Source organism: Nicotiana attenuata, unplaced genomic scaffold, assembly GCF_001879085.1.
Source record: "Nicotiana attenuata strain UT unplaced genomic scaffold, NIATTr2, whole genome shotgun sequence".
Lineage (NCBI taxonomy): Eukaryota > Viridiplantae > Streptophyta > Magnoliopsida > Solanales > Solanaceae > Nicotiana > Nicotiana attenuata.
Genome location: NW_017675679.1, coordinates 1 through 51463, shown reverse-complemented (window position 1 = coordinate 51463; position 51463 = coordinate 1). Strand labels below are relative to the sequence as shown.

General features: G+C 38.2%; 2 protein-coding genes across 2 annotated transcripts; one reads left to right on the top strand and one right to left on the bottom strand.

Moving 5' to 3' along the window:
• The first annotated feature begins 22262 nt into the window (after nucleotides 1–22262).
• Nucleotides 22263–38070, top strand: LOC109220330 (DNA annealing helicase and endonuclease ZRANB3). Its single transcript, XM_019384793.1, has 24 exons — nucleotides 22263–22737; nucleotides 23870–24229; nucleotides 24925–25054; nucleotides 26554–26729; nucleotides 27884–27957; nucleotides 28128–28163; nucleotides 28264–28354; nucleotides 28429–28488; nucleotides 29200–29461; nucleotides 30377–30558; nucleotides 30703–30804; nucleotides 31073–31183; nucleotides 32405–32470; nucleotides 32555–32653; nucleotides 33510–33743; nucleotides 34072–34194; nucleotides 34371–34436; nucleotides 34992–35303; nucleotides 35453–35637; nucleotides 35719–35821; nucleotides 35901–36046; nucleotides 36899–36978; nucleotides 37194–37369; nucleotides 37675–38070. The coding sequence occupies exons 1-24, from the start codon at nucleotides 22345–22347 to the stop codon at nucleotides 37828–37830; spliced, it is 3723 nt and encodes a 1240-aa protein (XP_019240338.1). The 5' UTR covers nucleotides 22263–22344; the 3' UTR covers nucleotides 37831–38070.
• A 649-nt stretch (nucleotides 38071–38719) lies between these two features.
• Nucleotides 38720–49086, bottom strand: LOC109220329. Its single transcript, XM_019384792.1, has 8 exons — nucleotides 48483–49086; nucleotides 45993–47258; nucleotides 42990–44678; nucleotides 41682–42764; nucleotides 41236–41340; nucleotides 41053–41142; nucleotides 39457–39567; nucleotides 38720–39385 (listed from the first exon to the last, which is right to left on the bottom strand). The coding sequence occupies exons 1-8, from the start codon at nucleotides 48540–48542 to the stop codon at nucleotides 38846–38848; spliced, it is 4944 nt and encodes a 1647-aa protein (XP_019240337.1). The 5' UTR covers nucleotides 48543–49086; the 3' UTR covers nucleotides 38720–38845.
• Between the last annotated feature and the right edge of the window lie 2377 nt (nucleotides 49087–51463).

Genomic DNA, 51463 nt, shown 5'->3' with positions numbered 1-51463 from the left:
CCAATTGCTATCGTCGCAACTATGGTGCTTTAGTCCATTTGCTTCTTCATTCCCAGTTGACTACTCAATTTCCACTTCTTTTTTTTGCTTCTTTTCTTTGATTTTCATATGCTCTTTCTCCTGCAAAGTATGTTAGAAAATATGGAAGAATATGATATATATATATTCATGTTTTATATAAAATATTTAATATTTACATATAAAAATATATGAATAAATTATATTCATCACTTTTCTTTCAAAACAACTTTTGGTTAAGGTTTTCCTTTAAGTTTTTCAAAAGATCTCTTCTCCGATTTTTAATGTTGTTCGTGATTCTGTTATTTTTTTGCTCATGTTGTTCTTCTATCTGAGTCAGCATGTTGAAAACCCTAATTCCTTTGTTGGTCTCATTCGAGTTCTGAAGCTGTTTGATTAGATGTGTATTGTTTTGATTAAGTTCTTGTTTGACTTATTTGTTTTACCATCTTTTAAACTCGATTATTGTTGAAAACCCTAGGTCTTTGGGTCTTAAATTGTTTGTTTGAATGCATACTTGACTCGATTGAAAGTTCTTGTTTCAGACTCTCTTTTCTTTATGTGACTTATCTAATTTTTACTATCTTTCAACTAGACTATGGCTGAAACCCTAATTTCTCAAAAGGGTTTCCTCACCTGTTACTGTGAGACCTTTACTTGTTTTGACTCTCTTCTTAACTTTGGCTATACGTGTGAGCCCTGACTATCTAACTTTGTTCACTATTGAATCCTATGCTTATCTCTGCTACTATTGTATGTTGTTTCTTTTGCCAATGTGCTTGGCCTCGCATGTCTGATGTTTCTGTTCACTCTGTTTATATACTGAAGTGGAGAAGCATATTCTTCCTTGATTGATCTTAATCTTGTGACTGATTTCAAAAACTTTCCTTTTATGAACCCTAATTTCACTCGCCTATTTAAAATTAATTGATTCTTTTCCCTTTACTGTGATGTTTTACCTTGCTGATTTCTTTCCCAAAATAAGCATATTTTTGTACTTAGACTCGATTGTTCACTGGATGCTTTTACTACTCCTTATATGGCAATAATCAGTCTGCTTCCAATCTAATTTTCTTTCCTTAATTAGACCTGCTGCTACCCGTTAGACAGTGATTACTTAATTAAAGGGGAATCACTTGGGTAATTGATTCTGACTTGTGAGTGTTTCCATGTTTGTATCAAGACTTTACTTATTACCTCTCCTTCACTCGTTTTCAAAATACTATAAATATCCTGCACCCCTCTTCTTTCAAAGACACGGACGAACCATCTGAGTTCAGAACACACACTTCACTCAAAACTCTCTCTCTTTTCTCTGTTACTACTTGTGTTACTGCCTTGTCTAGCCGGCTGAAAGCCAAGGCTAGGTTGTGGAATTTGCTTACTTTTCTTTCTGCACTTTGCCTCTTACTGGTATGTCCTAGTTAGTCTTCAAGCATCAACAACAACATATTTCTTTAACTGTTTCCTTCACTCTTGCTTGTTTCTGCTTATGTGCATGCAATCAAGTTTCATTACTAAGCATGCTGTAATCTGCTCCCTCCCCTTTCTAAATTAACGTGTCCCTTATGTATGCACTCTGTAAGTCACTTGATTATGTGACTTGCTGACTTATGAATCCCAAACCCCATATCCTCCTATGTGCTTGTGTTCTCTGGCTGGTTTGTGGGCATGCCAGCATCATCTATTGTTGTGCATGTCCCAAACCTGACCCTTTTTGTGCAATTACTGATTCTGTGTAATTTAAGTTTTACTACTACTATTTTCAGATCATCCTTACCCCCCTGACTATTCTCAACCCAGTTTTAAATAAAATCTTTGTTTCTGCACTTCCACTATACTCTTAGAACTTAGGTTCTGCCCCTCTTGTGTGAGCCTTGCCTTGGGACCCATGAGCTCCCTCTAGACTTGGACACATAAGGGCTGGCCCTTCCACACTGCACTCATCTCTATCTAGTTATGCAAACCTGGGTAAGCACTGCCCGGGGTCTCTTGAGACTCTTAGGGAACTTTGGCACACCCAGGTCTGAGAAATTCTTTTAAACAAGTGGCATTTGAGGTGGTTTGTTTCATAACTCAGACAGGAAGTCAGTAATCAGGCTTCCTATGGTTGTAACTTCTTATTTTACACTTCTTCTGTAATTCAGTATTTTGGTATGTAATAAGTTGTAACGAATATTGGGGTTGGTTAATGAAAAGGGATGGGGTAATTGTGCATGTTTTAAGGGTAGATATCCTGCCTTAGGATCTTATTAGTAAAGTTTTGCATGTTTACTTCCACACTTAGAAATCATGCCTATAGGGTCTAATGGCCATAATTAGACATCATGCCCACAAGTTAATATCAGTTTCAAAACTAGATGTCGTGTCCTCAGGATTAAAATCAGTATTATTTATAAAAGTCATGCCTATCGGAATTTCTCTATGATCAAATAAATCCTGCCTACTCAATTAGATACCATGCCTATAGGATCTGAAACCAGTTTAGTTAAATTCAGTTTGACTCGTACTATGTTGAATTAGTTTAAACAACTCACTCCTTTCATTAATGCGGTTTAGAAAGCATGCCTATAGGATCCAAATTACTCGTTTAAAACTCTCACTGCTTTGCCATTTTTGAATCAGTAATAGGTATCATGCTTATAGGGTATCATCAATACACACTTAGGCAAGCCTTAGGTAATAACAATAAAATTGAATCCGCCTTTGTTTAATTAGCAACTGCTGCAACCAGCAGGCAGGCCTGATTCGGACTTCTTATCTGAGTTATGGAATAAATGGGTCTTCTTCAACATCTGAAATTCCCCTGTCTTAGTACTTCTGGCCTTAAATGTGTTTTAAGTCATGCTATTTATGTGCTCTACTTGAGGAGGTATATATGAGCCTTCAGTTGTTTACATGTTCCCCCTAATATGCAGTCCTATGTGTTTTGAATGTCGCCTTAGTCTTTTTACCTTTAAAACCCAAAAGTCAGCCTAAAATCCTCCCGCTTATAGGAATAGTTGTCCTAAATTCCTTCGGGACTGATAGGAATGGGACGGGTAATAGCATGCAATAGAGGTCGAGACCAATCCACGCTTTAACACCTTAACGGGGTGGGAAGGGTAGATATGGATATGATGACCGGTGCGCTAATACCACGTGTAGCCCCTCTTTTGAGGAGTGATTACCGGGTATTGCATTGATGTGATCCATATTACAAATAAACCTAGGACCCCCTTTTATATTCGTTAGCATGTTTAATTATAACTCTTTCAAAACTTTGTTTTATTTTATCACTTACAAACATTCGTGTATTTAAAATCCCCTCTTATTTGAGCCTTGTTTGTTTACTTGTTAATTGCACAAATTCACAAAGAAACTATCTGGCCGGGAACCACACTAGTGGATCCTGAGGGGTGCCTAACACCTTCCTCTTAGGATAATTTCAAGCCCTTACCCTATCTCTGGTTATCAAACAAACTTAAAATTGAACCTTATAGGTGTCCTAATGCACCTTAAACCATTAGGTGGCGACTCTTCAATTGCAAACCCCTTTCCCAAAAGGAAAGACTTGTCCCAACAAAATGTCACCAACCCGATTTTCCGATGCAAAGAGGGAAAAAGGGGGCGCGACAATAAGCATCTCTGCTATGCCATCAATTAAAACCAGTTAAAGGGTCAACTTTTTGCGATTCATTGCCTTGATTGCATGAGGGCAAGGTATGCCACTCAAGTCCCACAGTTTACATGTGCATCTTTTTTTCTTCAAAGCCACAGCGTGCCTATCATTTTCCTTAGATATCTCATATCCATGGTCTTCATTGAATACAACTTTGCATGCATTTGCAATAATCCTATAGTCACTGTACAACTTCATAGCAGTTGGACTTATAGCAGAAGTCCAACTCATCATCTTTTTCTCATTGTCTGCGAACATGTTCGTGACTTTCACCCTTATGTCTTCTAATATTTTAATAATTGTTTTGTGCCTAGCTTCAAGGAACAACTACAAAATGACTCAGTAAAATTGTTATCAACCATTTCATTCTTACACTTTATATCAAAATAGGCCCTACACTATGCATGTGATGGATACTTGAGTAGATCTTTTGCTGCTTCTTCATCCAATTCCCCTAACCTCTTTAGTTGGTCTTTGAACTCTTCCTCATAAGTACTCCAGGCACACCGCCATAACAGTTTCTTTATTTCACCACTCCTCCGCTTCTTCATCCAATGGGCTTCAATATGTCTCGCACAAAATCTATGATGTGCATCTGGGAGTATAGTGCGTACAACATCCAAGAGCCCCTACAATTTTCACATAATCAGAAAACAAAAAACATCAGTTCTGTTTCAAAGAAAAAATCAAAAAACGGGGAAAAAAAATATAAAGATCAACATATTTAATTACCTTTTACATATCAGAAATGAAAGTAATATTTGACCCAGTTTTTTAAATCCAAAGCCAGCTTCAAATGCTCCATAAACCACTGTCATGTCCTGTTGTTTTCTTTGTCCACATGCCCAAGCAAGTGGATAAAAATGGTTCATACAGTCTTGTCCAATTGCCACCAATAACTGACCCTTGCACTTTGCCTTTAAGAAGGTACCATCCCATTAAATAAGCGGTCTCAAACCATTTTTCTAACCTTATTTCAGAGCTTGGAAACAAGTGTACATTCTCAAAAACCTCATTTTTCCTTCTTCAATTGCAGCCTTGTAGGTTAATTACAAAGTTAGTTCCTGGATTTGTATGTCTAATTTCCTATGCATAAGTTTCTAAATTGTTATACTCATCTCTAAAGTATCCCTCCAACCTCTCAAGGGCCAATCTTTTAGCCATTTGCAGCTTACTTTTAGACACATTCACCTGAAAAGTATTCTCCAACTGCCCTCTCATATCTTCGACATCATAATTAGGATTTTTCTTCACATGCTTCTTGAAATACAAAGCTAAAGATTTGTAGCCAGCTCTAGGATTGTCAAAACAGTCATCACATAGATGTTTGGACTTCAATGTTTTGATTCTACAAGTAGATGTATTCTTATCCTTTGAAACAAGACACACAAATGGACAACCAGTTTGACAAATGTATTTAACTCTAGTTTTATCACTTTTATTTTATTTGTAAGTTTCTTCTTATTAGCTAAAGTATAAAAGCCTACCACCTCTCTTGCTTCATCGATGTCCTTGAAGGACATACTCAGTTCCAACTCTCTATAATGTTTAAGCCTATTAGTCACAACTCTTCTTTTTTCTATGCCAATTACATCAAAGTCATTATTATCATTTTCACTACCTTCCATTTCTTCTAACGTATCATCACCAGGTTCACATTCACAATCAGTCCTAACATCAATATCGACAATATATGATTTAGTGTGATGGATAATAATTGGGATAGACAAACTAAGATCATACTCATATGAAATCAAGCACTTTGAACTCCTTAGATAAGAGGAATTTAAGTACCTTAATTCCTTCCTGCACCGGTTACCAGCCTGCTTAACAATAATATACCCTAGTTTGGAAGTAAATTCTTCACAAATGTCCTTATAGGAAAGTGTTGTGCATTATTACGAAGCCAAGAGTGCAGAAATCATTATAGACTATTTCAGGTAAAATGACCCAATTGCCACCATAATGGAATAAAACATAAACTTCTTCAATCATCTTCAATTAGCACATACAACAACAAAGAAAAGGGCAACACAAAGGGATCACCTCAGCATTGAAGGCAGCAGTTCAAAAACAGAGTACAAAAATCATAAAAAAGTAAAATACATTTATTTGGGGATCACCAACCACTACAAACAACAATTTAATATATAAAGCAATATAGTTCAGAAAAAGGAATTAAAAAATACCAACCCTACAAACAGATTCATTCTGAGATTGAATTAAAAACCCTAAAAAGATTCATTTATTTCGGGACCATCAACCCCCACAAACAAATATATACTATAATAAACAAACATATAAAGACATAAAACATGTGAATAAACTAATGGGATGATCACAATATCAAGAAATGCCATATGAATCTCTATTTCCCCTTTTTAACTACAAACCTCTACCCCACTGTTGAAATACAAATAAACAGTAAAAAAAACTTACCTTGACAAAAAATGACAAGCTTCAACGCCAAATTTTCACCCTTCGATTGGAGATGAACGCTACTTCGGAACCCTAACTCTTCGTTCAATTTGGGGATTTTATAGGAAGAGAAATGTAAAATGGTAAAATGGTGAAAAGAACGAGGGGTTAATATTGGGGGTGGGCCAGGGGGTGCGGTAAGGAAATAAGAGGGGTGGGGTATTTTTTAATTCCATGTGGCTTTTTAAATTAAATTTTGGATTTTTAAGAAGCAAAATTATATCCCACGTGGCTTTATGATTCTCCCATTACTGAAAGAGGACATATATGAGCCCATTTGTAGACAGCAAGGGCAGAGAAGAGACTAACTTTTAACGACGGGCTAGCCTGTCCTATTTCATATAGTGAAAGGGCATTTTAGGCCCTTTTCCGCAAGTAATATGCAAGAAGTGATACCAGACATGCTCATCTCAAATAGGTGCGCCCAATTTTAGAAAAGAAAGAAAAATAATAGTATAAAATTAACACAAGACTTGAACTCATAACCTCACTTAGAGAGGTGCACCTAATAATCATCGCATTATATGATATTTTGAGCTTGGATGGACGCATATATATATTCAAATATTTTGAAAAAAATATAATATTAAAATACATAATCTAGGTAACAAAGCATGATTCACGTGCACTATAGAACCACCTAGGTATGCACCTGGACCAATATGTACAAGTCCGAAGTTGGACTTTGGCAAATCAAACTTCAGACATATACTTGAAGTTTATAATTTCATACTCGATCTTCAATATTAGTCCCGCAAATTGGACGTTTATTCTAAGTTGTTATAACATAAAATACTTTAGTATTATTATTTTGGGCTATGCTTTAAATGGCGATACTCTAAGCGGCTATTTGTGCAATTGCCCCTTATTACTCCAACTAGTTTCTGGCAACGTACGTTGCACGTGTATTTCATGTCTAAAAGTACATTTTTTTAATTTAAAAATGACATTAATATTATTAAAACGTGTGCACACGATATCAAACTAAGCTTGAAGGAAAAAATATAAATTGAAAATGATAAATGGTGATCCTATTCAACCGGCTTGGTAGTTGAATGATCACTAGATTTTGTCTAAAAATACTAAGGTGAACAACCATATTTAGTTAAATAGGTAAAATATAAAATTACATTAACTTTTTTGTTATGAGGCACAAACGCAATATGATCTTACCTAAATGTGTGTCTTTTTCAATTATATCAAAATTTGAATATTAAAATTTAAAATAACAAATACAATCTAAAGTATTGTTGAGTTTTAAAATAAATTGAAGAATACAACTACAGTTTTAACTACATGTACAGTCCAAAACATTAAGAGAAAACAACTACTAACAAAATGAAGGTCATTTTGTCTTTGATCCTATATCCAGGATTCTATTTTGAGTAACAACAACATAATCGAATTCAAGGTATCAAAACATCACATAGGGTAATTAGAAATTTAAACCAGAGTTCGACAAACAAACTTTTGTCCGAGGTAGACGAAGAAGAATGAATCTTCTTTGAAACAGGAGCTGCGATACTGACAAAATGGATGTTGTTGTGCATGTCTTTATGGACTTAGAAGATCTTGAAGTCAAACGGAGTAATAAATAAAAGTCTTTTCATAGATCTTCTAGAAAAGGTTGGAGAACCGATGGCTTCCGCTGTATAGCTATATTTACGTTGTTCAGAATTCTAAGCATGAAATTTGAGTTGATAAAGTGTGCATTTACTTCTTGTGTTTGAAGGGTCCTTTTATTTTCTGTATTAGAACATGAACCAGAGTAAGTTCATGAAAGTTTCAAAGCAACCTTTAAGATTCCAAAATAAATTTCTAAATGATAGGTTGTATTTAAATGAAGGGCGAATGTCGCCTTAGTCTTTTTACCTTTAAAACCCAAAAGTCAGCCTAAAATCCTCCCGCTTATAGGAATAGTAGTCCTAAATTCCTCCGGGACTGATAGGAATGGGACGGGTAATAGCATGCAATAGAGGTCGAGACCAATCCGCGCTTTAACACCTTAACGGGGTAGGAAGGGTAGATATGGATATGATGACCGGTGCGCTAATACCACGTGTAGCCCCTCTTTTGAGGAGTGATTACCGGGTATTGCATTGATGTGATCCATATTACAAATAAACCTAGGACACCCTTTTATATTCGTTAGCATGTTTAGTTATAAATCTTTCAAAACTTTGTTTTATTTTATCACTTACAAACATTCGTGTATTTAAAATTCCCTCTTATTTGAGCCTTGTTTGTTTACTTGTTAATTTCACAAAGAAACTATCTGGTCAGGAACCACACTAGTGGATCCTGAGGGGTGCCTAACACCTTCCCCTTAGGATAATTTCAAGCCCTTACCCTATCTCTGGTTATCAAACAAACTTAGAATTGAACCTTATAGGCGTCCTAATGCACCTTAAACCATTAGGTGGCGACTCTTCAATTGCAAACCCCTTTCCCAAAAGGAAAGAGTTGTCCCAACCAAATGTCACCAACCCGATTTTCCGATGCAAAGAGGGAAAAAGGGGGCGCGACAGCGTGGCGACTCCGCTGGGGATCTTTAGGCTTTTACCATTTCAGATTATTCTTGTGAATTTGTACCTCTCCTTACGTGCAATTATCTGTTTAATTCCTTTAAGCACTTAATTTCTTTGGAAGCTAAACTGACATATCTTCATTGTTTTCTTTTCTTTATTGCTTTACATTTATGAAACTGCTTTATTTATCGCTTTCTTAATGTGCAAATACATGTCAACATGATTTTTAATCATTGCATAATCATGCTCAACATCATAATTCACTCGTGCCAAACTAATACCATAGCAACGCTTATAATGAGTGGTTGCGCTCTTCCTATATTATTACCCCCTAAATCCGAAAAGGCATATTTGCGGTAAAACCAGTCGATCAGCGGTGCAGTCGACGGTTCCATGCCTTTTCCCCTTGAGTTGTCCGCTCAAGGGTACCAGTCTAAAACCCCATAGAAACCTTACTCTGTTTAAATTGTACATGCATCATGGTCAAACCTAGCCGGGTCAGTTATGTCGTCCACATAATGATCCTTTAAGATAGCCTTGTCCAAAGTCCACTGGGTTTTCCTAAACTCAAACGGACATCACCACGTTCTGTACATTTATTTGGAGAACTAAATGCTTCGTGCTAATCATTGATATTAAATAGTTGAGTCCGGTGGGAAAGGGTCTAACCTTATTTGCCTTGCAGAAACATGAGGCACGAAGTCCCCAGATTCGGCATGGTCACCAACATCCACCCAAGACTGCTAGGCTGGTGGAAAGATCTTCACTCTCAGAGGTCCAACCCAATAACAAGATCATAGAAGCTACCACACTGTTTTGGGATTGTGAAAGGACTGTATTCCGCTTTGGGGACGTTGAAATAACACCCTTGCTAGAGGAGATAGGAGGATTGGCCGGTCTAGTATAGGAAACTCCGGGTCTGCTAATGCCTGAGAACCGTAAAGGCAGGGGTTTCCTCAAAATGATGGGTTTAAAGAAGAATCCAGAATTGACATGTCTGAAGGAATCCTACATCCCTTTTGACTATTTGTATGAGAGGTACGGTCACAGCAAATCCTACCGTACCTACCTTGACGAGTTTGCCATCACATCCTCGGGGCACATCAATCGAAGGGTCTTGGTCTTCATGTTTTGTTTCCTGGGGCTGATCGTGTTTCCAAGCAAGAATCCACACTAGGCTGGCTATGGTAACTAAGACCCTAATGGAAGGGATTGGTGGGCAGCCATTCAACATCGTGCCCATGATCATTGCGGACATATATCGAGCCTTGGAGAAGTGTCAACAAGGGGCAAAACACTTCGAAGGTTGCAATTTATTACTTCAACTCTGGCTCATGGAACATCTCCAAAGGGGCGAATACCGACAAGAGATTCAGCGAAGGGACTGGGATGATCACATCGCTTTCCATCATCCAAAGCGAATGAATTACATACCCAATATGTTCGCTCAACTAGAAGATGCCAAAGGATGGGTAGAGCTATTTGATAATCTAACTGAAGAACAGGTCCAATGGATGTTCGAGTGGTTTCCGACCGAGGAGTTCTATCACCCGATCCAGAGATGCACCTTTCCTGATATTGATTGGTTTGAGAGGAACCTATCCTTACGTCCCTCTCCGAGTTATGAGGCAAGCTGGTTATACCCAGGGTTGACAAGATGAGTCATTTCCGGGCTGACTTCCAGAATGATAATAGTCCTTACAAGTGCCAAGCTCAGCATATGTGGCACCGCAAGATCATAATGGGGAGAGATACCATCGAGCCATACAGGTATCATGCTGGTTGCGCTCCTTTCTACTCAGGTTGGTTGGAAGACAATCATGATGGTCTGGGTTAGCCAGGGTTTACTCGAGGCCACAGGATTATAGATGAAAGGGCTGAGGCACAAGTCAAATACAACCAACTGCGCAAAAGAATTCGGGAGTACGAAAGCGAACACCGCGAGATACAAGAGTCCAACCAGAAGCTAATTGAGGAATGGAAGGACATGGCTGTCAAAGCCAACAAGCGACTGGGATACTTGGAGCGAGGCATAGTGGAGTTGGAGAGAAGGTTTCTCAAAAGGGTCGAAGACTGCCAAAATGCTGAAAGGACGAAAGGCGGACATCTAGCCAGGGCCTACCTGTTGCTGAGACTTCGCGAGTTGGAAAAGTTGTTCGACGGAGCCAAGGATGCCGAATCTGGGGAAGGACCTTCTGGGACCAAGTAGATAGGAGTTTATCTTTTTCGCTTTAAAATGTAATAAGGCCAATGGCCATTAGTGATTTTTCATTTCCTGTTTATTTAGTGTCAATTTGGGATTCGTCTTGTTTTTATCACTAAAATGAGGCATTTAGCATCCTAAGTTCTCCAATCAATTTGTCGCTAGGCCCACCTCAGGCATAAAGAGGTCCCCAAATTAGGGCGCGTTTTATATTCTCGCACTATGTGTTTAAATACTGCAATACTTTTTACGACCCTCACTGACTTGATTACCTTTTGTTTTATTTTTGTTTTTTATTATTCCCCTCCCCAAAAGGTTAGTTCGTGCACTCTAGCATCATCATCTTACTTCACAAGATCCAGAGGGGCACATCTCAAGAATTGGACCATCAGGACAACCAGAGCCCGGCGAGCCTCGGGGTAGCAAGGCTAAACAAGCACCATGCACTGTTTTTTTTTTCTCTTTACTAAATAATTTTTCCTTTCGCATTTTTCAACTCCCGCAATAAGGTCTCTCCAATGTTCAAAATAGTTATGCAATTTATCGAAGCATTTTGATTTTTCTTATAAATCAACATTGATTATTATTTTTCTCATTACTTTTCTTATACAGCATTACTATTACTTATCTTGATGAACCAATGACTGTGACATGCAATGAGACAACGCCACAAGCGGACATTGATTCAGAGGAAGATGACATACCGAATGAGATTATCAAAGAAGTTGAGAACTTTGAGAACAGACCTAAGTCCAACCTGGACGAAACCGAAATTGTTAACCTGAGAGATGCAGAAAATGTCAAGGAAACACGAATCAACATTCACTTATCGCCATCAGAGAAGAAAGCATACGCAGAATTCCTAAAGGAATATGAGGACATATTCGCCTGGTCGTATGATGACATGACTGGTCTGAGTACGTCTATTGTGGCCCATAAACTGTCAACCGATCCGACATGTCCTCCGATAAAGCAAAAGCTCATAAAGTTCAAGCCGGATATGAGTTTGAAAATCAAAGAAGAAGTCACTAAGCAAGTCAAAGCTAAGGTTCTCAGGGTAGTAGAATATCTGACATGGTTAGCCAATATCGTGCCAGTACCAAAGAAGGACGGGAAGGTCAGAGTCTGTGTCGACTATCGGGATCTCAACCAGGCCAGTCCGAAAGATGACTTCCCTTTGCCGAACATACACATCCTTATTGACAATTGCGCCAAGCATGAACTGCAGTCATTTGTAAATTGCTTCGCTGGTTATCACCAGATCTGGATGGATGAAGAAGATGCTGAGAAAACGGATTTCATTACACCATGGGGAATGTACTGTTACAAGATGATGTCGTTCGGCCTGAAGAATGCATGGGCCACCTACATGAGGGCCATGCCTACCCTTTTCCATGATATGATACACAAGGAGATTGAGGTATATGTAGACGATGTCATCGTCAAGTCCAAGAAGGCCACTGATCACATAGAAGATTTGAGGAAGTTCTTCAATAGATTGCGAAGGTACAACCTGAAACTGAACCCCGCGAAGTGCGCATTTGGGGTTCCTGCTGGGAAATTGCTTGGGTTCATTATGAGTCGCCGAGGAATAGAACTGGATCCATCAAAAGTCGAAGCTATTCAGGAATTGCCACCACCAAGGAACAAGAAGGACGTGATGAGTTTCTTGGGAAGGCTCAACTACATCGGCCGATTCATAGCACAGTCTACGGTTATTTGTGAGCCGATCTTTAAGATGCTGAAGAACGATGCCACCACCGAATGGACCGATGACTGCCAAAAGGCCTTCGACAGAATCAAGGAGTACTTGTCAACACCACCAGTCTTGGTCCTACCTGAGCCAGGTAGACCCCTATTACTCTACCTCGCAGTATTGGATGGAACTTTCGATTGCATTCTGGGGTAGCATGATGAAACGGGGAGGAAGGAGCAGGCCATCTATTATCTCAGTAAGAAGTTCACCCCGTACGAGGCCCGGTATTCTCTGTTAGAGCGCACCTGTTGTGCTTTGACTTGGGTAGCTCAGAAGCTGAGGCATTACTTCTGCGCCTATACTACATATCCCATATATAGGATGGACCCTTTGAAGTACATCTTTCAGAAGCCGTCATTCCCGCCGAAGTAGAAATTCCTTCCCTAAGGATCATACAGGATGCTGAGCTCAACGACGCAAAGTGGGTAAAGAGTCGTTACGAGCAACTAGCTCTTATAGACGGAAAGAGAATGAACACAGTTTGCCATGGTCAACTCTATCAGAACAGAATGTCCAGAGCCTTCAACAAAAGAGTCAAGCCGAGACAGTTCACACCGGGGCAGCTGGTGTTAAAGAAAATTTTTCCGCATCAAGATGAAGCCAAAGGGAAAATCTCTCCCAACTGGCAGGGCCAATACATGGTCCACCGAGTTCTGACAGGAGGAGCCCTCATACATGCAGAAATGGACGGGGAAGTCTGGCCAAAACCGATCAATTCAGATGCAGTCAAGCGTTACTATGTGTAATCTTTATGCTTTCCTTATATGATGTAATTGAACTACGCCTGACCTGATTCCCGTTTAAGAGGGGATACGTAGGCAGCCCTATGGGTTCGGTCATAATTCAATAAAAATTCTCATTTCCCTCGCAATTGGAAATTGGGGCAGAATTTTGAGGACCCTCAAAATTCCGGAGTAATTTCAGCCGATCGTCGCAAGCAACAGCCAGAAGCATCAACCCATCAAACTGGGGCAGAATTTTGAGGAGACCCTCAAAATTCCATAGCGAGAGAGGTTGCAATGTCTCGAACCACGTCACAGTCGTCGGTTCATCTAAAAACTTTTTATCATACATTTATGTTATACTTTGACAAGATCATGCATGTTTATTATTGTAATTGCTTTATTCAGCGACGCTAACCCAATGATACAAACAGTATCACCAGATCAAAGCCGAGCAGGTCAAGCGAAGCCAGTGCGGATACGAACTAACCTTCCCCTTTACAAAACTCACGATTTTTCTTTGGATTCAGGCATTTGGATTGCAAAATCATCAAACATATTATACACCCATGGGACAAACATTGTTCGGGAATACAACTCTTAGAACCGTCGCACTCACCAACGTTTGCTATCCGCATACACCAGTGATATTTCGTATGTCACGATGTCCCCTGCAATCACAATGTCGCAATCTGCTATCAGCTAAGAAAGCTCTACTACCATTTGCCATTTTATTTCTTGCATAAGGCTACCATTCTGCCTTCCGAGACTAAACGTTGTCTCCATCTGCATTTTGCATTGCATAAGGCTACCATTTTGCCTTCCGAGACTAAACGCTGTCTCCATCTGCATTTTTGCATTGCATAAGGCTAAACACCGCCTTCATCCTTGCATAAGGCTAAACGTTGCCTTCATCCTTGCATAAGGCTGAAAGATCGCCTCATAATGCATCTCATGGGCTGAAAGATCGCCTCATACCACATTGCATGGGCTGAAAGATCACCACATTGCACGGCTGAAGGATCGCCACATTGCACGGCTGAAGGATCACCTCATACTACATCTCATGGGCTGAAAGATCGCCTCATACAGCATCTCATGGGCTGAAAGATCGCCTCATACCGCATCTGCATCGGCTAAAAGATCGCCACATTGCACGACTGAATGATCGCCACATTGCACGGCTGAAAGATCGCCACATTGCACGGCTTAAAGATTGCCACATTGCACGGCTGAAAGACCGCCGCATGCTATTGCATCCTTCATGGGCTGAAATATAGCCAACCCATCCAAATGCGTCATCGTTCGAGGGCACCATCTTCATAGCCCGAGAACACCATGTCATGGCCCGAGGATTCCTTTCAATCTTTTTGCATATCGTTATTCAAAGGCGTAATGGTTCGGAGGCACCATCCTCATGGCCCGAGAACATCATTCCATGGCCTGCGAATCCTTTATTATACGCTTCATGGCCCAGGACATCATGGTCTAAAGACGTCATCCTAACCGTTCAAAGACAACATTCATGGTCCAACGGAAATTTGCATCATGTTTAAATTTATGCACAGTATACGCTTGTATTGTTTCTAATTGCAGGTACATTGCGGAGCAACGGCCATCCCGGCAGGAGCAAGCCCGCTCCAGTTCCCGTAGCCATATCAAGCCTTAACCATTCTCACAAGCCGCCCACTCGCCCCATCCTGGATATTACGTCCGTTCTTGGAAAGCCTCCATCGGCATACTCCGCCGACGGATCCTGAACTACATATGGCCTGATTCCTGTAAAACCAGGGATATGTAGGCAGCTCAAAAGCCAGGGCGCGGCCTAACATCTTCGACCGTTTCGTTCGGTCAAAATTGGCCATCATATCTTTACCCGACAACTCTTTCATCCTTCCCGGGTAAATAGGGGCAGTTGTTAATACCCAATTTTTCCCTATATATTTTTCAATATGCAAAATTCCTTCAAAATAGCATATGTATGCATATATAAATATGTCCAAATATTTTATTATTTTTTCTTAATTTTTAAAGGTTTTTAAATCAATTCATTTCCCTATTTTTTTATCCATAAAAAAAACCCAATAATGATTTCCAAAATTATTATTTCTGCTAATTCATTTAGTGGACTCTCACATTTATGATAAGATATAGCTAAGGTAATTTTTGCATATTTTTACAAATTTTATTTAGTAATTTTAAGCTAAACTGCATATAATTGCAATATTAGCCCCTTTTAGATTTAATTGTGTTTTATATTCTTAAAAATAAGTCCCGTATTTCTAAATTAATAATTATATGCTATAAGTCATTTTAGTGCTTTTAATTTGGTTCCAGAAATTAATTTACTATTTTTTATAATTTTAAAAGGGGAAAAAATGGCTATTTAAATTATAGCCCAATTTCATTTCAATTGTAGCCTAAATTGAACCCCAAATCAGACCCAATTTCCCCCCGACCCAATTTCATTCAAACCCGACCCCTAACCCATTTAAACAACCCAACCCGGACTCCCCACCTAACCCCTTTAATCCTAGCCGTTGATCATTTAGATCAACGGCTCCTATACGCCCTTTCCTTTTTAACCCCAAACAACCCCTTAGCCTACGTCATTTCTCACCAACCGCCGCCTCGGAATCCCTCTTCTCTCTTAACTCTCTCTGAAACTTAACACAAACCCTAGCCGCCTCCATCAAACTACACCCTAATCCACCCTAAACCCCGCCTAATCCATGACCTCCTATGGCCATTGGAGATGTGTGGTGGCCTCCCATGACTCTTGGGTGTTTGTTTCTGTGGTTTCATGGCCAGTCCCCGAAGGAATCTGGTCCAGTCCTTGTTCGACTGCGGTTCATGGATTTTCTCCGGTCATCCCTGACCTTTCTCCGGCCAGCCATGGCCGTTCGAGTCAGATCCTTGACTCTCCTCGTTAGATCGGTAACTTTCAAGGCCTTTCTCACCTTTTCTGGGTTTTTTGAAACCCTAATCTTTAATATCCTTGGATTTTCTTTCAGATCTACTTTCGATCTGTACTTGCTGTGAATGTCAAGTGTTTTTCTCGAAAGTTCTTCAACTTTTCTTTCAAAACAACTTTTGGTTAAGGTTTTCCTTTAAGTTTTTCAAAAGATCTCTTCTCCGATTTTTAATGTTGTTTGTGATTATGTTATGTTTTGCTCGTGTTGTTCTTCTATCTGAGTCAGCATGTTGAAAACCCTAATTCCTTTGTGGGTCTCATTCCAGTTCTGAAGCTGTTTGATTAGATGTGTACTGGTTTGATTAAGTTCTTGTTTGACTTATTTGTTTTACCATCTTTTAAACTCGATTATTGTTGAAAACCCTAGGTCTTTGGGTCTGAAATTGTTTGTTTGAATGCATACTTGACTCGAGTGAAAGTTCTTGTTTCAGACTCTCTTTTCTTTATGTGACTTATCTAATTTTTACTATCTTTCAACTAGACTATGGCTGAAACCCTAATTTCTCAAAAGGGTTTCCTAACCTGTTACTGTGAGACCTTTACTTGTTTTGACTCTCTTCTTCACTTTGGCTATACGTTTGAGCCCTGACTATCTAACTTTGTTCACTACTGAATCCTATGCTTATTTCTACTACTATTGTATGTTGTTTCTTTTGCCAATGTGCTTGGCCTCGCATGTCTGATGTTTCTGTTCACTCTGTTTATATACTGAAGTGGAGAAGCATATTCTTCCTTGATTGATCTTAATCTTGTGACTGATTTCAAAAACTTTCCTTTTATGAACCCTAATTTCACTCACCGGTTTAAAATTAATTAATTCTTTTCCATTTACTGTGATGTTTTACCTTGCTGATTTCTTTCCCAAAATAAGCATATTTTTGTACTTAGACTCGATTGTTCACTGCATGCTTTTACTACCTTTTATATGGCAATAATCAGTCTGCTTCCAAACTGATTTTCTTTCCTTAATTAGACCTGTTGTTACCCGTTAGACAGTGATTCCTTAATTAAGGGGGAATCACTTGGGTAATCGATTCTGACTTGTGATTGTTTCCATGTTTGTATCAAGACTTTACTTATTACCTCTCCTTCACTCGTTTTAAAAAAAAAAAACTATAAATACCCTGCACCCCTCTTCTTTCAAAGACACAGATGAACCATCTGAGTCCAGAACACACACTTCACTCAAAACTCTCTCTCTTTTCTATGTCACTACTTGTGATACTGCCTTGTCTAGCCAGCTGAAAGCCAAGGCTAGGCTGTGGAAATTTGCTTACTTTTCTTTTTGCACTTTGCCTCTTACTGGTATGTCCTAGTTAATCTTCAAGCATCAACAACAACATGTTTCTTTAACTGTTTTCTTCACTCTTGCCTGTTTCTGCTTATGTGTATGCAATCAAGTTTCATTACTAAGCATGCTGTAATCTGCTCCCTCCCCTTTCTAAATTAACGTGTTCCCTTATGTATGCACTCTGTCAGTCACTTGATTATGTGACTTGCTGACTTATGAATCCCAAACCCCATATCCTCCTATGTGCTTGTGTTCTCTGGCTGGTTTGTGGGCATGCCGGCATCATCTATTGCTGTGCATGTCCCAAACCTGACCCTTTTTGTGCAATTACTGATTCTGTGTAATTTAAGTTTTACTACTACTGTTTTTAAATCACCCTTACCCCCTTATTATTCTCAACCCAGTTTCAAATAAAATCTCTGTTTCTGCACTTCCTCTTTACTCTTAGAACTTAGGTTCTACCTCTCTTGTGTGAGCCTTGCCTCGGGACCCATGAGCTCCCTCTGAACTCGGACACATAAGGGTTGGCCCTTCCACACTGCACTCATCTCTATCTGGGTATGCAAACCTGGGTAAGCACTGTCCGGGTCCCTTGAGACCCTTAGGGAACTTTGACACACCAAAGTCTGAGAAAGTCTTTGAAACAAGTGGCATTTGAGGTGGTTTGTTCCATAACTCAGAGAGGAAGTCAGAATCAGGCTTCCTATGGTTGTAACTTCTTATTTTACACTTCTTCTGTAATTCAGTATTTTGGTCTGTAATAAGTTGTAACGAATATTGGGGTTGGTTAGTGAAAAGGGATGGGGTAATTGTGCATGTTTTAAGGGTAGATATCCTGCCTTTAGGATCTTATTAGTAAAGTTTTGCATGTTTACTTCCACACTTAGAAATCATGCCTATAGGGTCTAATGGCCATAATTAGACATCATGCCCACAAGTTAATATCAGTTTCTAAACTAGATGTCGTGTCCTCAGGATTAAAATCAGTATTATTTATAAAAGTCATGGCTATCGAAATTTCTCTATGATCAAATAAATCCTGCCTACTCAAGTAGATACCATGCCTATAGGATCTGAAACCAGTTTAGTTAAAATCAGTTTGACTCGTACTATGTTGAATTAGTTTAAACAACTCACTCCTTTCATTAATGCGGTTTAGAAAGCATGCCTATAGGATCCAAATTACTCGTTTAAAACTCTCACTGCTTTGCAATTTTTGAATCAGTAATAGGTATCATGCTTATAGGGTATCATCAATACAGACTTAGGCAAGACTTAGGTAATAACAATAAAATTGAATCCACCTTTGTTTAATTAGCAACTGCTGCAACCAGCAGGCAGGCCTGATTCAGACTTCTTATCTGAGTTATGTAATAAATGGGTCTGCTTCAACATCTGAAATTCCCCTATCTTAGTACTTCTGGCCTTAAATGTGTTTTAAGTCATGCTATTTATGTGCTCTACTTGAGGAGGTATATATGAGCCTTCAGTTGTTTACATGTTCCCCCTAATATGCAGTCCTATGTGTTTTGAATGTCGCCTTAGTCTTTTTACCTTTAAAACCCAAAGTAAAATCCTCCCGCTTATAGGAATAGTAGTCCTAAATTCCTCCGGGACTGATAGGAATAGGACGGGTAATAAAGCATGATTCACGTGCACTATAGAACCACCTAGGTATGCACATGGACTAATATGTACAAGTCCGAAGTTGGACTTTGGCAAATCAAACTTCAGACATATACTTGAAGTTTATAATTTCATACTCGATCTTCAATATTAGTCCCGCAAATTGGACGTTGATTCTAAGTTGTTATAACATAAAATACTTTAGTATTATTATTTTGGGCTATGCTTTAAATGGCGATACTCTAAGCGGCTATTTGTGCAATTGCCCCTTATTACTCCAACTAGTTTCTGGCAACGTACGTTGCACGTGTATTTCATGTCTAAAAGTACATTTTTGTAATTTAAAAATGACGTTAATATTATTGAAACGTGTGCACACGATATCAAACTAAGCTTGAAGGAAAAAATATAAATTGAAAATGATAAATGGTGATCCTATTCAACCGGCTTGGTAGTTGAATGATCACTAGATTTTGTCTAAAAATACTAAGGTGAACAACCATATTTAGTTAAATAGGTAAAATATAAATTACATTAACTTTTTTATTACGAGGCACAAGCGCAATATGATCTTACCTAAATGTGTGTCTTTTTCAATTATATCAAAATTTGTATATTAAAATTTAAAACAACAAATACAATCTAAAGTATTGTTGAGTTTTAAAATAAATTGAAGAATACAACTACAATTTTAACTACATGTACAGTCTAAAACATTAGGAGAAAACAACTACTGACAAAATAAAGGTCATTTTGTCTTTGATCCTATATGCAGGATTCTATTTTGAGTGACAACAACATAATCGAATTCAAGGTATCAAAACATCACATAGGGTAATTTGAAATTTAAACCAGAGTTCGACAAACAAACTTTTGTCCGAGGTAGACGAAGAAGAATGAATCTTCTTTGAAACAGGAGTTGCGATACTGACAAAATGGATGTTGTTGTGCATGTCTTTATGGACTTAGAAGATTTTGAAGTCAAACGGAGTAATAAATAAAAGTCTTTTCATAGATCTTTTAGAAAAGATTGGAGAACCGATGGCTTCCACTGTATAGCTATATCTACGTTGTTCAGAATTCTAAGCATGAACTTTGAGTTGATAAAGTGTGCTTTTACTTCTTGTGTTCGAAGGGTCCTTTTATTTTCTGTATTAGAACATGAACCAGAGTAAGTTCATGACAGTTTCAAAGTAACTTTTAAGATTCCAAAATAAATTTCTAAATGATAGGTTGTATTTAAATGAAGGGCGAATTTGTCATTCAGCTTTTGATGGGTAATTTAGTAATTCAAGTTTGACATTGAAGCTTCATACTTAATACTTATAATATAGTATGATATGATAATCAGAATTTTGAATGACCAAACCCATGAGTCAATTGGTTTTTTGGCTCTTAACAAACTTGTTTTTAGTTTTATAACCCTCTTTTTTTAGGAAGGATACATCGACAACCCCTTAAAGTTGTCATCACTTTTCACTTAGCCACTATATCTTATAAGTTTGTTCCATTTGAATATTTTAACCAAGGCTTTATTGTGTCATTTAGACACAAAACTCGTAGGTAGCCAAACACAAAAGGTGCGTGTAATTCACACGCCAGAGTGACGAATAAAACGAGGACACGTGGATTTAACTTTTAAAAATTAAATTTGAAAATTAAATAAAATATAAAAACAAGAACCCCACCCCACCCATCATCATCTTCCCTAACGGACTAATCCTCAACCATGTTTGCTCGATCTCTGAAATTGTCACCAGCTACCACCTTAAGCAAATTATGTTCCATCAAGATTCTTTCCCATGTCAATCCCAAAAGCTTGCAAAAGCTTAGATTATTTAACCGTCTCAAATGCCAAGAATTTCCTAAAAAAAAAATCCGGCGAACTTGGCATACGGTCATGGAGGTTCCGCCCATTATGAGCCAAATTTTGCCATAAGTGAACCAATTAGTGATCTATTTTTGCTCAGTTCTTTTTTATTAAAGCTATAATATTCCGAGGCCAATCCATATTCGATAGTGGTGGAAGTGGATCATGGTAAATCGAGATCTGATTGTAATTTTTTTTTTAAATTTAAGAATAAATACAGATAGCATTTGAGAAGAATCTTACTTTTTGTTTGATTTAGAAGAACTAAGTTTAATCTAATTTTGTCCATGTGAAATAACATGGCTTTGGGAAAGAAAGCCACACATGCACGCAAAAAACGAGGGATCGGTTGATTGGGAATTCGATAGAAGAAAAAGAAGTAAGCAGAATTCAGTGAGCCCAGATCATGTGGAGAAGAAAATAGAAGTTGGCCGGAAATATTTTCGGCAGAAGCTATACATTTCTGGCACGAAGTATGTGAGTTTATTTTTTGGATGACTCCACGCTCTTGAAAAATGTGAGAAACACTTATTTTGCAAACCTCATTAAAGTGTTCAAATGGAACAACTTAAATAAACCATATAAGTGAAAGGCGAGGACATGAGAGTTTTAGAGCCCGTTTGTGTTAGCTGATTTAGAGTAGCTGATAAGCATTAGGTGCTGAAAAGCACTTTTAAGTGTTGAAGCTGATTTAAAAAATAATCAGTTACGTGTTTGGATAAAAGTGCTGAAATTAATAATAAGAAGTTGAAGAACTGGGTATACGAAGAGTTTTGTTTTAAAAAAAGTATTTTAGGGATAGAATAGTAAATATTTTGATCTAATCTAAAGTGCTTATAAGCTGAAATTTGATAAGTTGGGGGAGACCAACTTATGGCTTTTGGCTTATTTTTGGCTTATAAGCACTTAACTTATAATCACTTTTAATTTTACCAAACGCGTAGATAAGCCAAAAAGTGCATATAAGCCAGTTTGACCAGCTTATAAGCTTAGCCAAACACTCTCTTACTTTTAAGTAAAAGGTCATTTTTTTTAATTAGCAATTTTAAAAGGGACATAATTTACAAATATTCAAATTGTTATAAAAAAAATGAAATAAGGAAATAAAGAAATCAAGAATCAAGAAACAAGAATGCCGCGCGGTTTTCCCCTTACTGTCTCTCTATTACAAAAACCCCACACTCTTCACTAATTCCTCTCACCCATCGGAGAGAAAAATGGGGAAGGGAGAAGAAGAAGAAGCTGAAGAAGAGATCTCTGAAGAGCAGAGAAAGCGGGCCGAAGCCAATCGTCTTGCCGCCTTAGCGAAGCGCAGAACCCGACTCACTGAACCCAATCAAGACTCTTGGAAGCATTTCAAATGCAGAAAGATCTCTCATTTACCCCTCCCCGCCAACTCCACTAATGTTTCTTTCCGTAAGCCTCAAACCCCCTCTCCCCTCAACCCACCTCCCATGCCCTGCATCCCTAGTCCTCCACCACAAAAGTTTCGGGCCAGGCTTGAAATTTGCTCCCCGGACTCATTCTCTGTCACTCCCGCGCCCCTGGAAGGATTTACTTATCCCGGTGAACAACAATGTATGGAAAAACTCAGAGATTGCCTCTCATGTGTAAGAATTTTTTCTCACAATACTATGTTAGTTATAGCCTACATTTATGTCTTCATTGGACTCATAGTTCATGTGAAATCCTATGTTGGGTTGGAAGAATTTCAACTGATAGGATTGGGTTTTGTGTTAGATTTATGTATGCTAAGTTGATTTATCTTTTTCTGTTTATTTGAAATATAGCGTAAGTCTATATTTAATCTTTTTCTAGGCTTAGATGTTCTTTTACTCCTTCAAATAATTGGCGAACAGCTATGCCTCAGTCCCAAACAAGTTGTGGTCGGCTATATGAATCCTCACTTCTCCCTTTACACTCAACTCATGTATCATCATACCACTGAAAGTGAAAAATAATTTAGATATATATAAATACAACAACAACACCCAGTATAATCCCACCAGTGAGGTCTGGGGAGGGTACAGTGTACGCAGACCTTACCCCTACCCTGGGGTAGAGAGACTGTTTCCGATAAACTCTCGGCATCCCTCCCTCCAAGAACTCCCCACTTTGCTCTTGGGGTGACTCGAACTCACAACCTCTTGGTTGGAAGTGGAGGGTGCTCACCACTAGAGCAACCCACTCTTGTCAGTAATAATTGTAATAATAACAATAATATTAGAAGTTTTCTAACAAGACTTGATCATATTCTCCACTAGTAGATATCACCTATATGGACCTTTTTCTTCCATTGTGCCATATTTTTAGCTAAGTATGCATTGATCTAAAGAAGTCTTTCGAGACGACTTCCTTCCATGTAATTTTAGGTCTACCTCCTCTCCTTCTAACACCTTCACTCACTATAGTTTCACACCTATCGACCTATGCATATGTAGGTCGACGTAGGACATGACATCATCATCTCTCATTCGCCTTTGAAAGCATTGTCAAATTTCGGGGTATAGGAGGGAGTTGGCTTGTCTTTAAATCTATGTGTTTCTCTCTCGTTCTTTTAAAGGAACATTCTCTTTAACTCTTAATTGAATCCAAAGCTTCTATGTCGCTTGATGGATTGAGTAATTTTACTGGCAATCTGTTTCCTTTGTTACAAAACTGTGACATTGTCTGAAGCCTTTATCTTTTAGCAGTCCAGGAAATTAATCCAGGAACTCAACCATGTTAGTTTTATTTGATCAGGTGGCACTGTCGCATTGCACTCAAACGACTAGTGGGGGAAAGGCTTGTGTCTATCAAGTTAGAGACTATGAAGCAGTTCTCAAGTCTCTAAAGAACTCTAGAAGCATTGAATGTGAAGAGATCCCTTGGGGAACATTCAATGTAGTCGAGAGACTTTCTCATTCAACCGTTGCAGGTCGATGGATACCTTGTAGGCCGGAGCATCTTCCTGATGAGAAGGTTGATGAGTTGATCGGCAAACTTCCTAAAAGATTGTTGGATACACTTCATCCTTTTCAGCTTGAAGGTGTTCGGTTTGGATTGAGAAGGGGCGGTCGATGTCTCATTGCAGATGAGATGGGACTAGGGAAAACGATCCAGGTAATGTTGCTGAAATAGATAACTGAATATTGCTGTAGCAGACAGGGAATCCTGCTATTACTGTTGATGTATGTCTGAGGTAACTAGCTGTTCAGGAGGATCACTTCTAACATATGTAACTCATTGTAGGATAGATTTTTCTCCATTCAGCTATTAGATGAAAAACTATAGTCTTAAACTAATTTTTTCAAGTTCTGATACTTGATTTGGCTTGATCGTTACTCAGCTAGCTCAAATTTGACAGGAATAAATTTGGTAGAAGTTACGCTAAAATTAAGGAAGAAATATAAATGCTCTTATATTGGAAATTTACAGGAATACTTAAGCATGTTCTTGACTGATACTAAAGATGACAACTTCTGGGCTATGACAAATTCCTCCGTATGGCACTTGGTACCATAGATTGGAGTTGGGTTGCCAAAGCTCTCAGTTTTAAGTTTCTTGTTGTGGTCGTCAATGAAATCAATCTTCTATATTGGTTGTAGACTTTTGTACTTCGGAGGATCTATTGAATTACTTCTACAATTCTATTTCTTTTTTGTATGTGTCTTAATGTGTGTGCGTCTCCTTGCGCATTTTTGCCTTAAACTGATTGTTTTGAATCTAGTATATTCTAAATTCAATACCTTCTTCTGTAGCTTGATATTTCGCAAAATAGTTTCTCCTCTAACATTAACTCACATTTATGTATTCAGGCTATCACCATTGCGAGTTCTTTCATGGATGAAGGTTCTATGCTCATAGTTTGCCCAGCTATTTTGAGATATCCATGGGCTGAAGAACTGGAGCGCTGGCTTCCTTGTTTACCTTCTGATATCCATCTGGGTACTGTTTTCAAAATGCCCATAACTAATAGCCATTCTCTTCCTTTATCTCCCATTTTTCTCTCTATCAAAAGTGATGACTAGGGATAAGTGCATGGAGAAGTTATAGTCATTAACGATATAAAAGTTGTTGTCATGTATTTGTTGATTTACAAATCCTAAAGTAGGATTTTGTGATGTATGATAATTAGAGGGAACATACTAGTGAAGAAGGGATTGATGTAAGTCTATTTAGTGATCCTTAGTTGATAGGACTCAGGTGCATGTGTCCGATATGGGTTACTTCACAATCTAAATATTAAAATTCGGGGATAGGCATCCAAGTACGGATAGGGGTGCAGGGACTCGGCTAAAAATAATTCAAATATCTAACAATAGAATTATAAAAATTATCTATATTATGAGACATTATGTGAAAAACTTACAAGGTAATTCCGAGAAGGAGAAATATCAATCAAGTGGAGAATCCGAGAAGGAGATAAAAGGAAAAGGGTTGACATAAAAAATTGTATATACAAGATATTACATTTTCTTCAATTTCACCCTAGCTTTTGTTTTGATTTCAAAAATCATTGTATCTATCTAGAATTTCTCCGTCGATCTAGATTAAAGTACCCAAAAATTAGTTGACTAGATTCCGTACAGATCCCAAACCCACACTCACACCTACACCCACGTCGTGTCGACACTGGTATGGCATCGAACGTGAAGAGTCCCTGCCCTTTACTGTTTACCACTGTCCTTTATCTCTAGGAGTGAACTAATGGAAGTTTGTTTCAGTTTTGCCACAGGTAGATTTCTTTTCAGTTATCTAACGGGTATATAGCTCTTATAGTATCTTATTCTTGAGTAACTTTTGGATGAGTTGTATGGATTATTTCTTCGAAAAAGGCTGATTTTTGAATGGCAGTGAATGGTTTTAGATACCACCTTTTCTATGGCCTGGATGGCAGGTTTAGTTAGGCAAAATTTTTATCCGTTTAGTTTACCTACTTTACTTTCATTATGAGAATAAGAGTTGTGTTCTCACCCTTATTTGGATAGTTTAACTCTTTCAGTGGTCGTATTGAAGGGCAAGCTTCTGGGGACTATAAATGAAACATCGAACCCTTGATCAGACTCTATGCTGCATGAATAGACCTCTTCTCATTTTTATGTGTACAAAAATTAATCATTTGTTGATCTCAACCTCTTTATGTAATCTATTTCTCCCCCTTGTTTCGATGGATTTCTTTCTGATTAAAAAAATAATTTATTACCCTTGTTCTGTGGGTCTTTTTTATATATTAAGTTCTGCTGGAAAACAGTTTTGTTGTTAACTATATTTGAGTTGAATATAAACAACAAATATATTGCTGAGTTCCTCATTTAGGAATTATTTAACTGTAAATTGATTCATTTAGAGCTAGCATGACTAACTTGGCTGTCCTTCTAGGCTTTTTGCCTTTTCTAGTTTTATGTCTTACATTCCATTTTTATGTATTCATCTTTTTCATCTAGTTTTTGGTCACAAAGACAATCCTGCACGTTTACCTAAATGTCCAAGGGTTGTGGTGATATCATATACGATGCTTCGTCGTTTGAGGAGGAACATATTGGAACAAGAATGGGCCACCTTGGTTGTGGATGAATCACATAATTTGCGTTGCACAAAAAAAGCATGTGAAAATGACGAGGTACCAAGTCCTTTCTGAGAAAAAACAATCTTTAGATAACTAAGATCAAATTATTTTTTAAGTAACTAGTCAAATAAGTGTTTACTTCAATATATTTAGCTCTTTGTCTAACCATTTACTGATTACGATAATACCAATTGATGGTTGAGGTGTAAAAAGTTGGGGTATTGATCCCTAAACATTTGAATAGTGGCATTAGAACCTTTCCACTAAATACTAATTTTTCATGAGTCTCTTGGTTGGTGAAAGGGTGAAATTGTGTTTGATTTAAAAAAAACCAATTAGTCAACATCAAATGGAAAAGACTTAGGAATTAGAAACGAAAAACATGATTGAAGTGGGACGCAAAAGACAAGTCTTTTTGTTAACATGGAAAAAGCTATGACTTTATTACCCATATAGTCTTCCTTTATACTGCATGTGCCTATATTCCTGATTTCCAGTTTAGGTTCTTCTAGATCAAACATAAAACTGAGTTGAAAATCCACTTTGCAGTTTATCAGGGTTGAACACAGGATCATTTGTGTTAGAGTTGCATTGGTGATGCGGAGTCAAAACCTCTAAATAGATTAAAGAGAAAAAAAATTGTTAATTGAATACTTTTCAAAAATGGTGTATGAAGACAGTCAAAGCTCTTCTGTTTTTACTGATGGGTCAAAGATTAATCGGCTGCTTACTCTCCACTCCAAAATTTTGAGGTTGTCATAGATATGGACATTTACACCACAAGCCTCAGGACCGACTTGATGGACCCATAAGCAATGAATAAACCCACTACAAGGCCACAACTTTCGTATACTTGCTGATAAAGAAGTAGATGGAGAGCCCTTGTCAAGTTTGGGGTAGAAGTCTCAGACTTGCCATCTTGGTTCTCTATCAGATACGACATTTGTCAAGAAATAAATTTTTATGGTAGGTTAGAGATGTATATATAGAACGAACTTTTGCGAGGCACAAAACTCTCAATTAAAGAAGGGTGATGCTTTCTCTTCATTAAAGGATCAAGCTGTTTATGAGGCATGATGCATGAATGTGGAACTTCGGGTTTTTAGCGGATGCACTTCCAATTATCAACATTTTTCATTATCAGTGACTGTACATAGTCAATACTTATTTGTTTTATTGCGTAAGAGTTCTCTTTTGTTGTTTGACAGATAACAACTGTTCTTGATGTTGCGACAAAGGCCAAGCATGTAATTCTATTATCTGGGACTCCATCTTTGTCAAGGTTGTAGCATGTATTGACACTTTTGTTGATGCATGATCTTTGAAGTTTAGTTATCCTTTGAGGGCAGTCTTAACTTGCTAATGTATTTTGTTTCTTTTCGATTATGGCAATTCTCTGCATATGTCATTTGCATTCTGATGCCTGTTTCCTGTTTTTCTAAATGCTCGTAGGCCTTATGACATTTTTCATCAGATAAATATCTTATGGTGAGTTACTTGTTTCTCCATTTTCTCTGAGTTCCTTTTACTCTGTTGATTTTCGATGGTCATTAATTCTCTTCTCATACTTTTTCTTGGTTTCACCTAGGCCCGGTTTACTTGGAAAGACTAAATATGACTTTGCAAAGACTTACTGTTCGGTTAGATTTGTTCATGGCTGCCAAGGGAAGGTTTTCCAGGTGACTCTTGTTCCTTCAAATATTGAATGAGAGGTAATTCCCACTAGAAAATGTTCATGGTTTGGTCTTCACAGGATTTCTCAAAGGGGGTTCGCTTGGAGGAGTTAAATGTGTTACTGAAGCAAACTGTAATGGTATGGCCTTGTAGCTCCTTTGTTGCTTCAATTCATTGTATATTTCGTGATGTACTTTGTTTTGTCCTCATCTTCAATCTCTCAGCGACTTGTAAGTACATGATGTCAAACTGCTCATGTCACGCTGCTGTCAGTTGGTTTACTATCCACTATTTCATTTTGACAAACAGAAGATTGTTGTACAGTTGAGTTTGATATCTAATGATGGCACTTTCATTTGGTAAAGCCCTTAATTTGTGATAATATTTATCCAATATGTGAAGTTCAGGTTGTTGCTGATGACAACCAATAAATAAGGATTCTGGATGTAGTTCTACCTTAAATTTCTCATAATATATATCCTCTCCCTCCCAACAACCTGAACTATTGATTTTTTTTCTCCTCAATATGCAATACATTAAATTCTGTAAGAAATGTATGTGATGTTCTCTCTGACACATAGACCTTAAAAATACAAAGAATAATTGAAAAATTTGTGGTTGAGGAATAGCCTTTTGACTCTCAAGACAGTGTGTGGGTCGTCATGTTTGGCACGAAGGGAGTATTATGTATTCATGTACACAAGCTATTTACAGAATGCTTTTTATGGTGAGATAATCAGCATCTACAGTTAGATATGCTGCACTAGTATTTCCTTTTTTCCCTGCTACTTTATTTCCCTCCAGATATTGAAGACTTAGCTCTTATTCTTCATTTATTTATATCATCCAGATACGCCGTTTGAAGGAGCATGTGCTTTTGCAGTTACCACCCTTGCGGCGCCAAATTATAAGTTTGACTTTAAAAAAATCAGATATTTCTCAGGCAGTGGCTACCGTTGACTTGTTGAAAGGCAGAGCTTCTGGGAACTGTGTTGCCAACAAGGCTGAAGGTGTAACCAATGATGACTCATGCGCTAAAGATGTAGAGAAAGCTTTTGAGGATTTAAAGTTTGTTACTGAAGATGTGCAACTGGAAACTCTAAGAGTTGATGGTATGTTATAAATGACCCTAGATTTTCAAACTAGATTCTGTTGGTTGGTGGTATTCCTTGGTCCCTTTCATCCAATTTTCCCAGTAGTTACGCTTTGTGAAAAGAACTAGCAATAGTCAATTTATTGTTTATTAGGCTTAATCTGTACCTTATACATGGATCTGTTAGCTTCTTTAAATGGGGAAGACTGAAGAGAGCACAATTTGTCACCAAATCTAAAATATGGATACATATGGCCTGTTAGACATATCCAAAGAGAATAATAAGCAAAAATAAAATAAAATAAATGTAACTTAAGTCCTGTGGTGAATTTGAACTTTCTGGAGGGCAACTAATGTCAGTGTCAGTTGAACTGATGTGGATTTGCTAAGTGGAGGAAATACAACTGGAAGAATGTTATCGTAGGTAGAAGATGAGACATCATGCACAGTACTATATGGACCTTTTGACGGTAAAGCAACTATGAGGACCTTAGTTTCTCAAAGGATTGCAGCACCTTTTGCAATAGAGGGAAAGGGATGCAGAACTAGGGCTATTTTGACAAGCTTTTGAGTGTGCGTCATGGATAAGACCCTCAGCATGGGATGTCGCAGCCCTAGCTCTTTGTGGTATGGAAGGAGAGAAATAGAAAGGTGTTTGAGGGGGTTGGGAATGATTTTCTATATTTGAGGAATAGCCTCTTCTCTCTAGTTTCCTTTTGGTGCACCCTTGAATTCCCGGTTTGCATTGATGATTAAGTGGCTTTTGTAGAGAATCATGTTTAATTTGGGCTTTCTACTTTTTGGTATATTGCTTGTGTACAGGGATTTCCCCAATATCAATAGAATTATTTACCTTATAAAAAAGGAGCTACTAGTGACGTTTGTATTTGCTAATGGGTTTAATATACTTGCTCCTTTTTTGTCTTTTTGTCAGATGATACTGGCTCTTGCAGATCTTTAAGAGAGCTCTATGACGAAGCGCTTGGCATTGCAAAATTGCCAGGATTCTTCGAGTGGCTCTCCATACATCCAATCATTACAGAGTTGGATGGTGAAGAAAGTTGTCATAAAATGATAATATTTGCTCATCACCATATAGTTCTTGATGGTGTACAGGTGAAATCCCTTGAAATGCATGTTAAAATAGACTTCACATGTCTATTTGCATGGACAAATTACACACTTCTTTTTGCTGTATCAACGAACTCATCAAATTTCTCTTGGTTTGACTTGCTCCCATTATTGTTGTCACTTTTGTAGGAGTTTCTTTGTCAAAAAAATATTGATTATATTCGTGTTGATGCAAATGCATCGTCAAGTGATAGGCAGTTAGCTATTCAATCATTCCAATCAGCAAATGAGGTTCGTATATTCTGCTCCAGATAATTTGGAGTTCATTATTTCTGGTAACTTAGGCAGTCAAAACAAATCGCTTTGCCTGCCTATATGATAATAATCAAAAGCGTAAGCAGCATTTATAATCTCATGGATGTCTATCATTGGATGCAAATCTGTTTCTTTATTTTGTATATTGGTGTTGCTTGCTCTGTGTTTTTGCCATTAATTTGGATAGAGTTGTGCACTTGAAAGGAAGACAGTTTGGCTGACTTGTTTTGTTTTTGATTACCAGGTTAAGATTGCACTTGTTGGAATACTCTCTGGTGGCTCTGGACTTAACTTAACATCAGCGCAACATGTGGTGTTCTTGGAGTTGCCAACAAAACCAGCTCACATGCAACAGGTGAATCTGTTATACCCCAATATCAATATATTGTATCAGTGGAGAAAATTATTTACTTAGAAGTCTAATCTATACTCTTTTTCTTTTGCTCTCATTCGATTCAATGGTTGCATTTGACTATATATGTAACTTTTCTGTAAAGAGGCTAAATTATTTAACACTTGGATTTTGCTCTCCATGTGCATTTTACCTGTTGATTTTTTTGGGTCAAATTGTTACTGAGCCACCTCTACTATTAGGCAGAGGTGTAAGTCGGTAAAACTCTTTCAGTGAAACCCTGTTTTTCATTTATTTCCAATCGTATCCTTATCTCACCTCCCCAAGGAAAGAAGATTAGATAGGTCATCCTATTGAAAAGCGAGATCTCTATTTCTGCCCCGTTGCGCTATGTTTTGCTTTTTCCCAACTTCTCTTTCTTCTCCAGCAGATTTAGAACTGCTTTACGAATTCAAAAATGGTGCACACACATTGGGTGCCTGTCTAGTGAAGGATAAAAGGAGTTGTATATCTGACCAATGCTCTTAACACCTGTTTGAAATGGTGCGATGAAGCTCTGTGGTAACCCTTTGGGGCAGTTGTGTGAATTCTTTTCCGTGTAGTGAATGCTTCATTACATCTTTCCCAGGAATGCTCAACCCAGAAAAGTGCATAAAGCATTACTTTAAGACTATTGGCAATGAGTCAACTGATCCACGATTTTATAATATCCCTTGGAACCTAATACTTCACTTTATCCTGCACACTTCTCTAACTGGTGAGTTGAGAATTAAACAAAATTGTGCGATTGTGTGATGCACCATCACCAATTGAATACTATAGACAATGAACTGGAATCCCACTAAGCATATTGTCTTAACATAGGTTGTTCTCAAGCATGAATGGCATGGCATGCAGGGCTTGTGCACATTAATGAAGCCAGAGCATAAACTTTTATATCATGAAGGTAAACATGATGATCCTAGGGAAGGTAGACCTTAAAATTTTCTCCATAACTGATGTGTACCAATATTAGACACTTTTGTCGACAGTGAATGTTCCTAACATGGATCTCCATGCTCGCGATTTTCCCTTGTTGTTGGTCACATGCTTGAGTTCCAGATTATTCTCCATTATCAACGTCAACATCCAGTGCCCCGTTCTTTTTGCAAGATCTTCTAAAGATTGAAGTATTTAGTTCTTGTCTGATTGGTTGATGCTTATATGCAGTCTAACCATTTGTAGGCCGAATGCAGAGCTCATAGACAAGGGCAAACAAAGGGAGTAAATGTATATATTTTTATTGCAAAGGTGACTTTCTGTTTAATATATATTCTGTGAGATTTTCACCTGGGAAATTCTTTTTGCTAATTTTGCTTAATGCCTTGTAACCAGGATACTTCAGATGAGTCTCGATGGCAAAATCTTAATAAGAGTTTGCGTCAAGTTTCATCTACAATGGATGGGAAGTATGACGCTCTACAGGCAATAGAGGTATTCTTGGAAAAGATAATATCATAGATCACTTTCATGCTCATTCATTTTGTGCATTGCATGGTTGTCCTTAACAATCATAACAAGCCTTGCAAATGCTAAATGCCATGCTCTTGTCTTTACTTAAATTTAAAAGCCTACAATTTAACAGAAGAAAATATTGAATCTAGAAGTTGACTTGAGACGATGTGGGAAAGCTCAATAACAAACACTTGCAGGTGGAGAGTTTTCAACCAAGAGCACAATATGGGGATTTACCAAGAACCCTTTGAATGATCATTTTCTCTTTGCCAAGATACAATCTGTATGTGCCTTATATCAAATAGAAGATAAAGGCAGTAATCATTTAATCATTTCACAAAACTGGTGCACAAAATGCGAGATAATCACGCGTATTGGTGAAAGTGGTAATTTTTTGGTTTTGGTACTTTCTCATTGTTGGGGTTGGCTGAGGGAGGACTTGCTCTCCCTCTATTTTCTTGTAGTCAGACCCATATTCTTAGATCTACTTAGGTAAACAGGGCAACCTGAACATGTAGTTTATTTCTCTAATCAAGTGGAGATTTAGATCTGTAGAGATTGTTTTATCCTCTGAAGGTATTTGTTCATACTCTAGTCCCATAATATAGGTGCCTTTAATGGTGCGTTATTTGGTACTGTTTTATAAAACTCAAAATGTATATGCAACTGACACCTATGCTGTGTAATCCTGACATTATTGTTAGCTGTATTTCTCTTGAAAAGTTACAGTAAGGTCTATTACCTCTAGTTTGGCTTTATTAGCATAATTTTGTCCTTGAACTTTGGTGCAAATGCTTTTGTTGTCTATTGATGGTAAGCTTGGTCTGGCAAATAGGTTGCTGATGTTTCTTACCTTGAGGAAATGGATGTCAGAGAAAAGAAGTGTGAGCATTTAACAACTGAGAATGCAGGGAATGGTGAAGTTGCTCGAGCAAAACCAACAGTAACTGAAAGCCAAGGCATTCATCTAGATTCAGATCCTGTTGAAGCTCATTGTGATACATACCGGGTTGATGATAAACAGGATGGAACTAGTTCATTCTTATCGAAATCAGACCTCCATTATACGGTAGGTATTGCATCGGCCAGGTGCCTATTAATATCTATACTACATTAAAGCCCCAACAATCTACAGAAGCTACCTTTGTCCACTCTGCACCTCATTTTTAACCCACGATCTCACTAGCTTCTCTTTTTTTTTTTTGGCTTGAAAAGATTTTTAAAAGCTTAGCTTAAGATTTAAGTGATATCAAAGAATTAGTCCAAAAAATTGCATGATGTGAAGAGCTTCAATTACATTTTTATGTGACCAATCTAGTGTTTGGTTTACTCGACATGCCTCTTATTTCTGATTTTGCATGATCTGGCCTTCTTTGGCTTGTCTGTATAATGGGAAGCCCACTACTTCCACCTTAGGGCATGAAGGATCTTCTTGTGGGGCTGAAGTTTCGGATGATGACTTTACTTCTTCACATTGTATAGATGTTAATGAAGCCAGAAATGAGGACTTCAATGAGGAGGTATTACCTGGATGGATGGATCTCTCGTTTTATACGAAAATTTTTTCATGCTTTTAATCTTTATTTCTGCACTTTTAATCTTTATTTCTGCACCCACAACTCTACCTCCTTTCTTGGTTTTTGGAGGTTTATGTGGAACCACACTTACTCTGTTACTCATGAATTTGAGAATGTAGGGAAAAGGTGCATCCCCCGAACTTGTAACAAGCAGCTCTGTCCAAGTAGAGTCGCTCCGCTTTGAGGTAAAATCATATAGATTTTATCTAAAATCAGTATCACTTGTTTTCCCCCCAAACCAGCTTAAATGTTGGGAAGGGTTGCAGGGATGAGGTTTTGGCTGTTACGATAGTTACAATGTTTCCAAGTTGATGAATTTACAGATCGGCATAAGCTCATTACCTTCGTAATAAAGTGCTTACTGCTTGATATGAATGGAATTTATGCACTTTTTCTTGTGTAGCAGTCTAGCAGATAGTTATTATCTTGGACTCCTAAACTCTTTATGTTGCTTTGCATTTTTTTAAGATCATTTCTGTTCTTAAAAATGGTAAGAAAAGAATAAGGAATTGGTGTAGACATAGGTGAAGGCTTGTATTTTGAACGCCTTAGTTCTGCTTGGGCCTGGAGGCTTCTTTAGGATATTGCTTTACTATGCATTGTTAATCGGACATAGTGGTAACAAGTAGTTCTTACGCGGCGGCGGGGGGGGGGGGGGGGGGGGTGTACATCTGTAGTTTGCTTTGTTGAAATTGAGTTAGTTTTGATTTTGTTGTGTGCTTGGACTTCTATGGTTTCAGGTCAGCCAATATACAGGAAGGATTCACCTGTACTCTTGTATTCCTGGAATTGATTCCAGGCCAAAACCACTTTTTAAGAATTTCAGGCCAGAGGAAGTTCATCATAAACTGCCTCCTCTAATGGAAGCTGAGAAAACAGCTTATAACAATATCAAGGATGATATGAGTTGTCGGTACGCTCTAGTGGAATTCCTCAAAGAATGGAGCAAGTTGAGTGCTATCGAACGACGGAAATTAATTGGAAAGGCCTTGCAACTTCCATTATCTGTTGAGTTGTCCTATTTAAATGAAAACCTTAACCACGATAATGGGGTATGTTATTTGCTTCTTTCTTTGTCTTTGGGTTTGTTCACCAATCATTGACCTTTCATTAGTGACCTACCTCTGCTTATATCTGTTTTGACTCGTCAGGGTTGGAAGGTTTTGAACTGTGCTTAACATGTAATGGGCTTTTCTTTCAGGGACTGCTGAAAGGTAGAAGTAAGAAGAGGACAACACCTTTGGACGAAATTAGCTATCCGTTACCACCAAATGCTGTCTGGAGGAAGGTCCGTCTTTGTACTGGGAAAGGGAAGCAAGTCTTATACATGCAGGGGTGGTCCGACAAGGACGAACCACTCTGCAAGCTTTGTCAAACTCCTTGCAGGTGAGTTCAAAGTATCATTTTGGAAAACATGAGGAGGACAATTTTTGGGTCACTAATGCTTCATTGACTTTTCGTGTTCAGGAATAGCAATGCCAAAACTCCTGACTACTTTGAGGATCTCTTCTGTAGCTTGAACTGCTGCGAGGAGTATCACCTTAGAACTAATAAATCATCAATTCGTAATGTATGTTTTTACTTGTATTTTTACTAAAACGAGTTTTACCCTTGCAAGAAACCCTTTAATTGATCCCTGATATTTTTAGGCGCTTTTCCAAATTGAGCATGGCATTTGCACAAACTGCCACCTAGACTGCCACAAACTTGTGGAGCGCATCAGACCGTTGTCATTTGAGAGTCGTGAAGAGTATATTGCCAAAGTAGCCCCAAATTTGGCAAAGCGTAAGAAATTGTAAGTTTACAGATTAGAATTACATGGTTTACATGCCAAGGTCTTAGTTTTTTTAATCAAATAGATTGCTTTTCGGTGTGTACATGTATGTAAAATTAATACATGTGTATCGAGGCAGTTGTTGGCTTGAATTAAATTTCTACTAACCATCTCAAGAAAGAGAAATTGACGAGCCAGTATCAGTTTTATGTTTAAGCAAAATGTGTAGCTTGTGCGTAACAAGGAACAATCCATTTTCCAGTGCCTTCTTTTTTAGCTAATTCTTTGTGTTCCTCCTGGTACTAGTTTCATTTTCTTCCCTTTGTCTGTTTAGTCCTTATTCAACCATTTTGTTTTATTTCTTTTTCCTTTCTGATGTTATTTGTATATCGAGTTTTTGGTATAAATTCATCATGGATATCTTCAGCTATTGATAATATACATATCGGTTTTTGTTAGAGGGAAGGATCTATCCTAAGACATTTTGTTCTTCAAGAACATAGAAAATAATGCCAGTCTACTGATCTAGGAACTACATACCTGAATGGTTTACAGTTTCACTTTAATACTACACATTAAACAAAGGGATATCTTATGTGCTTAAATTGCACCCTTCCCCCCAAAACACACACATATAACATATAATTAACTTCAAACCTATATGTTAAACTAAGGGAGCTTTTGGGGAGTTTAACTACTCGAACAGTTCTCATTTGTTTAAACAGTCCCCTGTACATCACAATACCCTTGGTCACACTAGAAATTTTGAAAAAGGGTGGGAGGACTAGGGCAAATACACGAAAGAACTATCTACTCCATTTTGCTGCACTCGATGTATTTGCTGGAATACCAATTAATTCTTGCACTTTGCAGATTTCAAAAGCTTGTTCAGGACCCTATTGATGGCAATGCATGGCATGCGGATCACATAATACCTGTATATCAAGGGGGAGGTAAATGATAAGGCACTTGCAAATTTTTTGTTCAAGGGTCGTCCTCTTGGAGTTCATGATAGATTTACTCAGATAATCTCTGGTTCTTTCTACTCTCTCTTCTCATTTCTATTTTCTTTGGGAGCAAGTTTTCCTTCCTCTTTAACCTTGCCCTCTAGCATCCCCTTTCCACTGTAGTCCACACCCATAGCTTCTTGGTTTTGAAATTCTTGCAGGTGAATGTAGGCTAGAGAACATGAGGACACTGTGTGTTGCTTGTCATGCTGATGTCACTGCTGCTCAACATACAGAGCGGCGTTTGACCAGACTTGTGGCAAAGAAGAAACTCAAAGCTGTCATGAGTAACCTCAAAAGTACTAAGAAACCCAAGCAGAAAGTGGATGAAGCAGAGGTGCGCTTTTAGATTTCACTGGTTAAATCATGTGTAGCTTTATTGACTTATGCTCCATTTGTTATCAGAACTCTCATCTGGTCAGCTAGATTGTCATGTAGGTAAGAATCTGAGGAAATTATATTGGGGGAAACGTACCGATATTTATCCAAATGAGTGGGAAGTATTTGCAAATTAATTAACCTTTAAATCATGTTTGGCCTACTGATGTGACAATCTTATATGCGGCACATGGCTCTGGGTTGTTGGCACAGTATACTGTTACTATCATATAAGTTCTTTTTCTATTTTGCTATTTATTTCAGGGTTCACGGCACTCTGACATTGAAGAGAACAAGGATGAAGATGAACTTCTAGTGAATGTTCCAGGGAGTTCCTATTCTATTAGCACTGAAAGCAAGGAACAAGGAAATTCAGAATTGAAGACTAGCACCAGTGATGATTTAGGTGAGGCGTCATAATGAATGACGTGCTGCCCGCTGCGCAACTTACCTCAGTCATGAAGAGAACCAACTGTAAAATTTTTGGGATGTAATTACCCTTATTCTTCTTGAAGAAATAAGGAAATGTGAGTGGGTTTCTGGATATTTAGGCGATCTAGTATATTATAAGACTTGAAGAAGCAAATGAATTGCACTATCATAACCCTTGTCATACCGGTTCTTGATCGAGATACCTGTATCTATGAATTTGATCTTATATTGGGGTTGTTTGCGCTTAATAATGTGCCTTTCGACCTTTCACTGCATAATTAGTCCAGCTATCAAACGCAGGTTGCCATGGTAATCATGCTCCCCAGATCTCCAGTTTGTTACTCCCATGCTTCATCCAAGACTAATGTCCATAATTATACCGTGAACAAGTTCCTTCAATCCAAGGGTACAGTAATTGGAAGATGGAGAGACTATCCTCCCAGAAGACATGAAAACTACAGTTAAGGGTTGGTTGATCATACACTACATGGCAACATATACAAAGCTGTTTTGTTTACACTCCAAGAACTCAGTATACAATAACCTTTATCATAGATAGGAAGTTCTGGTTGTAACCAGACACTCGAGAAATGCTTTCCTTGAGAGAAAAAGAGGGAGGGGCATTAGGATCTTAGTAGCGCAGTAATATATTACTTTAAGATCACTACTAAAACCAAGCAACAGCTGCTGCATCTATCTTACTAGTAGTTACTAGTGCCTAAAGGACATCCTCATTTTTTGTTCTAAGTGGGTGTCAGCAGAGCAAGTGAAGACTTTTCAACTGCCACAGAAGTATTATAAGTATTGAATGGCTAAATCTTTCTTGAGCAGTTCCGAAGTGATAACTAGTATATCACTGTAAAGAAGATTAGTGTCATATACCGTGCTTATTTGGCATTAAGCACTCAAAAGAATGGATATACTCAAAAGAAGATTAGTGTCATATACCGTGCTTATTTGGCATTAAGCACTCAAAAATGGATATACTATACAGTAAGTAAATTCATAACTCTCCATTCTCATTGCAGATAACTGCAGCAAAAAACTGCTCTGCTTTATCAAGTACATCAGTAGATAATCTAGAGTGCAACATCCATGCGGCAGTACTCTCAGGCACAGATGAATTGCTCTTCAGACCCTTGCCTTCACAAGGTTTCAACACTTTATTGTCTCTTAAGCTTCGGATTCTGCCAGTTCTAGTAGTTGGCAATGGACCACCTCTCTGGGAAAGGGCCCTAGCATTGCGTTGATTGTTGCGATTTGATCTCAGTGGGACGTCAACTTGAAGGCTTTTAGGTTCAGGAACCAGCTGAGCAGATGCACCAGCCTCATCTAGTGATGGATTATTAGGTACTGTAAAAGAATCAGGTGATGGAAGATTACTTCTACAAGCTTTCAGCAAAGCAAGGAGCATATCTGTGCTGAGTTCTTGCTGAATGACATCCTTATTCTGTTCACAACCAAAGCAGGAAGCAACCATGGTCCCCGCCAAGACTGGCATTAACTCAGGATCGCTAAAGAACACAAAAGGCAGGTCGCATACCTGTGCCACACAATCCACAATTAAATATATGTTTTAGGTGAAGTCTTAAGTTGCACAGAAGATTCACGTACCTTGTGAAGAATTGTAGGGCTCTTTCCCCATCGAAGAACAGCTTGGTTGTCATGATGGAACAATGAAAAATAACTAAGAAGCGACAATGATTCCAGCAGCAGCAAACCAATCTGAGACACAGAATGCCCAAATAGAAAAGACTATATTAATCAGTCCTGTACTTTGACAACAAGCAAATAAATGTGAAAACAGTGACTCCCAACAAAACTTTAAAAAACCATTAACCGTTAATGCTGCTCTATAACAGGAAACTACAATTAACTGTTATTATTTCGATGGTTTCTGTTGATGGTACTGATATATTGTCTTTTTCATTTTCTTGAGCCGAGGGTCTATCGGAAACAACCTCTCTACTCCATCGGGGTAAGGGTAAGGTCTGCGTACACACTACCCTCCCCAGACCCCTTACCTGTGGGATTTTACTGGGTTGTTGTTATTGCTGCTGCTCTCTAACAGGAAACTACAATTTTTCCTAATAAAATGCTGTATCCAAGGAACATTCTCATTCATTTCTGGAATCCAGAAAAAGTCAAACAAGACTGAGATACCTTAACATCACAAGGGATAAGTTCATAACTTATTTGAACAAGGGCCAGGTGGTAATTACAGAGAACTACAACAGGGAGCCATCCAATCACCAAGATCCGTTTTGCTATTGACCTTGTATGTTTAAGATCTTTTATGTTTTATGCGAGGGTAAATATCTTTTTTTTATAAGTTAAATGATATTATTAGCAATGGGAAAGCTCTCGGATACAACAGGTATACAAAAAAGGTAGAGAATCTACAACGCGAGGGTAAATATCTGCCGAGCTATTTTTCATAAGGTTTCTGCCTCAAGATCTATCTTAATCGGAGAAGTTCACAGGGCTGTTTGATTGCTGACTTGCTGTTTTGACATTTACATGTCAGAAAAGTTACAGAAGGTTCCAGACAAACCAAGTCTATCCAATGTCTAACCCATGGTTGAAGAATGAGGCGATCAAGAAAGTCCTCCCCTGGAAAAAAATATCTTAAGATCCTTTCCTTCCTTTTCATTACGAACAAAGCAAAGGCGCTACTTTTAGCCCTTTCAAGAATATGAAGGCCCACGTGACACTCGGCGTTAACACTCCCAAATCTGGAAATCCTTCTTTCCAAAACCATATTTGATGATATAAACGCGAAGTTTATACAATGTTGAGCATCAATGTAGACCTTCACAGAGTAAAAGCCTCACGCTGTGTCTTCTCATTACTAGATGGTTGCAATTCATATCTAGGAATTGCGAATTTAATTATATAATTTATACTCCTTTATCAAAGAAATATTATTTATACAAGAAAATTCGGTGTTTCTAAGAAACGTATGACAACCATCAAGTAATACACTGACAATCTTTCCTATCGTCCGTCAGCTTAAATGGTAAGCAAACGTGAGTTAGGATTTCTTTCCAAATGAAAATGGACAATCTCTCTTGCACTTTCCTACCCTCCAACCAAAAGACACGGTGGCTTTCCAAGACTAGCATAAACAGCACCTTTCTAAGTCCAATAAACTTGTGAGGTGTACAATTTGAAGGCCAAAACATGAAAGCAAAAGCATCAGAAAGAAACCTGGTCAGTTGCTCCGCCCCACTTGCTCGTGCAATGAGAGAGAAGAAAACTCATCAAGTGAAAGAATTCCATCTTCAGATCTGGTCGGGCCTGTGATCCAGAAAAGAGAATAAAGAGTCACTTTATTAACATCTAAAACTTTTAGAAAGGGAAAGTTGATGCAAAAATTCCAAATTGACTTACGAGCATCTTCTGGACAAAAGATATGTCTATTAATGCTAAATTGTTCAACACTTTTAGTACACCAGTTGCCACATCTTCAAAATTGGATGGAAGGACAAATGATGCCTGCAAAGAAAGGTTTCAGTAAGATTAAGTGGTAGACACAGAGATAAGCAGACTATGAACGCAAGTAAACTCAAGGTTAGGTTTCATCTCCCTTTAACATAGGAACAGTTTCAAACAATTACTTCCCGTACTAGAAGGATTCAATGTTACATGCATATGGTAGAGAAGTTTACTAAAGAAGACAACAAAGTAGCAAACAAATATGAGGTTCGACTACATCCTAATGCTTACAGAGAAAGCCCAGTTAGATTCATGGACTACAAAATTGCACAAAATCAGCCGTGCATAAAACCTCAAAGCTGGATTTTACAAACAAATTCAATGAAATTCACGAAGTTCACCTGTTCAGAACATCTATTGTTAGCCTGCAATAATACAGCTGTCAACATTGATGGAAGACAGACTAAGCCAGTCTCAGATATGGCAGAAAGAAGAAACTTTACAGCCTGCTTCAACACCGATGCATTTCCACTGATATGACCTTTACTATTATCTTGAGATTTCTTCTCGGCCATTTGAAGGGTATCATATGTCACGATGGTTGTAGATTCCTGCAATACATCTGCAGTTTCCGTATTAGCAGCAAGTAAGTCAACTTTGTCAGAGTTCTGATCAATTACAACTGAGCCCTCATTTTCTTTTATTTTAGAAAATTCATCCAGGGGCCTATCCTCTGGTACATCCGGCAAAGACGAAGCTACACCTCCATTTACTGCGGGAAATACCAATTTACCATCATTCTGGGAATTGCATAAAGGAGAAGAAGACTTCAAGTCTGCAGCTTCAGCAAGTTCGATGTCGCTGTTTTCATTAATTCGAGTTGATACAGTAGGAAAGTTTTTACATGTTATTGAAGACACATTTCTGAATCTTGATGTAAGAACTGCCAACAGATTTACGCCAAGGAGGATTGATGAAGGGAAAGGTGAACCTTCTACAGGTGGTCTATCATAAAGTGCAAAAAGATCCCGTAACCGGTGAATAACTTGGTAAGCAATTACAAGCTCAATCAAACCATCTTGCAGTTGAAGGGCACGCTCATCCGAACTTGCATGACCAATGATTGCTGCAGCAGTCCAAAGGAAACCATCCAGAATTTCAGAGATTAACTCCAACCTGTCAGTTGATGTCTTACAGGTAACCAGGTTGGCAGAAGCAGAGCCATTTGATGAGGCTGCAATTTTGATGTAGTTTTCAAGAGCTGCCGCCAACATGGGGATTATAGGGGGCAGTAGATTCTGAGCAAGAAAATAACCCTTGTTTGCAGCAGCTGAAAGTACAACCTTCAGAAGCCTTAGAAGGTACAATGTCACGTGGCAGCTTTCTGGCTTTGATGTGTGAGATGCGGGAAGTGCAGAAGCAATAAAATCAACCAGACCAGCTTGACGAGAAGCCTGCAGCTCAGCATCCCTTCCCTCCAAATACTAGTTACAAAAAAAATGCCAGAATCAATAAGTTACTATTATTTCATGAAACAAGTTGACCTATTAAAGCCACAATATTTTCAAAAACTGATTCTAGCCAACGTTGTTTTATGTTGCAGTTATTCATGGCAGGATAAACAACTCCTTTATCTTAATACCACTACATTGTCATTGAGAATTAGAAGGCAAGTGAAACAAACTTCACATAGAAGAGTAATATATCACCTTAATTATTTCAGCTGTTATTAGTCCAAAGCTTGCAGCCCCTTCTTTTCTTGCTTGACGTAGTCTTTGAAGTTCTTGGAGCCACTTCGCAATCTTCGCCCTCGCATTTGCCACTGCAGTTCTATACACAAAACCTGCATTTTCAGTACCGCCAATTGAAGGCTCAGGAAAATCATATTTCAATGCCATAAGTCGTTGGCGAATTCTTTTAATCCTTCGTTTTAATGAATGTTGGGTAGCCATGTGGCCAGTAGCAAGCGTAGAGCCTTCAGGAGCAACACCACTATTTTCGTTATTATCTTCACAGTTACTGATTGGCGTAGATCTACCTTGCCCCTCCTTAGCCACGGAACGACGGAATAATGGCGAAGACTGATCTCTGAAGTCCATTGAAGCTCTTTCCCGTATTTGCTCCAGATAAATTTTACGACGCTGTTCACTTTCTCTGAGTCTTTCAGCTAACTTCTGGGCCAGGAGTTCAGCTTCCTCCTGTTGAGCTTTGGCTCGAAACTCCTTTCTCCGCATCTGTTCCATAGCCTTTGCTTCGCGTGCAGCACTTGATGCTTTACGCTCCTCTTCCCTTCTTACCTGTGCCTCTTCCTTTTTCCTCTGTGTCTCTGCAAGGCGCTGCAACTTTTCTGCTTCAATTAGTTTCTTGCGTTCCAAAACAGCTTCTTCCCTTGCCATATCTTCTTTCTGTTTAGTTTTTAGCACTTGAAGCTTCTCAGCCCTCCTCAACTCAGAATCATGCAGTTTCTGCCGCAAGATGAGCTTTTTGTTCCCTTCATTGAGTGAAGTAATGAATCGAACTTCATTTACTTTTATGCTTTCATCGCCCGCCCTTCTCACAACTTCAGCTAGGTAAGCTTCATGTCGGGATTCACTGCGCTGGTGCCGAGCATGCATCACCTCTCGCAATTTCATACTACGCACGGATTGCCATTCATTTACACGGTTCAGCTTCTCAGATGTTCGTTGAAGCTTTTGAACTCTCTCATTTTCAAGCTCACTTCTAATTCTCATTGCACGTGCATGCTTTTCTTCCGCTTCTTTTTTTAAGTCAATAGCTGACTTCTTCTTTTTCTCAGGAGACATGAGTTTGTCGTGCAAAATGCGTGCACGCTCTGCACTTTTCCTACTCATGCCAGGTGAATGCGAGAAACGAGATGAAGCTCGGTATGGAGTGGAGAGTACATCTTCCCAGCTTCTCTTCTCCTTCCAAGCATCCATGGATCTCCAGGAGCTTCCATTTCGCTTTTCCTTGTCTCTTTCAGAATGCCTCTTCAAGTGATCTATTGGCTTAAGATTTTTCTCATTGTCTCTCTTGTTCTTTCCACCGACAGATGAGGAAACCCCCTCCTTAGGAGGTAATCTAGATGCATGAGAAGCAGACTTTCCCGAATCAACGTGCCTCTTCTCTCTACTCAAATTACCCAGAGAAGAATTAGATGCATTACTCTGCTTCCTACTTTTCTCTAATGATTCACTTGAACTGCTTTTTTTGTCACCTTTCTCATTATATGTCTCCGCAACACTAGAACTTCCACAATGATGATCATAACAATTAGATGCCATTTTCTCCATCCCTGTAGCTGACAAACTAGCTCTTTCATGTTGAATTTTTCGAAAAGCCTCAAGAGATGAAGCCAGTATTTCTGCCCTGTGTGGTGAAGTTGTCATCCGGCGGACCTGCACTTAGAGGAAAGATCATACCATTTTAACAGTTTGTCACAAGGAAAAAGGAGTAGATAATCAATTTATCCATGTATATCTGTATGTATAATAAACATTGATAACGAGGGTGGGCGTCAGGTAGTTCGGTTTGGATTATGAAAACTTTGGTTTGAATTTTCGGTTTTCAAATTTAAGATATTACAATCCAAAACTAAAGACTGGTTAGGTTTTCTAGAGTTCAATTTCGGGATCAATAGGCTTGGTTATTTCGGATTTTTGGTTTAGGCCTATAAGTTTGGCTGCTTCTAACGAAAAAAGTGAAGTCTAGAAAAAGTATCCATAACTCCCCCTAGGGCTTAGTTAAAGTGGCAGATGTAGAGGGACTTGCGACTTGGGTCATAGATTCGAGCCCAGCACCATACGAACTAAGCCTAGTATTTACGAAAAAAGTAACTCCCCTTAGGGCTTAGTTCAAGTGGCAGAGGTTGAGGGACTTGCGACTTGGGTCACAGGTTCGAGCCCAACACCATACGAACTAAGACTAGCATTTAAGTGGAGAAGATTAGGGAGGCGGGCCCATTATCCTTAAGGTTTTAAAGGCTGCGGTTGTTCCTAATTGGTTGGCCTCAGACGAATTTTGGTCATTAAAAAAACCCCTTTTTTTTGTCAATAGAATTTGAACATAGAATTAGATCGAACTGGACCAAATCGCGTGATTTTTTTAATGAAACAAAAACCTTGTAAATCGAACCGAATTAACCTAAAACGGATAAAACTGACCGAATGTACACCCCAATTCGATCTCCATTGCTAGTGGTAGGTTACATTAAAGACAGTGGCACCTGCAGCTTACGAATTCTAGATCCGCCTTCAGTGTACAAAATAATTCTTCCCCCCCCCCCCCCCACCCCACACACACACGCAAATAAGGTGCCAAAGAGGGCGATGTTGTCATGATTGTTCATCCAATTACTATCGAATAGGTAAAAATAAATGAAAAGAAAGTTCAAGAATCCCAGTGTTGTTGCCTGCTGGGGGAAGCGTATTTCAAAAGACAATATATCCCTCCGTTTAACGAGCTGAAGGACTTCCCTGGCCCAAACTGTGGGCGCTGCCAGTACCAAAAAACCAGGTAAAAGACATGCAAAACCATTTCTTTAGCATAGATGGAATATAATAATGACTGGCCAGCAGATATTCTTGGTATGCATGCATTCAAAACTGCAGTTTTTCAACTTCCAAATGGCTGAGATTGATTTGTTTATGTGTTGTGTAATTTTTTACAGTTACCAATTTAAAACATTGAAAAATGAGAGCTAGAGTACTCACCTCCCATGAGAGAGCATGTGGTCTGCGATGGTTAGACTTCATGGTCAGAGGTGTTCCATCAGTCGCATGAGAACTGGATTTTTTCAGTCTCTCAAATTCCGCCACTCTTGAACTCAGTTCTTTAAAATCAGATGCAGCTTCTTCAAGAACAAGAATAGACTCTTGTGTTTGCTCCAGGTCACATTCCAGTTCACAGAGTAGGTAGAGTTCATCTACTGCTCGATTAAGATTCTCAAAGAGAAAGCACCAGAGGCGTTGCCTGAACCTTTCTTTACTTTCACCAATGCCTTCTGCATCAATAGTGCTCAAGTTAGAGTTTGATAAATCCTCAATGATTGAATCAACTCGTTTGCTCCTAAACTCTTCACTAGGAGATGCCAGGTAAGGCTGCCCAATGTTTCCCGATCCTCCTTTATCAGGTGGCACTGGCTCAGAATCCTCTGAAGCGACCACTGTTTTTATATTCTGATGAACACTAGGCACTTCAGAGATTTCCGTGCAAGCTTCTTCAGATTCGACACTGTGCACAGTTACCCCACTAGGCCCTTCTCTGGCAGCAGTGTTAAGCTTTTCGCCAGGACTGTTGCAAGTGTCACCTTTTTCAAGCTGGGTATGTCCACATTGCCCTCCAGAAAGAGGAGAAGCAGCAGAAGCATTAACATCTTCTGAAGATAAATCCTTCAACTTCACACAATTTTTATCAACAGCTTCACTCTTGGGAGACAAAGGATTCGAGCTGACAACTTGATGGCTTTCCTCAGTAACCAATCTATTTTTCTCTAGATCAGTTGGAGAAGTGTGTACAAACGGATCACTTGTTTGATCAGCTTTTGTACTAAGCAGATCATGATTTTGGATGTCACCGAACTTAATTTCTGCTTGGACAGTAGTTCCAAAATGAGATGTTAGAGCTCGATCATCCAAGTCACCCCACTTGATTTTTGATATGATGTCATGGTTAATTATTTGAGGATGTTCCTGACTGACTCCTTGATTGGAATCTGTTGGGAAACCTAAACTAACAGAATTACTACTGTGACTGACCACACATTTATCGTGCACAATCACTGCATCTTCCTTCTTAATTGAAGTAACATCATCATGTCTAATGCAACGTCCACTTCCTTTTGAATGCTGAACGACAGATTTAAGATTTTCACTTTTTACACCCAATGAAGGCTGATTTTCTGGATTGCAAGAAGCAGTTCCTTGAGATGATCCTCCAACCCAACCATGTAGTGAAAACTTTGAACTGTGTCTGTGCTTCTGCACAAGAAGTCCACACATTGAATAACAAATATACAGATTTTAATTGGGCAAAATGCGAGGCACTCTACATTATTGTTGATGAGAAAAGTGCAGTTTAATCTTGATACATATAGCATCTGCTAATGACAAGAAACAGAGCATACAAGAAATAAGGCATTCAAAATTCAAATCCGAAGAAAGATTGATTTATTGGTGAATCTCCTAAACACAGAATTGCCAGAACTGTACTTACATGTTTTGCTCTCTTATTACTGTTTCCTTTCTTCTTCTTTTTGCATATTTTGCAGACATGTATCGCTATTAGCCACACATTCTACTCCATTCAAACCACTTAAGCTGCAGTGAAGGAGTAATTTTCTTATACTCTAATAAGCTATAAGGCATAAGGATGATAAAGCAAGACGCCGTCCATCGCATTCAGTGTTCTTTTAAACAATGTTTTTTGAATAACAATTCAGCAATAAACACTTAATATTGTGAATCTTAGATGCCCCTGGTCTTCCATTATCTGCCTTTCACCCCTGAATAGTGGAACCCACCCCATGCAGTGAAAAGAGGTGAAGGGATAGAGGGACATCTCAGTTTTTGCGATGAGATAAATCCAGCACTTAAGAAGCATGTACACACCACTATGGTCGCTAAACGTACAAATGGGATTATCAGAAAGAGAAAGTGGAAGATTATAGATGAAGCACGCGATAGAAAAATACAAATGTAAGAGTATTTCATTCAATAAATTTCCGTTTCAGCTTCAGCAATACGATAAAGAGAACCTATTCAGCTGCCCTTCATTTCTCTATAGGGCTTTTCTTTGGTACCGATTACAAGAAAGAAAATATAGAACTGGCCCAATTAAATCACCATCTCTTCACTAAATGCCGTTGAATATGCCCAATTCTAGTTTAATCCACCAATCCATTTTTCAGAAACATATTGAAAATGATTAGTTCTTTCTCAAATAACTAAAATTCAACTAATTCATCTACATGAATTCAGGAAAAGTTCAATCCTTTGATACTTTTCTATTAAAAGAATACCTAAAACAACAGATTATCAGGAGGTACATTCTTGACATTAGGCCAATGACACAACTCAAACATGGTTATTAATGATTTGCATTCTAATAGTAAACCCATTTTCATTCATCATCTTTCAGCTTAAACATAACATTAAAAGCTGACTTAATTAATATTGAGAGATGGATGTGTGAAAAGTTCAGACCTTTTTAACTTGCATCCAACCAGAGCCTTCTTGATCATCCCCTCCTTCACTGCTCTCCATTAAACAACAATAGATTCCCAACCCCAAAATAAAATACCTTTACATTAATCACTAATTTGCAATAGTAGCAGGAAAATATAAAAAGTAACAATTTTTCTCACAACAAATAAATAATGTGATCCTTCTGAACAAAAAATAACGCCTTTCCTAATCTTATTAAGAAATACAAGCTCTGAATATGTTTAAATTTTCAAAAATAGAAAAGGGATGCAGAACATCGATCGAAATATGATTTTGAGGAAAATGGGTATCCAAATTCGATAAATGGGACTGAAATTTGAGTAATAAAGGAAGAGTATTGATGAAAAGAAACAACCAGGAATGAACTTTGTCGGAAACTTCAAAAAGCTGAACTTTTAATCGGTGTTTTTCTTCCTTTAATTTTTTTTTTCTTTCAATTTTCTAGGGTTTTGGGAGAGTGATGACCTCCATTGAAGAACCTAGCTGCATAAGAGAATGTGCTGAGAATAGTGAAATTAATTTTTTATTCCATGGGGCATTGATTTTCTGTGAGGAAGAAGATGGTGTCTTCGTGACTTTATTTTCTTACTAATATAACCTCAAATTTTGTCCATATTGACATTGAGGTCCTTTATGTATTTTTTTCTTTAACAAAAGTATTCCGTATCTCCATAATGATTGACTTTAAGCCAATCACAAGGGTTCCACTTGTTCCTGGGTGGGGCCCTTTTTAGAATTGCTGAAATTCTGGCCCCTATGGTCTAGGGTTCGAGGCCGGTGGAGAGAATGAGCGAGGTGTTATGTTAGTTTCTTTTCTTTTTTTTTTGTGTATTTTATGTTTGGTTTATTTTGGGAGAAATTCAAAAATCGCCAGATTTACAACTGGTCGTTCAAAAATAGCCCAATTTCAAAAGTAATCGAAATTTAGCCACTTTTTATGTAAAGATAAATCTGAGCGAAAACACTGTTTAAAACCCGGAATATACTCCAGTATATTATGCTGGAGTTCCAGCATAAGTATACTTGAACTCCAGCATATTATACTGGAGTTCCAGGATAAGTATGCTGGAACTCCAGTATATTCTTTATTACATTTATTGTCATTGTCTACATTTATTGCATGTTCTTATTAAAATACTCATTGATAAACGTTGAACACGTGCCTGTTCTTGTTATTCTTAAAAGTGATCTGACTCCACGGATGAGTCCAAGCTCTTTATCTAGATCTGATTATATTTAACTAGGATTCATACTCTCTCGTCATTAATTAGTTTAGCAAAGAGTTTAGTACTTTTTGGTGAAATACTTGGGTTCCCTTCCTTTCCATATCTAGCCTATGCTTCAATTGAAATTTTGGTTTTCAAGGATCAAATTTTAATCTGAATAGCTAGCATTGAATGCGAGAATTTAAAAACTATCTCATACTAATAATTTAACAATATAATAAATTGCTTCCTCAGGGTAATTTAATAAAAACACATTCTAATATTTGATTTCAAGTGTATCTTAATCAAAAAAAGTATCAAAAACTAAAATAAGATCGATATTAAGAGACATAAAATCAGCTCGCGATTATCACAAGATGACAAAATGAAGAAAGTAAATACTTTGAGGGGTTTTTATATACAAAGTAAAATTCAGGTACATCTTGATTTTAGTTATATGAAGATCTTGAAATATAGTCTCATGGTGAATACGAAAATTAAATGTGAAAGTTTCCCGGTGTGGCCATTAGGGCTGCTTATCGGGCGGATTTGGCGGTTATTTACTCTTAACGATTTGGTTTATCCGTTATCGGCTTTTAAATGTATTAATCCGCTAGCCACCTGATAAGATATCGGGCGGATTGGTATCGGTTTAGCTCGTATCTGACGGTTATCGAGCGGTTTATCGGCCTAATTCAATCAAAATAAAATAAAATTTAGTCTCTGTATGTTTAAATAGGTGGTCGACGTACTAAGGGGACGAAGCATAAGAGACACCGTGATGGGTAAATCATCTGTCTAGAATCTTATTTATGTTTATGCACATTGGCCTTAGTCCATGTGAAAGATTTCCAATTGGCCGTTGTTAAAACAAATGTTCGTCATGCTTTGAATTCTAGAATGCTTTAAAACCCAGGCAAAGTTGATGAAGCAGTGGTGTAACTGGTGTTGTTATCTTGTTTCAGACAGCAAATTCTGCCTTTTGTCACAGTTAGATGACTCCTTTTATTTGGCTTTCTTTTATTCTAATTCACTTTGATAGAGTACGGGAGGAAGAAGAGTTTTTGATTATTTAATATATACATGGATAAAAATAAAGTTTTTATATATATATATTGTATGTGTCAGAATCCGACCCCACAATAATTAACGAGGCTAATCCCGTTTTAAGTTAATTCATGATTAATTAGTGGTACGACCACTCAGAACTGACGATGTTCAACCCGCATCCGGCTAGATCAATAGGGCCATGGCCTGTCCGCCACCATAAAGGCGAGATCCCAACGTGGTCACGGCCACTTATTGCCAGCTCACGAAGCTCACAACTATAAATACTAAGAGTAGAAGCCCTAGAAAGGAGAGTTGCTTCTTCACCACTATAGACAGGAGAGAAAAGGGAAAAATATACCCATCTTATGGGAGGAGAAAACATCATGGTAAGGCTCTGAACCTCTTCATGGAGAGGCAGACCAAACAAATATTATCAATAAAGGTCTCGAAGGTTTCTCCCCCTAATTCTGAGTACTTATTTTCGTTTCTTTCATTTGGTCCAACGGATTATTACGATTTGCTATGATTTTCCCGAGATTATTTGTATTGTTTTGCACTCATAAGATATGTAATAACTTTTGAGCAAACAATTTGGCGCCGTCTATGGGGATTTCATAGCAAAATCGCGTAGTTCTTCCATGGACCAAAGGAAAGAAACGCCGGTTGGAAGAACACCAGCAAAACAAGCCAAAGCGGCATATCAGG

Coding starts and splice junctions, on each gene's coding strand:
- LOC109220330 (XM_019384793.1), top strand. CDS start 22,345: ATGGGGAAGGGAGAAGAAGAAGAAGCTGAAGAAGAGATCTCTGAAGAG. Junction 33,744..34,071: donor AATCAGACCTCCATTATACG/GTAGGTATTGCA, acceptor TATAATGGGAAG/CCCACTACTTCCACCTTAGG. Junction 34,437..34,991: donor TAGAGTCGCTCCGCTTTGAG/GTAAAATCATAT, acceptor CTATGGTTTCAG/GTCAGCCAATATACAGGAAG.
- LOC109220329 (XM_019384792.1), bottom strand. CDS start 48,542: ATGGAGAGCAGTGAAGGAGGGGATGATCAAGAAGGCTCTGGTTGGATG. Junction 47,259..48,482: donor GTTGGATGCAAGTTAAAAAG/GTCTGAACTTTT, acceptor CTTCTTGTGCAG/AAGCACAGACACAGTTCAAA. Junction 41,143..41,235: donor CTTTTGTCCAGAAGATGCTC/GTAAGTCAATTT, acceptor TCTGGATCACAG/GCCCGACCAGATCTGAAGAT.